Raw genomic sequence first — 72,089 nt, forward strand, 5'->3', positions numbered from 1 at the left:
GATAGTAACCGGTGACTCGAGAAGGAGTTGCAGAAGGACTACCGAACTGAACACTGGGCCCTCAAAAACTGTAAGCAAAAAGAAGAGGGCTAGAGGGGGCCTCCCTGGTCCATGGTATATCTGTTAATGTTCGGAGCTTGGAGTGCTTTTCTGTGAGTGTTTGATTTAATATATTGGGGTAGTCACACTTAACCTAGTGACCAAACACAGCATGGCTAACAAAGCAAACACCCGTGCAGCCAAAGCAAAATCAAATATCCCTTTTACACCAAGGGTAAATGTTCAGGATCTTAACTCATTGCCCCCTCCCAATATACAACCCACCGCGATTGATCGCATGTTGCAGAAAGCCCTAGGGGTTGTTTCCCCAGGCACTAGCCTTGAGTCAATCACCCAGGACATTTCTTGCGCACAGTTGGCTATTGGTGAAGTCCAGGTGACATCCTTGTCAGACAAGAAAGCCCCCACCAGTAAGAAAAGAAGAGTATGCCAGAAGAACCCAGGCACTAAGAAAATTAAATCAAGGTTAACTATCCCCCAAACTAGACACACAGAGGAAGAGGTTTATGAAGTCCAAGTGGCCCAACAGTTAGCCACCCCAAGCTGGATGGCTCAGGTGGTTACAGATCTACAAAAATCTTTAGAAATATGTATAGTTAGTCAGATCAAACCACTAGCCAGCAGACTGGATAAAATTATAAATGATTTACACAAGAGGGAAAGGATACTGGGCAGCCCGGGGAACTCCAGTGCGAGTGGGAGTATTTCCATATCAGAATCTAGCAAAGTCCTTCAGTCTGCCACACTATCCGACTGTACTGTCAGTAACCCACAGGGTGCAACACAGGACCCAACATCCCTAGGTTTGCCGATACAAATGAACGCTGTACCCCGCCAGGACGGAGGTACTAGTGTTCTAGATGGAGGGTCTAGCATGTTACCAGCCCAATTGCAAAATAAAAAGCCGTTGAATAACAAATCACCAGAGACACAATATCCAAGTCGAGAAACCAACCCAAGATCAATCAAGCCCCTACCTAGTATAAATCTTCAGCCCGAGGCATGCCCCTATGTAGTGGTACTTGGGGGAGTCCCAGAATAGAAGTCAGATCAGAAAGAGTCCTACCTGGAACTTAAAAACAAGACAATAGCTTGGCTGAATGAGAACAGACCACTGGTAGGGAATAAAAGTGGAGAAATCTTGCATGTCAGAAGGGTGAATTGGATTGGACTGAAAAGCAAAGACCTGGTGGGCAACTGCATAATTGTGAACTTCAGGGACATCAGATTGTTGGAGCACATATTAACTAGTGGCTCTTTTCAATCAGCAAGTAACATAAGAACGTTGCCGCTGGGATATTTTTATCCCATGCAATGTGCCCCCCACGACCCAAGGCATTACCTGGGGAGACCGGGGATGGGCCAAAATGTCAATGGGGTTCGAAGCTATCCCACGAACAATGCTGTGGTACAAGAACAAGATGTTCCCAACTGGGCAAACAGATTTGGTCCCCTTATGTCCCTAGAAGACAATGATTGACCACGAATATCATCGGATTAAGTAGTGGAGTCAATCAGGAGTGAGGGTGTCAAAATTAGCTTACTGGACTGGGCAGGAAGAGGGTTGAGTGGGATTAAAAATGATGTCTGGCCACAACTCCCTGTAAGGAAAGAACCTTATTTATTAATAAGCCACAATAGGGAGATCCCCAAGGAGACTGAAAATCAACCTAGCTTCCAAACACGTAGTACACTGGAAGAGAAGTTGAGGGTGGTACCAGCCCTGTCACCAACACAGAGACCTGGGATACAAATTACACCTTCAAGTACCGAGGAAGGGATGAGGGTCCAAAGTCAGAGAGATAAAAACCTAGACAGGGAACCTCAAGTGGTGGGGGAACTAAAAATATTATCCTTGAATATTACGGGCCTGGCAGGAAAATTTAACAACAACGAATGGAGACAGTACATCAGTGGATTTCAGATAATTAGCCTACAAGAGACCTGGGCGGTTGACAGTAACCCCCTCCATATGGCAGGGTACAAATGTGTCTTTGTACCAGCTCAAAAAGCAAGGTCAGGAAGAGCGATTAGAGGCTTATCATTATATGTAGATCTAAACCTGGAAGGAGTTTGGACCAGTCCTTCTTGGACCTCACACACCATCCAGGCGTTAGGTTTCACCAGTTTCAGGCTAAGGTTGACTTTGTTCAACTTATATAATGTAGTGTCTACAAAAGGAAATAATCCTACATTAAAGGAATTAGACTATAGACTTCATCAGGAAGTAGCCCATAGAAAAGGGGCTTTAGAAACCACTATATTAATAATGGGTGATTTTAATTGTCACATGTGTCCAACCCTGTTCCCCTTGAATGCAGACTGGTCCCGATGTCCCATCGAGAAGGGCCCACACTTTGAACATTCCCCAGAGGGAACAGACCTTAGTAATCTCCTAAAGACCCACGATCTGGAACACACAATTGATTTGGTCTGCCTGGAGGAAGATGGGTCCCTCATTCCAACTTTTAAAGGGAGAGGATGTTCTTCTTATATTGATTATATATTAGTGTCCAGGCAAGCAAAAAATTGGATTAGCACGGTGGGGATTGACTTGAGTGCATTTAGCGACCATAACCCCCTAACCGTAAAACTAATACAGGGGGGTCGACCAAAGACATGCCCCCAGGTGGACAGTGCGTTGAAGGTAACCGACCAGGGAAGGCGACTTAGATGGTCAAAAATTGACGGTGAAGCCTTCTATGAAGATTGAATGGTAAAAGGAAAAGTACAGATTGATAAATGCCTAGATCCCATGATAGAGGGGAGCAATTTGGTCAGGGCATTTAGGTCAGTGACCAAACTGGTAGATGGTCTACTAAAAACAAAAGCCCCCATGAAAAAAAAACATGCAGCCGAGATGGTTCGACAGCAAGTGCTCGCGAGCCCAGAGAGACCTAAAATCCAGTTTAAAATCTAACCCCAGGGACAATTTAAGAATAGTCCAGTGCAGACGAACATACAAATACGCGCTGAAACAAAGAAAGATTACTCTTCAAAATGAAGCATGGGCAGACCTAAGAGAGGCTGGAGAAAGAAGGGACATGACTCAATTCTGGAGGATTGTAAATAACCCATGCTTTCAGGACAGTAATACCCCTGGGATTGGGACGAATATCCTACCGGAACAGTGGGTATCACATTTTGAGGGATTGTATAATCATAACCAGGATATAGATCTGGAGAGAGGGTGGGCTGAACAACAGGGCCCAGTCATCGAGTTCTCTCTAGCTGAAATAATACAGGGGATCCAGGGCCTCACACATAACAAAGCCCCAGGCCCCGATGGCTCACCACCTGACTTGTACTTGAGCAATGTAGATTTTTGGGCTCGCATTCTCACAAGAGTGTTAAATGCGGCAGTTCAGTATGGTTTACCTCGCTCCTGGTCTACTGCAGTCATTGTTCCCATCTTCAAGAAGGGCAACAGGGATAATCCGCAATGCTATAGACCAATCTCCCTGATTGATGTCTCAGCCAAAATCTTGGGTCGGGAAATCTTGCAGCGGCTCATGGAATGGACAGAAGATCACCACATAATAACGGATATCCAGTATGGCTTTAGAACAGGGAGGTCCACAAGTGACCAATGCCTTAATCTTTATTTGCTGGTTGCAAACTATACCAAAGCCAGCAATGAAACTATGTATCTGGGGTTTATGGACCTAGCGGCTGCTTTTGACCATGTTAACAGGAAAAAGCTATGGTGCCTGATGAGGGATATGGGAATTGACCCAGGTTTGATCAACATCCTTAGAGAGTTGCATTGGGACACGACAGCCAAAGTTCGTTAGAGGGGGGAAAACAGAACTATTCCCTTGTACGAGTGGGGTGAGACAGGGCTGCATTCTCCCCCCCTTCCTGTTTTCGCTTTATATTAACAACCTAGAGCAGGCTTTGATTGATCTAAACACAGATTGCCCGAGAGTAGGACCGCACCACATACCAGTGCTTTTATGCGCGGACGACGCGGCCCTGCTTGCCCGCCCCCTGAGGGGCCTGCAATGTTTAATTGATGGATTTGTTAAATTTATGGGCACTTTGGATCTATCGGTGAACCTGAGCAAGTCCTTTGTGATGTTGGCTGGAACCAAGCCTTGTAAGAGGTTCTCATATAAAATAGGGAACAACACACTAGAAAAGGTGCAGTCTTTCTCTTACCTGGGGTTGCTATTGGACGGAGCACTAAAATTTAGATCCCTAGTGGAGGATCGCTGCCCTAAACTAAAATCCGCAAATGGGGCAATAGGAAATTTTGGCCGAAGGCTAGGTCGCTGGTCCCCGGAACAGGTTATGAACCTTTATAGTTCGATAGGCTATTCGAAAGTCATGTATGGATCAGAAGTGTGGTGTTATGTTAATGTGGACCAACTGCAACTGGAGGAAAACAAATATTTGCAAAGGATTTTAAAAGTCCCCCAGAGTAACCTATCTGCAACTGTACATAGTGAATTGGGGATTCCTTTCATAGAGGACCAGGTCAAGTTAAGACCCATCATGGCATGGTTAAAAATCTGGGTAAACCCTGAGGCAGAACTAAGCAGACAAATATTGAGAGATTGTCTGCACAGGGACAAAGGGTTACAAATACCATGGTTAAAGTATGTTAAGGTCACTTTGGAGGGTATTGACCGGAAGGACCTTTTTATTAACCCCAGCACTATCTCACACCCTAATAAACTGAAAATCAAAAGAATGTTGTCTGATCAGTTTTCCACACGTAGAGCAGAAGAGGAGATGACCAAACACTCTGTAGGTGCCCACAGTTTTATAAAGAACAATGAGGGCATGGAGCCATATCTGTATTTGATGCACAACGCACAGGACAGGTTTTTAATGACTCGTTTTAGGCTCAATTTATTACCACATATACTGGCCGATCCGCCAGGTTTTACATTGACAATAGAGCAGAAGGGTGCCTGTGGCTTCGACAATCGGTCTCCGCAGGACACCCTTTATTTTGTACTTCGGTGCCCCTTTTTTAAGTATCCTAGGCATACATTTTTGGTGGAGATTTTAAAAAAAAGAGAAGTTCTGTCATGCTAAAACTGCCTTACTTTTTTTGCAAAGAGGTAACGACCCATGGACACTTTGTTGTATTATGAATTTTATTAAGATTGCTGTGAGGTTAAGAAATACAAGAGGAGAGGGCTAATCATTGGACCACTTAAGAATACATTTTTTACCTGATTTTAAACGCAAATCAAGATGTTGTTCAGATGTAATTTAATCCTATTTTTAATTTAGTATATACGTGTACTTTTATGATGTTTTTTAATCACCGAATAAATAATTACTTAACTGAACTGCATATAACTCCGTGCTGCAAGTATCTAAGCCACTTCCAGGGACCCAGGCACACGAGCAAGGGTACAGACTTTGATATCCCTGAGTCTCAAGCAACAGGAGGAAAGCCAACGAGCCCTTGGAGATCACTTGGAGGGAAGGCAGAGTCCCGCTCTCCTTTAGCAGAGTCAGGGCAACACAAGAGAAAAGCAGGCCTTTCAAGTATGCAGTCCGAAGATGAGTTCATTAAGCAGCACAGCAGTCCTTTTGATGGAGGTTCAGTTCAAGATCCAGAAGTGTCTGAATTTAGGAGTCAGAGACCCAGTACTTATACCCAAAAGTGCCTTTGATGTTGTAGTGTACTTTCTACTAACCAGTAGTAACTGCACATTTGCAGACAACATAAGCTTAGGATGGTGCCAGACTGATTCCATGTACCCATGCAGGATATGTTGTGTCTTGGGCCAGATAGCTCACAGTGCCACCATTAGTCCCCTAAACTGAGACAAGAATCGAACAGTTCTGGCAAGTATGGAGCAGGACAACCCTGTTCCCTCAGGAACCGTGGTGATAGACCTAAAACTTTTTGCTCTCTTACTCAATCTCTTTCCCTCAGAGAAATATACAAAGAATGCACAAAGGGACGTTTATCCATATTTATTGAACAGTAGTGATTCTTGTATAGAAAATATGTGCTGCAATGATTAATATTCAATTCAATTCAATTCAAATAAGCTTTATTTGATAGCAAGTATCAAAAAAGCGTTACAGAATCATAAAAGGAGTATAAAATTTGACAATACATAGAAAATATTAAAAGATTAAAAACAGAAATTTAAAACATGATTTTCCAAAATAGTATATTGCCATTACAAGGTAGAGTACACATTTTCAATTCAAAATATCTCTGGCATATCGCTAAGCAACAATGATTAACAAGATAAAAAGTCATGGGAGTGGGTCCGCTCAGACAATCGTTGTTTGGCTACATCTTTGGACCTACTGCCTTGTTAGTTAATTTTGAACGGATAATCCATGCGCAGCCCAAATACTTGGCAACTCCGCAAACAAACAGAGACCTTGAGGCATCAGTTCGCAGAATGCGAAGCGCCACTAAATGATTTTTTTGTTCCCAGTTGGGCACAAAATCACTTAAGCCATTTTGTCCTAGCCTGTTTGTAGGCAGGGCATGCGAAAAATAGATGGACTACCGATTCTTGCTGGGCTTCACAGCACGGACAGTGGGTTGAGGTAAATTTTGTTGGCTCCCGTTGAGCAAGCGTGGAGTTTAGATTTAAGGACCCAAATCGGAACTGCAGATAGAGTGTCCTATCTCTAGGGAATCTAATAAAATCTAGGTATGGTTCCTGGTAACTAACTTGTTTGTGATGGAGAAATTTGTCAGTTAATCTCCCGAGCCTAGAGTGGTGTACAAACTGGTGGTTAACCCAGTTCCAGTAGATCTTTTTTAACTCCACCTTAGTCAAGGGGGCCTGATGCTCCCAGGATTCGGCTAGACCTAGTTTAAACATAAGATCCTTCAGATCCCTTAGCCATTTGACCCTTTTGTTAGAGTCCAGGGTGATCAGCTCAGAAAGGCCAGCCGCATAATGCGTCAATTCAGGGGTGCGTCTTAATCATGCCCAATACAATAGGGGACAGAGTCTAGCCATCTCACTAATCGAGCGTCTGCCCATGTCAAGAAATAATGGTTTTAGTGGTGTATATATAGGGGCGGAGACCAAGTCTCTGATGAATTTGTTCTCAGATCTTTGGATCTCTACTATTATTTAAAGCCCCAGAGTTCGGCACCATAGATTGCCGAACTCACCGCTTTGCCTTCATATACGACTAAAACCGGGGCAACCAATCTAGACAGGGAAGAACGTTGCTCTCTTGAGATTGCACTCGCAACCTACTTGTGATTTAATAGCATCTTACTCAGATGCGACCCCCATACTATTTTGTCTGAAAGCCTAATCCCCAGGTAGTCAAAGGAGTGAACTTGCTCTAAAAGAGAGCCATTAAGAGAGAGTTTAGGTCTAAAGTGGTTCCCAGGATTAAAAGCCATGAACTTAGTCTTTGAAATGTTTATGGAAAGAACCCTAGATGTGCAAAATAGTTGGAAACGAGTAAGGAGTTTTTGGAGACCCATCGGAGTTTTTGAAATAAGAAGGGTATCGTCCGCAAAAAGGAGGGTAGCAATTTTTTCCCCACCAGGGTTGGTGCGTCGACTGGAACCTGGCTCAGAAAATCAACCACACCATTCACATAAAGTGAAAAAAGTGTGGGAGCCAACACGCAACCCTGGCGGACACCCCTATTTACTGGTATCCTCTCTGTGGTTTGCCCTTTATCCCCCCATCTAACTCGAGCATAAGTGTCCTCATGGAGGCGTATTAGAAGAGATAGAATGTAGGGGTAATACCCATATCCTGTAGCACTGTCCATAACTTTGCGCGTGGGACCAAGTCGAAAGCCGTCTTGAGGTCAATGAACGCGAGATATAGGCTTCCCTTACCAATGACTACCACTTTCCAATAAAGGAGAATTAGTGTAAAGACTTAATCAACTGTGCTGGTGGCTTTCCTAAAGCCTGCTTGGCAATTGGAAAGTATTCCCTCCTCCTCCATCCAAAGCTGAATCATGTTAAGGAGGGTTCTGCCTACCACTTTCTGCATGCAATCTAATAAGCTAATAGGCCTATAATTGGCGGGGTCCTGTCGATCGCCTTTTTTATGGATGGTTATTACCTCTGCTTCTTTCCACGAGTTCGGGACTTCCGCTCCTTCCATTATACTATTAATCATGAGTAGAATATATCGGGCCCACTTATGTGGTTCCAATAAAAACAGGTCACCCCGGGATACCATCTGGTCCTGCCGCTTTCGCAGGAATATTGCTATTGATGGCAGTCACGACCTCATTCAGTCTCAATGGATTTGTGGCATCGGAGAGAGTTGGGGTCTGGTTACCGTACGAATTATCTGACTCCCCCTCAACTTTTTCTGCATATAGATGAGCAAAGGGATCCCACCAAACCTGGCTCCTAATATGATTAGGAATGGGAGAGTTAACACTCCTTTCTCTCTTCTTAATAAAAGCCCAGAAAGAAGCAGAATTTCTCTTACTCAACGCCTCTTTTAAGTCCTCCCAATGAGCCTCCTCCCAGTCACGCTTAGTTAATTTCAGGGATAGTTTATAATCCTTTCTCGCATTTTTGACCATGGGAGAGATTTTCTCTTTTACAGCTGCTATTAAAACTTGCCTTTTCTCCTTACAGGTCTCCGTGAACCATAAATTAGAGTATCTTTGTTGGCTCTTTCCATGACCTGTACGGGAACTTCTTACGAACTGTGCACCAATCAGACGAATAGTTTCTTGGTGAATTAGGGGAATCTTTTCCCGCCCCTGCACTGCTGCCAAAGCTTCCTCCAAATCGCCTGTCTTTGCAGCTAAAATTGAGGCGATATGCGCAATCTTTAGATCCTCCCCCACTATCTTAGGCCACCTTAGACACCTACTGCAATTTGACAATATTAACTCCTTAGTGGGGAGTTGGGCCTTCAGGCCTGAGTTTGGTTTAGTAGACTTGGGAACCCATCGATTCTTCATTTTTAATGTTAGAGGGTTATGGTCACTGTCAACGGTATGGCCCACCTCCATATCGATGACATTTACCCAGAGACGCAAGTCCACCAGAATATAATCAATTCGGGATGGGCATGTTAATTTATTAAAATAATTTTACCCTCGTAAATCCGAAAGGGGTCTGCTATTGGCGGCTCTAAGCCCAAATTCCAGGGTTATGGCGTTTACTTGGGTTATGATCTCGGACCATCTTTTAATAGCAAGCGAAGCTAAGGGGGGCACACCCCATTTGCTGTCCTCATCCATTGTATCAAAAAGATCTTCGTGGATCAATGGCTCGAATGTACAATTGAAATGCCAGCTACAACGATTTTAGCAGTGCGGGGGCATTTGGATAAGAGATCTTCCAGCTTGTTCAAAATTGTCGAGGACTTGCCACTCACGGTCCCCCTTATATAGACATTAAGAAGTTCCAGAGACTCGTCACCCTTAGGGCCCTTTAAAGTTAACCACATAATATCATGGCTATCCCTATCATGTATAGAGGCAGACCATCCCAAATCTATTCTAATCCATGCTATTAAGCCTCCAGAGGGCCTGCCTTTTCCGCTAGTGATAGCAGGAGTATTGAATGTGGTATAGCCGGAGTTATACAGCGCCCCCATGCTCCAAGTCTCCTGGAATAGACATACATCATGGGTTCCCACAAACCCGTTCCACAATGGTGTAGACATATTTTTCTTTAGTTCGGCTATATTCCATGAAAGAATTTTCAGATGTTTCTGCGCATGTGTGTTTGGGGAAGGAATGTCATTATTATTAACAATGTTATGAGGTATGGGCAAAGGGGAAGCCACGGGGTGCTCATGGTAGTGCGAAGCTGAGGAAGCATGACATAGGGGGCGGCACCTGCTTTCAATTGCCTCTGAAGAGTTATAATAGAGTCAATTGTTTGCGTCTAACTCAGACAAAATCCCTCTACTACCTGGAGCGTACTCCTTCGCCTCACTACATACAGATACAATGGGGTAGCGCCTGAGCTGAATACGCGAGGAGTCCAGGGATGATGTTCTAAACTCAAGTGCAATCAAATTATCGACCAGTGTAGCATCCACTAAGGTTAACTCAATATTATCCAATGGAGAGTTGGGAGAGCTTCATCTCCTAGTTTTAGTAATATCTTCCCTGATGATAGAGCGGCACCCTCGCACATGACGAATCCAATGGATCGATTTGTTGATTAGTGAATCGCTGGTTTCGTATCTGCTAGGGTCGGTGATTTTAGGAACATTAGCCATAAAGACTATGTTTGAAGATGTACTCTCGACCATGGTATGCTTTGGGCCTAGGGAAGATGTTAAGGCCCGGAGGGCACCAGTGCTCTGTGATTAATGCAGTACGCTTTGAGAGGTGACAAGGGGGCATGATCTATCTCCCCTCTCGGTGCCATAATGAGGGCCATTAAGTGTGTGATTTTGTGCGCCTCCTAACCCCCTAGATGGTTCTAACGTGACCCCCACTGTGCCCGAAGAATTCGTTTTTTGAACCTTCTGTAAATATGAAGAAGCTCGGACAGAATGTAAAATTTGTCCTCCTTGGCTGGAATTGGGTTTCTGAGTACATGGAGAGAGAGCGGGTGCAAGGAGTTCCGTCAGCATAGTTCTCATCCTCACAATCTCCCCTCTGAGTTCCCCAATGACCACTACTAGATCCTCGGAAGTGTGACTACAAGAGCAACAGTGTGTCATCCTCGAACTAACCGAAGGCGGGGGTGATAGTGTGGGGACAAGATGATCACTAGGTGAGGCTAGGGGAGCATATCTATTAGAACATAGAACATTTGGGCCCACCCCCTTCTCTGTCTGTGCATCCCCGAGATTATGGACATGAAGTTCTGGGTCTTGCTGCAGCTGGTTTACTGCCCCCTTTTTGCCGCCCTGTTTGGTTCTGTGGAACAATTGCGGTATTACTCATTTTTTGGGTTTAACTACAGGGGTGTTAGTTATGGCTTCTACCACTTTAGTACTAGAGTCTTCTAATAGAATATCTTCACATTCCTGGATAACACTATCTATCCTATCCATTACACAATTGGCTGCAGCACTTTCGGCTGTTTTTCTTTACCTCTTTTTCTTACTTTGGACTGCTAGTGGACCATTAGCTCCCCCAACTCCCTCCATTTCTTTCCTCTTCCTCATTGTTGTTGCTCTGCACCCCTTATGGGCACCAAACTAAGAGCTATTACGTTGTAAATAATACAATGGGAACTTCCCAGCGAAACTCATTAGCATTAATCCCACTCAAGGTACGAAGGCAAGCTTAACAAATATAACAGTCACAATGAAGAACCAAGGAAACAAAAGGGAAACCAATATCGGAACAGATGTAAAGGACCTGGCCCAGCCCTGCCTCTGACTGTCTCGGACGGGCTCAGACGGGCCCGCCCTTGGCCCGGGCTTTGCCCGGCGCGAGCCGGGCTCTCAGCAGTTGCCCCCTGATCAGCGATGCGTCTCCCGCGAAGCGGGATGCGCGAGCAGCTTTAAAGGCAGGTGGCAAGATGAAGGAGGGGCTTGGTACACCCACAGAGTCCCGATGGCTCCTGGGACAGGTAGGCTCTCAGCAGTGGCCCCCTGATCAGCGATGCGTCTCCCGCGAAGTGGGAGGCGCGAGCAGCTTTAAAGTCTGGCGGCAAGATGAAGTAGGGGCTTGGCACACCCACAGAGTCCCGATGGCTCCTGGGACAGGTAGGCTCTCAGCAGTGGCCCCCTGATCAGTGATATGTCTCCCGCGAAGCGGGATGCGCGAGCAGCTTTAAAGTCCGGCGGCAAGATAAAGGAGGGGCTTGGCACACCCACAGAGTCCCGATGGCTCCTGGGACAGGTAGGCTCTCAGCAGTGGCCCTCTGATCAGCGATGCGTCTCCCGCGAAGCGGGTGGCGCGAGCAGCTTTAAAGTCCGGCGGCAAGATGAAGGAGGGGCTTGGCACACCCACAGAGTCCCAATGGCTCCTGGGACAGGTAGGCTCTCAGCAGTGGCCCTCTGATCAGCGATGCGTCTCCCGCGAAGCGGGTGGCGCGAGCAGCTTTAAAGTCCGGCGGCAAGATGAAGGAGGGGCTTGGCACAACCACAGAGTCTCGGTGGCTCCTGGGACAGGTAGGCTCTTAGCAGTGGCCCTCTGATCAGCGATGCGTCACCCGCAAAGCGGGAGGCGCGAGCAGCTTTAAAGTCCGGCGGCAAGATGAAGGAGGGGCTTGGCACACCGACAGAGTCCTGATGGCTCCTGGGACAGGTAGGCTCTCAGCAGCGACCCCCTGATCAGCGATGATTAATATAAAAAGCAGACAAAGGTTATAATGAGTGTCAAAAAATGGATAAAATTAAAAGCTCCACCATTTTGTTGAAACTTATAAATGCATACAGATACAGTATTATAAAAGTCTTGCATACTCCAACAATGCAAACCCTAACCTCCGTGTCTATGGTGTGACTGTATGGTCTGCCAAGAAACCCCCTTCTGGATGATCAAACCCCTTTACCTGGTGGGTAAGATTGTACAACCCCGTCTTGGTCACAAACTGGACACCCCTCACGGAACTGTCAGTCAGCTGCTAGGTAAAATCTTCAGCATTTAGGGACCCCTCGAAGTGAGCAGGAGTGTCTCCTCTAATTGTAATTGGAAACAAAAGGATATGTACAGAAAAGGACATCCTTGCCTTGGCCCGAGATTGTCATCAGGCTGCCACTGTTTGTATTCCACAGATAGCTGTGCAACCAAATGTATGTAATAACAAACACATTTGTATCACGCACCTGAGGGCCTTGCAGATAATGCCAAGGCAGTGCGACAGTGTTCTCATGATGTTCTTTATGTCAGCGAGTCTGTGTTTTTTAGAAAGTAGCCCCAGTGTTGCAAATTCAAATGCGTGTCAAAAGGCGATGTGACAAAGGTAAGGCAACTTTAGGAAGGAACCCTGTAAAAGGTAATTTCTCAAGCCTTTCAATGTCTAACATTGTGTATTTCACATCTCTCCATCGCATAGCTATCTACTTTTCCTAAAGGTAGTATGGCGCAAACAGATTAGTGATGTTAATAATAGGTCGCCACAACACATGGACAGAAAATAATGTCTGTACTATCCAACTTATCAATAGAATTGACCCAAGTTGGGACTGCCGATGTTGTGTTTTTTTTTTTTTTTTTTTAATTGTTTTTATTGTTGCAGAAAACGACAAAGACAAAAGTAATACATAGATACAATTTTCAACAAGCTTAATAGACATAAAAATCCAACCGATGTAATTTTACAAATGAGAGAGTAGTAGTCAAAAGAGAGGAGAAAAAAGACTAAACAAATAAGAGAATATGGAGAATGACTGGAAAAAATGAGTTATTTAAATTGATCAGTTAATTGGGGGAGCATAAAAATATTGTTTGGCACAAAACCTTTAACAGTTCCCGTTTCTTATACTACAAAAAATTGTTTCCAAATCTTTTCTTTTCTAGCAAGGGCTTTAGGTCCTCTGTATTTAGCCAGTGTAAATTCCATAGTTCTAATTTCTATAACCAATGCTAGCCACTCAGCTACAGTTGGAGGATCCTTGGAGATCCATGCCCTTGCTGTGGTTAGTCTTGCACAAGCAAGCAAGATTGTTATAAGGTCCTGGTTTGGACAATTGGTCTCAAAAATGTCTAATAAGACCAGCTGTGGAGAAAGTTCGGGAGTCTTTATCGGATTAGACTGCCGATGTTGTAATGCAGACAAGTCTTGTTGAAGCACATCTATTATAGACAAGACAACGTTACTCAAGGAATAAATTCTAGATGATAAGGTAGTCATACCATTGTCCACTACTGCAAGAGCCAGTTCTAAGTTGGCCCTGTCAATCTCACAAAGCCTTTCAGCTACTTCTTGTTGAGATATTTGCCATATCTCATTATAGACAGAGTAAAGGAAGCGCTTTTGACTTGGTTTCCGAGAGCCTATTAAAAAGTCTTGTATGTACAGGTCATCAGATAGAAGGGACAAGTGCTGTTGTACCTTTGACAGTGTTGATGTTTTTTTCCAATCAATGCACAACTTTCCAACACTGTAAGTTGTTACCACCTCCAAATTTTACTTTTCACATATTGCATGTCAGGCCTATCAACTGTAAATCCCTTTATGTTACTTTGAAATCTATTCTGACATTTGTTAGTGTTTAGTGGCCACACTAACAATCCCTTCCAATTGGGATCCGATGAATTATGTCTACTCTTTTGTAGCATAGTATCAATAGTGTTGTTATTATATGGTGCCAATTGTCAAACCGTGTAAGAGAGGGAACCATTGGTGTGTTCAAATGTTTTAGCTTAGCTAGGCCAAGACACCTTGTCTGTTGCCAAGTTTTGTTCAGGAGAATCATCTGATGAGGTATTAAACAATCTATCTTTGAATAAACTATCAGTTCCCTGAAGCGGACAATCTTTTGTTCCCCAGATAGATTTTACATCTACTGTATCCCTCCAAAAGTTGAAACCTTGTACAGAGAGTTGGGAAAGGTTAGAAACAGAATATATCAGATTAGTGTAAATTAACATATTTTCCCTTGCAGGTGACAGTGCAAACCTGTGCAATTCCGTAATCTAAACAGGAGATAACTAGGGATTGTAGTTATCTCCCGTTTAGATTACAGAATTGTAACTCTGGCGGAGCTACCCAGAGCTAAACAGGCCACTTTAAGGGCCACTCTGAACTCTGCTGCCAGACTCATCATGGGCTACAGAAAGCGTGACCACATCACACCAGACCTACTCCAACTCAATTGGCTCTCCAGCGATACAAGGATCAGGTATAAGATAGCCTGCTTAACGTACAAAGCGCTCCATCAGAACACGCCCACTTACCTGGCAAATAAACTTGAGTTATCAGGTGGGAAACACGCACTAAGAAGTTCACACACTCTACTGCTGAAACCACCAAAGTTCAAAAAGAAGAGAACTTACAGCCGTGCCTTCTTCAGAAACAAATTTAAGGTGTGTGCTGCTGAGCATTCTGAAAGAAAGTGTCCATTCAGGAAAAGGAAGAACACAGTCACAAAACCAATCCAAAGACAAAAAAATGTAATGTAGATATCAATGTGGACTAGCTTAGTTTAAGGGGAGGGGGGGAATTTAAGTGACTCTGGTACGTCAGACAATAGAAAGGAAAAAAGCAATGTTTTCCTTATAAAGCCCTCACCCACCGACCTAGTCGGTGGCATGCTTCATCATCGGGCCCACCACAGTGGCACCGAATGTGCCCCGGGTGTGCTGCAACGCCAGGTGACTGCGGAGCTGGTATATTGCTGCGTGTGCAGTGAAGGAGTGAGAAGTGAGAGTTTAAAAAGCTATACAGGAGGTCCCAGCACCCGAGGGTTAACAAGTATTTAATAAACTGGGCCTCTGTCAGCTGTTTAAAAAGGCAAAAGGACAAAATGGAGTATATGATGACCTCCTGTGTCCAATGTGGTCTACATGTTTCTGCCAGTGCCTTTTATATTATAAGCTGGCTTTCCTCAGGACCAAAGTGTTACGTGATAAGTGCAGGTTAAATAATAATAATAAACTAAATTAAGTGTTGTGTCAATTCTTGACTATGTGTCGCGCTCGCTAAGGCGCTGTAGCTGTTAGAGGGGGATTCCTTCTGCGGCGCCCGGTGTGAGGGCGCCGCAGAAGGACGAATAGGTCCAAGGAGGAACCAGACCGAACTAATCGGTCTCTTTCTCTGCCAGGCGACCCATGAGGCTTTTTACCAAGAAATAACAGAAAAAGCTTGAGGGAATCCCCCTCTAACAGCTACAGCGCCTTAGCGAGCGCGACACATAGTCAAGAATTGACACAACACTTAATTTAGTTTATTATTATTATTTAACCTGCACTTATCACGTAACACTTTGGTCCTGAGGAAAGCCAGCTTATAATATAAAAGGCACTGGCAGAAACATGTAGACCACATTGGACACAGGAGGTCATCATATACTCCATTTTGTCCTTTTGCCTTTTTAAACAGCTGACAGAGGCCCAGTTTATTAAATACTTGTTAACCCTCGGGTGCTGGGACCTCCTGTATAGCTTTTTAAACTCTCACTTCTCACTCCTTCACTGCACACGCAGCAATATACCAGCTCCGCAGTCACCTGGCGTTGCAGCACACCCGGGGCACATTCGGTGCCACTGTGGTGGGCCCGATGATGAAGCATGCCACCGACTAGGTCGGTGGGTGAGGGCTTTATAAGGAAAACATTGCTTTTTTCCTTTCTATTGTCTGACGTACCAGAGTCACTTAAATTCCCCCCCTCCCCTTAAACTAAGCTAGTCCACATTGATATCTACATATAACCCAGGGGATACGGGCTAGCGTACCTAGTCCTCTCTCTCTCTTTGATCTGTATAACAAAAAAATGTAATGCCATTGTAATCCAAAGGTGTAGCCATGAAGGAACATAGGGCCATATTTATGAAGCTGATTTGCGATCGCAAACACTGCAAATCGCAAACAAAAGTGTATGCGATCGCAAAACAGATTATTCCTATGTATTAAAGTGTTCCGGTGCACAAAAACGGTAATCACAAATTTAGCAATTAGCAATTTTGCGAGGCATTGAATCTGCGAATAATTTTGTGAACTCGCAATCAGCGACACGTCATTTGCAAAATTCACTGATAACGTGCTCGTGAATTCGCAAAATGAGATGCATGAGCAAATTGCAATTTGCGATTTTGCGAAATTCGCAATTTTTCACATCGCAATTACCACCAACTCTGAGCAGGTGGTAACCATGTGTAACCTATTTAAAGAGGCCCACAATGCCACAGGGGTTTTCCACAATGGCTGGGCTGTATGTGATAGCCAGGAGGCTGCGAATCAAAGCTGCTGCACAGAGAAGGAGACGCCAGGAAAGGATCTTTAGAGCACGCATCACCCTGTTCCAGCGGACTGTGGAGGAGATCCATGTGAACTACAGGCTGGACGAAGACAGCATATTGGACTTAATATAGGAGCTGAAACCCATACTTGAACACCCCACACGCAGGACACACACCATTCCCACCCATGTACAAGTCCTGTGCTCACTGCACATACTGGCATTAGGTAGGGTGATAGCCACAGCAGGAGAGGTCTCTCAGAGTGCACTGTAGGTCTTCTTCCACGCTTATCTTGATGCAATGGTACAGAGGCTGCATCACCACATCCAATTCCCCAGCACACAACAGGCACTTGATCAGACCAAGCAGGAGTTCTACCAGATATCCCAATTCCTCCACATAATTGGCTGCTTAGATGGGACCCATGTCGCTATCTCCCCCCTCACAGAATGAGTGGGTGTTCCGGAACCTCAAGTCCTATCATTCCCTGAGCATACAGGTAGTGTGCAATGCCAAACATGTCATCACTGATATTGTTGCTAAATACCCGGGCAGCACACAAGACTCATTAATTCTTGGAATTCACTGACGACTCACAGATGGGGAGTTTGGTGAGGGCTTCCTGCTAAGTAAATTAATGGCTTTCAAAGACACAATCAGTAAAGCTCAGAAGTGGCAGTACAGTGTTTAACCTGATTCTTGTCACCCTGCAGGTGACAGTGCGTATGCTGTATGTGACTACATCCTGGAACGATGCTGCTCCTGCTGGATTGGTCCTCACTCTCCAGTGAGCTGAGGGGTCCTGTGTCACCTGTGGCTCCTGCCCGCCGCTGGTCCACGGCATGTATGACCTGCACCAGGCCCTTGGCTACATCCTGGCAGCAGTGTGCCATCTCATGCTGCATGATGACCCAGTGCTGTGCCAGCAGTGATTTGGCAGTGGTCAGGTGGTTCACAGCCTTTGTGTATATGTCCAGGCGGGTGTGGAGACGTTGTCTCTCCCTGTGCCTGGCTGCCTGGCCTCTCAGCATCTCTGAACACAGAACTTCCAGTGCACCAGTCATGCCCATGAAACTCTCCCTCATCAGGCTCATGTTGTTAATATGTGCGGCAAACTGGCGCTGTATTGATTCTAATGCCTTTGCCTGCAGGCGCTGGACTTTTAGCATGTTGCCTTCAAGCCCTGCAACCATGTGTCTTCGGCTACGGCAGCTGTGCTGGTGGACGGTCGTGCCCTGTGCCTGGAAGGAATTCCTGAACTAGGCCAGACAGGGGACTGTGCTGTGCTGCACGCTGGCCCTGGACTGGCTGATCTTCTCCACTTGTGTCCAGTGGACCTGCCTCCAGCGGTCGGAGTGCTAGTACTATGAGGGGCCGTCTGCGTGTCACAGTGATTGCTGGGCTGCCTTCCTCCTGCTCTTCGTGCACCTGACTGGTCTTCAGTGTGGGATGCTTCCTCTTCTTCTGCCATTGATTCCTGTGTTTCAGGTGGTGCTGTGAATGTAAATGCACACATTAATTTGGTGTGCTGCATCGCATTGGTTATGCAATAAATTTGTCACATTTCGAATTACATGGGTACTATCTGTTTGTTTTTTGCCTTTCCTGAATTACTCTTTCTGATTCTACCTTGCTGGGAGTCACTGTTCCACTGTTTGGTGCATGTGACTACATCTCCCATAATGCATTGCTGGGTGTGCTTGTTAACATGCACTTGAGTTGCATTCATGTTTAGGGCCTGGGTCTTTCCTGAGTGTGTCAGTGATGTGGTGATGTATCAGGGGAGTAATAGCATGCTTCTTACCTTGTCTGGTGTTTGGGGGTTCGGGGCTGTCCAGGTCAGCCACGTCACTAACACTCTCCGGCTGCAGGGTTTCCTCCACCAACTCCTCGAGAGGTGTAGAGTTAGTTGAAGTAGATGTCCCACCACCGGTCTTCTTTGCCTCTGCCAGCCTTGTTGCCACCTTTTCTTGTGATCTTTGGCTCATATCGCACCACCTTTTGCGGAGGTCCTCTATGGTGCTTTGCGTTGGGTCACACCGATGGCATTCACCTTCTCTTGTATATCAGCCCAGATTTTCTTTTTGTGTGCCTCTGGCACACGTAGGGATTGCTTCCCAAACAGGAGCTCATGGCTGACTACCATTTCCTGTATGAGCACCTCCAGCTCCCTTTCACTGAACTTTTGATTTATTTTTCTAACACTCTCCTCCTGCTGCTTCTCCTTCTCCTGTATATCCATTTCTCCTTCTCTCAGTTGCAGTGCAAAAGTGTCTCAGCTCTCCTCCCAACCTCTTACTCAGCTTCTGGCAATCAGGTGCAGCATGGGCAGTCACACTTCCTGGTTGTGATGTCATCATGCTGCACCTGAATTGCTGATTCTCAGATTTGCGATTCCTTATTTGCGAATTCGCAAATAAGGAAACGAAAAACAAGCAATATTCTGCTAATTTTTGGGAATAGCTAAAATGTTGCGATCTTTTATTTACATCCGGTTTTGCGATTCTCAAAATGCGATTCGCAAAAAATCGCATTTTGAGAATCGCAAATTTCGATTTTGATACATATGGCCCAAAGTATGTTCTTTTCAGTCAAATATAGAAGACATGCACCTTTAGTTCGAAAGGCAGGAATGGTGGGGCAGTGGAACCTCCAATGCGTCAGAAGAGAAGTCATCAAAGTCGATGAAGTATCTAGCTGCAATTCGGACTATCTTTAGCAGCTCAACAGGCTGGTTCAAAGTAGATGAAGACTTGATCTGTGGTGCATTGACGTAGACCTTGTTCTTCTCAGGATTCTGAATGGAAATCTTTGTTTCTGTACTTGTAAACTGCACAGATGTTGTTTTTGAAAAAGGTAGAAAGCATACTTCATTTTTGTTCATCGTTGCCTCTTGTTGCAGAGAGCAGGCTTTGTTTGTAACCTCCTATATGATAGAGAGAGGAGATTGGTAGCTACCCAGGGGTCCACGAGGCATATTGTTAAGAATCTCCCCCATAATGTGGCTTAATCATATCAAAAGAGGCGGGAAAAGTACAGTTTGTGTACCTTCAACAGCCAGGACAGGCATAAGTGCTTTGTAAGATGGTTCAAACTCTTTCTTGTCCAGAATCTTTTCTTGGACCAGATCCCTGATCTTTGGGATCAGGCCGGTTCTTGCTGGAACAATCTTCTCTTCTCCAGTGGCAGCGCGTTTTACTTGGACATTGCTTTGTTCATCCCGTAAATCATTTAATTCCTGTAAAACAGCCAAATGTTCATTGATGTCAAATGGTGTTTCTGCCACCACTGTGCTGGCATTATCGAGGTCTGGGACCCACATCTTAACCCCTAACAGGATCTCATAAGGAAACCGACCACGCAGGGATTTTCTTAGCATGTTGTTCAAAGCCCTCTGGACACAATATTGGTGATGGACCCAACTGCAACCGGAGCCTAATAACCTTGCTGTTAAAAGACTACTTTAAGTCCCAGTTTTTTCCTCTCTACAGCCACGTTTTCATCAGGATGGTATGGAGATGAGCAATGCACCTAAACTTCCCATGGCCTCTTTGTAAGCGAGGGAGCTAAGCACAGGCCCTGATCAGAATGTAGTGTTCCAACTGCTTATGTCCTGGTAAAGACTCGCAGATCCTTTATACCAGTTTAGGTGTCAGCTGATCGCTGTGGCCATACCCACAGGAATCAAGAGCTGGAATCCACTGCCACCAAGTTCTACTTGTAAGCCCTGTCTGATGATAGAGGGCTGAAATGACCCAAATAAACACAAGCCAGAGGCTTGTTTGAATTCAAAAGAGATGTCTGGGGTGGACGTTCCATGGTGGAACCCTTCATCTGCTGACAGATGTCACATCTCAAGACAAAGTCCTTGGTCTGTTTTTAAAGTCCCAGCCACCAATAGCGTTGCTGCAAAAGAGAAATCGTAGTAGCCACCCCTGCATGTGCAGAAGCCAAACCCTCATGTGCAGCTAGAATTAATCCCAATCTGCGATCACTGTTGATATTACTCTTGGCCCCACTCCTGGAATCTGAGCATATGTTATTTTTGTGCATCTAGCTTGTAGGAGTCCTTGAGTGAAAAGCCTTTTGGCAGGTGTGTGTCTTTGTGCACAGCATTGACGGCCACCATGATGTCTATTGTTAGACTTGAACAAGTCATTGCAGCAACCGCAGTAGTGCGAACCATCGCCTTTGCAGCTTCATCAGCCAGTGAATTTCCTGCAACTTGAACGGCAACATGTTGATGACTCAATGTATGAATGGCATGAACTCATATCAAGCATTCTTTCAGCTTCATCACCTGTTCCAAATCACCCTGTGCTTCACTGTGCAACCTTTTGAGTCCCTGTATCCTTTCTGGCACCAATAATGAAGATACTCATTATATGACTGCACACAATAAACTAATCAGACACTATAAGTGTGAGGAATCCAACATCCTTATTCTATAGTGCCAGTATTAGAGCCTTGCCAGCTGTGTCGTGCAATCACCTAGTGACTGTGTGTAGATTTTTTAGGGATGGAAGGTTCCATCATGCATGCACCTTTTCATGACTGCACATGTGGCTGAATATTGGTGTTTGGTCCCTACAGCAGGCTGAGCAGAACCATCAGTGTAAATGAAATAGCCATAGCAATCTAGAGGCATAAGTTAATTAGGCAGAAAATATTCTTGATCGTACTGGAGAAATGCTTGTGCTTGTAATGTAGCATCAAATCTGTAGTCTACATCTGTTGTAGTGATGGAGTTTGCCCATTGTATCAAACTTGGATGTAGGGCTTTAGCATTTGAAACACATGCTATGGTAACTGCCACTACGGTCAGTACTGGGGTCACACCAATAATGTGTTTACCTTGAGCCAGGGCACGCTGATGTCACTACGGCAGTCTGCACTGCTGTCAGTATTTTTTTTTAGTACTTGCAAAACGCATTTCCGCATTGGCATAAAGATGCAATTTATATGCAATCTGTACCGTTTCACCCTCTTTGAATGTGACATATGTGTATCCTGATGTACCCATGAATACACAGATCATTAGGTTTGTATTGTTTACACGTGTGTGTAAGTGTTTGCAAGTGATCATGTCAGCTTGAACAGAACGTAAATTTCCATGTGACCCTGTGTCCAATGTGTGCTTGGAAAATCTAGACGAATAAGGTTGCAGAATGGTTTTACCCATTCTGCGTAATCAGGAATGTATGTTCTGCCAAAATTTTTAAATCCTAATACGGAATGTAATCTTTTCAGAGTCGTCGGCGGTTGGAGAAATGCAACTTTTTCTAAAAAAAGCATTGCCAGGCTCTTGCCCTCATTAGACAGCTTGTATCATAGAAAAATGACACTGAGGTCAGCTACTTTTGATTGTTTACATTAAATCTATAGCCCATATGAGCAAGACTATGTGGTCCACTCTGGTCAAGAGTTCCATCAGATCATTGTCCGTTAAGTATATGTCATAGATATATGACAATGCTTAGTCATCAAAGATTTCCGGTAGTTCTGTGACTCTGGCTGAAAACATCCCGGGACTATTCTTAAAACCCTGTGGTAAATGGCAAAATTGTTTTTGAGAACCTAGCACTATGAAGGTTGTAAAATTTCTGCTTCCAGGCGCTATTGTTTGGCAGAAAAATCCAGTTGAGGTGTCTAGGGTTGTTTGTATATTTTCCGTACAATGTTATTCATTAGTGCAGCACTGTGCGCTTTTATACTGCAAATGTGCGAGAAGCTGTGTCTGTAATCTATTACTAGATGATATGATTCATCGGGTTTCATTACTGGAAACAGAAAACTATTAAATGAAGAGGTGCAACTTTCAATCACACCTTGATATTTAAGTTGTTTTAGGATTTCCCTAACTTGTTGTTTTGCTTCAGTTATTGTCTTTGAGGTTTTGGGGTTGTCCACAATGGTATATCATGATAGGGTGAACCATTATCCCACCCTACAGGGTTGCAGTACAACGCAGGAGCCAGCACTAAAGCCCACTCCCGGGTGTATGAGTGTTACATTGATTCTGGAACAAGGTCAGAGAAGGCTGGTAAAATCACTGTTTCCCCATTTGGGCAATCCATTATGAAGTCAGGAGGCCAATCTTTATCAGCCAGTGAAATGTCATAACCTTAACCTTGAGTGAGTTCCTCCTAGAAGAGGGCATTTATAAATTCTCGCCATGTCCCCGTCCAACTGTAGTTGGACTTCATATAGACAATGTGGAACGTTTACCCTGGTATACGGTTTTTCCACTGTGATATACACATTCTGCGCTACTCCCACAAGATAATCCATCAGGTTCTGGTGAACCATTTTGCCTTCTGCCACGCTGTCCAGCATCGTCAATGCCCATTCCCCGCTCAGAAGCAGAGTCCTCCAAAATCTGTGCAATGCCTGACCTTCAGTCCAGCTACCTTCTTTTTAAATTGAGGTTTTGATATTTTAGACTTGTCTTCTTGTTTAATTATGTATTCAGATGAGCGTTCTAAGTCCTGATTTCACGTGCTCTTCTGATGTGATTGTCCTCCTCGCTCCCATTGTTTATTGGATGAATCCTGAAAGGAACAAGAGGAACATGTATCAGTATCCTGATACCTATCTGGTGGTTACGTAAATTGTAAAGTTTTTCTGTAGATTCCTGTGTAGGAGATACACCCCATGATATGTGTTTTTCCTTGTTTATCTTATTGTCCCGCTTATTCTTAGTCGAAGAGGATGGAGCTTGCTTAGAGTTATCCTTTTCAGAACAACTGTTCAATTCCGTTTTTCTGGTTTCCAAATTATCTCTACCCAGCGTAACATAGGTTTCTTCAATAATTTTAGGTAAGTCATGCAGGAGCCGAATTCCTTAGGCGTTGGCGTATAGCTAACACTGCTGCTTTCCCTTTAATGTTACTCAACATCATGGCAAATACTGCTGAAAAGATGCCCATCAGTTTCATCCCTAAGTCTGGGGTAGGTGCTGCCCATGCTCATTTTGTACCTTTTTTAATGCCTTGGGTACAACCACCAATGACGGGGGGTACCATGTGTTCTGGTATATACTGCAGCAAAGACTGTACCCCAATCCTCCACCAGGGTAGCCATCCCCATTGGTCAGCAAATTGTTAGTATTCTGTATTTTTCCTGCTGGACCGTATGGGGAAACACTGCCTCAGGCTGATTTGCTTTTTGTGCAATCCAAAACTGAATTTCGTACCTTTTATTTGGAATTTTTTCAATTACTGCATTCAATGTTTCAGGGCTAATGCCTGGTGTAGCTAATTGTGGTACTACTGATTGAACAGTCCATGCAGGAGCATGGGTTAATGTTCACAGCACGAATTGTGTAAGACTTCTGTATATTGTTACTAGATTAATATATAACCCCTCAGCTGACCTGCGGTCAAACGATAAAAACCAGGATGCTGCATGTAACCAGCTAGGACTGGCCATGTTGCCCCCTCATTTGTGAGTGGACCCAGCCTCACGTCTTGTATACTATGGGGGAGGGTCCCTCTAAACCAATTAGCATGTTTTTGGTAGGTTAGAGGGATTTCTAGCTCCTCATAAGGAGTGTATTCCTCTGGTATTTTGCCTACTTCAAATTCATGGAATACCTGTGTAGCATCATCTGAAGCAGGGAATTTAACCCAGGAGTAAAACACCTCTGTTCTAAATGCCTAGTGTGCTTGTACCACAAAGGTAACATCCCCACCTTCTAGAGTGAGGCCATGTTGTAGTAGTTTCTGAGTGACTGCATCTCTGCAGTTGTCGGAGAAATTTTGTTTCATGTTATGTAAAAAATGAAGTACAGAGTTTGGCTAACACAGTGGGAACAATATCCTTTCAAGCTTTAATTTAACCACAGACAATACATAGAGTATACCTACTCAGCTGAGGAGGTTATTTCCTACCACCACATACGTCGAAGGTTTAAAAGGGGTGTAGGGATCTCTGAGGAAGCACGCTTGAACTACTCAGTCAATCCATACAAAATAAGAAACCAACCATTGTTGGCGGTGACATGTCATCTAGTTTCCACTAATCAGCAGGAACTGCGCGTTTGCGCACAACATAAACTTAGGCTGGTGCCAGACTGATTCCATGTACCCCCGCAGGATAGGCTGTTCCTTGGACCAGCTAGCTTACAGTGCCACCATTAGCCCCCTAAACTGATACAGGGAGAGAACAGTTCTGGCAACTCTGGAATATGACAACTCTGTTCCCTGAGGAACCGTGGTGACAGACTTAGAACTTTTCGCTCTGTCACTCGTGCTCTCTTTCGCTCCGAGAAATATGCATAGAATACACATAGGGACTTTTTCAATATTTATTGAACCATAGTGATTCTTGTATTGAAAATATGTACTGCAATGATTAATAGAGAGAATCAGACAAATGTTGCAATGAGTATCGGAACAGTGAATAAAACGAAGCGTTCCACCTTCTTTTTCAGACAACTTATATATCCATATATATGCACTATTATAAAAATCTACTGTACTCCTACAATGCAAACCCTAACCTATGTGTCTAGGGTGTGAATGTATGGTCTGCCAAGAAACCCCCTTCTATATGATCTAACCCCTTTACTTGGTGGGTAAGAATGTAGGACACCTTCTTGGTCACAAACTGGACAAACATCATGGAGATGTCAGCCAGCTGCTAGGTGAAAGCTTCAATTGTAGGGACCCCTTGAATTCAACAGAAGCGTATCGTCTAATTGTATTTGGAAACAAAGGGATATTTATAGAAAACGGCATCCTTGCCTTGGGCTGACATTTTGATCAGGCTGCCATTGTTTGTATCTCACCGATAGCTATCCCGCCATAAGGACGTAATAGCAAACACATTTGTATCACGCACGTGAGGGCATTGCACATAATGTCAAGGCAGTGTGATAGCGTTCTCACGAAGTTCTTTGTGTCAGCAAGGTTGGTGTTTCTTAGCAACTAACCCAAGTGTTGCAAATGCAAATGTGTCTCAAAAGCTGATGTGACAAAGGGAAGGCAACTTCAGGAAGAAACCAGGTACATGTAAAGTGGCACTATTTCCAACCAGGCCTAACTCAGGCACATGACAATGTTATGTTAATGGGTTTTTGATATAGTGTACGACTCGTCCCCGAAGGGGCATCTCAGCGCTGAGGTAACAGAAAAGTTAGGAGCAGCCATTTAGAAACGCCAGGTTTTAACTGTGCTTTTGAAGCCTGCGAAGTCAGTACAAGCCCTAATGACCATGGGGAGTTTATTGCAGTGGTGCGGGCCGGAAAATGTAGGGGGTGACTTTAAAGCAGTTCTCTGAAGAGCAAATGTATCCTTTTCAACCCAGTCATATCTGTCAAGCTATCTTTGGGGGGGTAATCCGTCCTTTGTGTGGGGACTTGACACAGCCTAGTCAAGTGAAGAGTTACCCTCACCCTTCCATCCAGCCCAGGCAAAGTCATGAGAATGCAGATGTATGTCAATGGTTAATCAGACAAACCTATCCTTCCTGTGTTGTGGCTGTCTAAAGGGAATGCACAAAATGTAGGTGTCTCCCAACCCAGATGTGTATTGGAGACAGGCTGTCAGGCACACAGAGCAGTATGTACAGAGAAATGTCCACTTTCTTAAAGTGGCATTCCTAAAATATTAATGTTAAATCCAACTTCTCCAATACAGAAGATTTATCATTACCATTCCAAACATATGAAACATGAAAAAAGCTACTCCTCTCCGAACAGGGATTGCAGCTTAAAAGTGTATTAAGGAATTCCCAATGCTAGCCTACAAGTGGAGTAAGCCTTGCAGTAGTGATAAACGAAATAGGTTGTTTGACACTACCAAGACATGCATAACATAAAGGAACATGTCCTACCTTTTACTTACATAGCACTCTGCCCTTAGGGTTACTGAGGGCCTACCTTAGGGCAGCCGTGGCCTGTGTAGGTAAGAGCGGTAGGGCTGAGGAGATGGGTTGGTGGGGGGATTCGATAGACAACCACAAGGGAAAATTAAATAAATAATACATTTTCCCTCATCGTCGTCTGTTGAAATAACCCCCCACCTGGACCCACCACCCCACCGCTTTTATCTTCATGGGCCACGGCTGCTTTAGGGGTGACATATGTAATAAAAGGGGAGTTTAAGGCTTTGAAAGTAATTTTAAATAGCAAGTTGAAAAGGCAGTAAACTGCACACACAGGCAATGTAGCGGGCAGGTCTGAGACAGGTTTGAAAGGCTACTTCTGTGGGTGACACAATTGATGCTGCCATTAGTAGCATTTGAAGTACATGCCCTGGATATATGGTATACCACTTCACAAGGAACTTACCAGTCCAAAAATTATGCCAATCAGGTATACACCAATGTCATCATGTTTAGAGGAGAAGCACATGCACCACAGCAAGATGATTGGCTAAGTTACAAAGGGATCATCAGTGCATCACAGGCAGGCTTCTAGAAGGGACAAGGAACAATTGATCAGGCAATGCAGCTGTTTAACATCGGCTTAAAGTATACCACAATTAAAAAGTCAAAATTATACCTGACTTTTATAGATTTCAAATTGGCTTTGGATACTGTTAGCCATGAGCTTCTCTGGCAAACATTATTAGATCTGGGATGGCCAGCAAAACTACTTCAGTCAGGTATGGTCCAAGAGGCGAAATTATTGAAAGCTTCAGCATACACATTGGGGTCTGACAAGGTTACGTCTTGGTGCCAGCCTTGTTTAATATCTTTATTAATGATGTTGTCAACTATCTGAGGACCCTACATTTTGATGTACCAGTTTGGGGGGGCCAAAAAACGGCAATCTTGCTCATTGCTGATAACGCAGTACTTTTGTTTAGCTATACATAAGCTTCAGAATGCATTTGAAAATTATTGCAACAAAAATAAACTGCGGATTATTACAGTGAGAAGTTGGCCTGGTATATGCTGTCCACTATTCTAGAGAATCAACAAACAATATCTCAACTGGTATTATTCGGAAAGGCAATTAAACATGTATGCATCAAGCATTACTTGAACCGAGACAAGGAGACTCAATAAGTAGTTTTAGAAATGTGCTCAAGGCATCATATAATTAAAGGAAACAATATATACAGTTGTAGCAGCACTGTATGTAAACAATTATAAAACAACCCGTATTGAACTTGGTGCTCTAAATATGTAAGTGACACAATAAGTGGCGACGCAAGTGACAATTGTGATCAGCATGAGCGGCGCATGGTGACAAGGTGCTTGTATATTTACAGTGTATTAAAGAAACAAACAATGTGGCTCAGAACAATGGTTTGTAATGTGGTTTTCAAGGATTTGCCAGATGGATTAGCAGAGCCACATTATGGAATGGGCCTTCAATTACGCTGAACAGTTGTCGACATTTCGATCCTCTTTAGTCAGGATCATCTTCAGGACCGGGTTGATATTAAAAAACGGTGCTGTACAGGGAGGGAAGGGAGAGGGTAAGGATGGGAAGGGGAAAGGGCGACGTGATGAGTCGGGCAGCGCGAGAGGGGAAGGCAGGCCGAGCATGGGAGCCGCAGTCAGGGGTCCCTAAGGTTGGGTGGGCTGCGTGCGGGCAGTGGTGGTGGCTAGTGGAGGTCGTGACAGTGGGGTAGTAGCGGTGGTCAGACAAGGTCCTGGGTGTGAGGAAAATTATGAAATCAAGGTGCAACATCATGAAGGGATGGCAGATAATGCACAGAGTATCAGTGGTGTAAGGAAACAAATGAAAAGGGTACAGTCTCAAGAAGGGCAGAGGTAGGTGGGTTAAATAAGCCGGGAACCAACGAAGGGCCAGGCTGTAGAGATACTCGTGAAACCAGGCTGTGAGTCGAGCTTAACTCGTGAATGTGGGGGGCAAGATGCAGTATGTTGAGCGGAGGCCGAAGAGATCGGCAGAGAGAGCCGTGATGGGTCCATGTGGAACAGACAAGGGCACCAAGTGCATGCGTGTGTCAAAAATTAAGAACTTCCAATTTGGGCAGTGAAAGGGTAGCTCCAGGGAGTGTCAAGTGGTGCAGGGGTGGGTGGGGACGCTGGCTAAAAGAGAAGGAAAGGCGCGGGGTACCTGGTGTGTCCCAGGATGGTCGGAACAGTTGCGATAGTTCTGCGTTAGTCGGCGTCTGTGGAAACGGTACCTATGGGGATGGGGGAAGACGTGATGAGTCAAAGAACGGAAGCATTGTGAGGCGCCAGAAAAAGTGAAGAATTCGTGTTATCTGGCTGAAGGAAAAAATTCGAAAAGCGGAGGTCAATCGTACCGGTATGAATGTAGAACAAATCAAAGGGTCGGCAACAAGGGTTTTTTATGGGCAGTAAAGGAAGCCTAAAAAGGAACTGAAGTGCTAGTTTAGTGAAACCGCCACTCAAGGCGGAACAGGAAAGCATGGCGTGTGGGGCATCAGCGTGGCTTACCTCTGGCTGCATGAATCAGCGTCAATAGCAGCAGACTCGCAACGATCGTGTGCAGAGTCAAAAGTGAAGGGAAGCCGGTAGTTTAGAAGATGCGGCCATTGCCGGAATTGTGGGCATCACCGAGATCATGTCGGTGTGTCGGGGGTGGGGGAAGGCAAGGGTGAAGTGAGTGGGCAGTGAGGGGGCGGGGATAGCGGAGGGGGAACGTGTGTCGAAAGAAAAGGAAAACAGACGTATGAAAGAAGCAATACAGGTGTTGTATGTAAAGTGATTTAAATACACACTGGTACAAAACGTACGACTTTGGAAATATATGATCCGTATGTAAAGCAATTTGAATACATCATGGTACACAACATATGATTTGGAAAAGAAGTGGTCTGTCACTGTGGAAAAACGGGGAAACAAATTGCAACAAAGGACAATTTATGAAAGAATGAATCAATCATGAATAACGGGCAACGTATGAGACAATAGAATCACAACGAAGAGAAGAAAGGAGGGATACATGAGGACTCTAATGGATAATACAGTGAAGGGCTCAGTATAATGTAAGCGAGGAGCAGAAGGGGTGTCTAATGGATTTAGGTTAGGCAGTCAAAGTATATAGTCAGGGGAGTGACATGATGTTCAGATAGGAATGGTACTGTTCCATTTAGCCTGCCAGATGATGTCCGTATCTCGGTGGTTTTTCTCTAGGTAGTGTGTGACCAAAGGTGCTGTGAGGACTTTGCAATGGATTCAGCTTTTATGCTGAATAATCCTTTGTTTGACGATCTGGGTGGTCTGGCCCACATAGGTCAGGTTACACCGGCAACGGATGGCGTAGATCACATTCTGCGACCTGCAATTGGTATGGTTCTTGAGTTTGTATGCTTTATCATTGAATTGAAAATCCTTGTGTAAGGTCACATACAATGCAGTTCCGGCATTTATAGTGTCCAATGATTGGGGCGAGCCCCCTGGAGGCAGTGATGGTATGTTTATCCGCCGCTTTTTCTGACCATGTAATGGCATGCACGAGGTGTGAGGCCGGGTTGTCTCCACGTTGGTAGGAGAACAGGGGTGGTTCCTTGAAGGGTTTGTAGGGACGTAACAGTGTCCAATTATGTTTGAAGATCTTGGAGATTTGGTTGCTGCAAGGGCTGAATTTGGAGATAAAAAGTATTCTAGTCATCATTTTTTTGGATTGGGAGATAAGGAGATGTTCTCGGTGGTAATACCAGGCCCTTTTGCATGCTCTGGTGATCAGGCGTTTGGGGTATCCTCTATTGCTGAGTTTGTTGATGAGGATGTCCGACTCAAGAAAGTAGTCTTTGCGCCATTTGCAGTTCCCACAGATACGTAGGAACTGGCCGAAGGGGAGGCCATCCCGGAGACTGTGTGGATGATAGCTGTTGTATTGTAGCAGGGTGTTCCTCTCTGTAGGCTTGCGATAGAGGCATGTGCTGAGTTTGTCATCCTCGGCATGTATGAGAACATCCAAAAAAGGCAAATCATTATTTTTAGAGTCACTGGTGAATTTGAGGTGGTTCGGTGATTGATTTAACCAGTTGATGAATGGGTTCAGGGTTTCTGTGGTGCCGTTCCAAAGGAGGAGGATGTCATCGATATAGCAACGCCAGAGGTTGATGTTGTTCAGGAAAGGGTTGTGGTCCGTGAGGATATGTGTCTTCTCCATGTTGTGGACGAACAGAATGGCAAAGGTAGGGGCTAAGCATGCACCCATAGAAACTCCCTTGACTTGGAGGTAAAAAGTGTCACAGTAAAGGAAGTAATTGTTCTTGAGGGCGATGCGTAAGAGGTCCATGATGAAATCCGTGGGAACACGGGTGGGTTGGGGTCTTGCTTCAAGGAGTGACTTGATCACTTCAAGGCCTTCTCTGTGTGGGATGTTCATGTGCAATGATTCTATGTCCAGTCCCACCATCAGATCCGTGTTGGTGTTGAAGGGTCTGTCTTCAATGGTAATGATGAGATCCATGGTATCCCGGATGAATGTGTCGGTTGTGGGGACGAACTCTTTAATGATGGCATCAATGTATTCGCCCAGTGGTACAAGGATAGACCCGCATCTTGAGACGATGGTGCGACCAGGGGGGTCGGTGCTATCTTTATGGATCTTGGGGAGTATGTATAGTACAGGGGTTCATGGGTGTTGGTTGTTGAGGAAATTATGCTCCTTTTGGGCTATGATGTTTAGGGATCTGGCTTGTCTCGTGCTTTGTTGTATTTTTGTCCTGATATCCGGCAAGGGATCCTTGGTAAGAGGGCGGTAGTGGTTAAGATTAGCCAATTTTTGTTTGATTTCCTGGTTGTATTTGTCAATTCCCATGACCACTAAGCCGCCACCCTTATCCGCAGGTTTGATTATTAGTTCAGGGTTGTTCTTCAATGTCAGTAAGGCTTGTTTTTCGGCAAGTGGTAGGTTATATGGTACGTATTCAAACTGTGATTTGAGGTCAGCGACATCCTGCATGACCAGGCGTTCGAAGGCTAATATTTGCGTGGGCATGGTTGATGAGGGGTGATTGCAGGTAGAGGCCAGATGGAACCGTGGTCCAGAGGGTTGGATGGATTCTGGTTTGTCAGCGAAGAAATTGTTTGAGTCGAATTCGGCGGAAGAACATCAGTAAACTTGATTGGAGTTCAAGAAAATTGTTTTTTTCTGTGGGCACAAAGCTTAAGCCTCTAGAAAGAAGCTGGGTCTCATCATGGGTGAGGATGTGATTTGATAGGTTGAATATGGGTATGGACAGAGGATCCAGAATGGGTGTGATAGGGGTATCAGAGTTGGAATTAGGGTCATTTTGGGTGGTTATTGCTGTGGACCCCATTGGTAGAACCTGTTGTGGGTTTGCCTCTCTCCTGCGAATTGAGGTTGATATTATCGATTTCTGGGTAGTCGGGTCTGTGGTTGGCCGCGTCCGTGGCCTCGTCCTAAAAAACCTGGTGGTAGTAATGGCTGTGGTCTGTTTGTGGCTCGAGATGTGCTCGGTCCTTCGCCTACGTCAGTGTCCTCAATGAAGGTGTTAGAGGAATCCGAGAATGTAATACGTTGGTTGTTACGATATCTACCCCAGTGGCGAGCTCTTGGTGGGATGTAGGGGGTGTTGTAAAATTCCTCAAGGAGATATGGGTAAGTTTGTTCTACTTTGTAGAATTTGATGTCTTTCTGGATTTTGGTGATCTTCTTTTTTAATTTGAAGGTGTTGAAGGTGGAGATAGTTGTGTGGATCTTTTCAAGGAGATTTTTAGCATCCTTGATGGAAGAATCCGCCAAGATCAATTTTTCTAGCTCAGCTATTTCCTCTAGTTCTTTACGGCTGTGTTCAATGGCTGGGTCAATACCAAGCACCATCCAATGGCGTGAGCAGGTTGTGGCCAAATGACTGAAGGCAGTGCGGAATTTGGGGTCTTGTGTGAAGATGGCCAGTCTGTTTCTGATTTGAAGGCCCAAGGCAATGACGCCAGATTTCACATAGTCTGTGAGCATGTGGGCATGGAGTTCTGTTCTTATCTGCTTCTTCTTTACTTTTTCGAGTTTTTCTAACAACACACGGGAGGTATTAGGGTTGGAGGTGCTAGTGGTGATGATGGATGGCCCCGAAAGGAGAGAGGGGCCGCCCATTAAGTTTTGGATATATTCTTCCGAATAGGAGAGAGCCTCCTTAGACATCCTTGATGTCAATAATATGACATAAAGAGTGTGGACCACAGAATAGGTCCGAAAGTAAGGGCCACGGGGGCACCAACTCTCGCAGCTCAGCAGCTGCTCAAAATCTTGTAAAAAACTACAGGAGTATAACCCTTAAACCATGTTGAGAATAGGGTAGGTACATGAGTATCAACAAACAATATCTCAACTGGTATTATTCGGAAAGGCAATGAAACATGTATGCATCAAGCATTACGTGAACAGAGACAAGGAGACTCAAGAAGTAGTTTTAGAAATGTGCTCAAGGCATCATATAGTTAAAGGAAACATTATATACAGTTGCAGCAGCACTGTATGTAAACAATTATAAAACAACCTGAATTGGACTTGGTGCTCTAAATGTGTAAGTGACACAAGAAGTGGCGACGCAAGTGACAATTGTGATCAGCAAGAACGGCGCATGGTGACAAGGTGCTTGTATATTTACAGTGCATTAAATAAACAAACAATGTGGCTTAGAACAATGGTTTGTAATGTGGTTTTCAAGGATTTGCCAGATGGATTAGCAGAGCCAAATTATGGAATACGCCTTCAATTGCGCTGAACGGTCGACAACGTTTCGTTCCTCTTTAGTCAGGATCATCTTCAGGACCGGGTTGATATTAGAAAACGGTGCTGTACAGGGAGGAAAGGGAGAGGGTAAAGATGGGAAGGGGAAAGGGTGAGGTGATGAGTCGGGCAGCGCGTGAGGGGAAGGCAAGCCGAGCATGGGAGCCGCGGTCAGGGGTCCCTAAGGGTTGGGTGGGCTGTGTGCGGGGAGTGGTGGTGGCGAGGGGAGGTGGTGACAGTGGGGGAGTAGCGGTGGACAGACAAGGTCCTTGGTGTGAGGAAAAGGATGGAATCAAGGTGCAACATCATGAAGGGAGGGCAGATAATGCACAGACTGTCCGTGGTGTAAGGAAACGAATGAAGAGGGTACAGTCTCAAGAAGGGCCGAAGTAGGTGGGTTAAGTGAGCCAGGAACCAACGAAGGGCCAGGCTGTAGAGAGACTCGTGAAACCGAATATATGATTATTCAACGATTTCAAGTTCCACGCATGCCTTTACCACGCGAATTTTACTTCGCATGTGTCTTTTGCACGCAGCATTTGACAACGCATGTTTTTACTCCGCAATCATAACGTTACGAAACATCTGACGTCCCATTTACATTTACATAATGATACTGATAGGCTACATGCAGTACGAAGGAAAAGATCGATGTTTTAAACAATAATAAACAGATTCCCTTACATTATATTTTTATTTTTTTCATAATGCGCTTAATTAATACCCTAATTTACAAAGTTTTGATTTATATCTTACCCCTGTACGTCTTTCACCATCAGCCCTTTCTTCCACCGACCACGGAAACAAGCGTCAAAACACGTCTATCAAAACTGATAACGGACTTCTATTATGACGTGCTCTTTTCCTTCAGCGTTTTGAGGCATTGTAGAGCGTTTTTTTTTACGTTTTTGAAATGTTCTTCTTATTTATTTATTCATATCCGCTTGGTTTTTTTTTTATGGGGGGGAGCCCCCCCCAACCCCCCCTAGCCTCCCCCCAGTCACCCCCCAGCCCCTTAATCCCCCCCTCCCCCCAGCCCCCCAAAGCCAACGCAGGTCGTACTTGCAGAACGACGACAGGAAGGAATACCACTCGCGTGGTAAAGACGGTCGTTGAAGGCTTACGCGTGGGAAAGACCTTTGCGTGGTGAGTGACGCGTGGTAAACGTTATGCGTGTTATTTGCTTCGTAGTAAATGATGTTTCCCCAGTGCGGGCGTGCGGTGGTGGGGGGGGCACTGGCTAAAAAAGCAGAAAAGGCGCGGGGTACCTGGTGTGTCCCAGGACGGCCGGAACAGTTGCAATAGTTTTGCGTTAGTCAGCGTCTGTGGAAACGGTACCCATGGGGACGGGGGAAGATGCGATGAGTCAAAGAACGTAAGCGTTATGATGCACCAGAAAAAGTGAAGAATTCGTGTTACCTGGCTCAAGGAAAAAATTCGAACAGCGGAGGTCAATCATGTCCGTATGAATGTAGAGCAAATCAAAGGGTCGGCAACGAGGGTTTTTTAGGGGCGGAGGCCCAGGTAAAGGAAGCCTAAAAAGGAACAGAAGTGCTAGCTTAATGAAACAGCCACTCAAGGTGGAACAAGAAAGCATGGGTGTGCGGGGCGTCGGGGTGGCTTACCTCTGGCTGAATGAATCAGCGTCAATAGCAGCAGACCCGTCACGATCGTGTGCAGAGTCAAAAGTGAAGGGAAGCCGGTAGTTTAGAAGACGCGGCAATTGCCGGAATTGTGGGCGTCACCGAGATCACATGGGCGTGTCGGTGGTGGGGAAAGGGAAGGGTGAAGTGAGTGGGCGGTGAGGGGGCGGGGATAGGGGAGGGGGAACGTTTGTCGAAAGAAAAGGAAAACAGACGTGAGAAAGAAGCAATACAGGTTTTGTATGTAAAGCGATTTAAATACACACCGGTACAAAACGTACGACTTTGGAAATACATGATCCATATGTAAAGCAATTTGAATACATCATGGTACACAACATATGATTTGGAAAAGAAGTGGTCTGTCACTGTGGAAAAACGGGGAAACAAATTGCAACAAAGGACAATTTATGAAAGAATGAATCAATCATGAATAACGGGCAATGTATGAGACAATAGAATGACAACCAATGTATGTACGCTTGGAGTAGTGTACCAACAGAGTCGAAGAGAAGAAAGGAGGGATACATGAGGACTCTAATGGATAATACAATGAAGGGCTCAGTATAATGTAAGCGAGGAACAGAAGGGGTGTCTAACGGATTTAGGTTAGGCAGTCAAAGTATAGAGTCAGGGGAGTGACATGATGTTCAGATAGCAATGGTACTGTTCCATTCATCGATGGTGTTGAGGCCATTGTTCACAGAGTTGCATAAACTGATCCATTTGCACTCGCACCTGTTCAGGAGGGTTTTGATGTCACCTCCACTGGTAGGCAAGGTAGACTTGTCTATAGCCTGCCAGATGATGTCCGTATCTCAGTGGTTTTCCTCCAGGTAGTGTGTGACCAAAGCTGCAGTGAGGACTTTGCAATGGATTCGGCTTTTATGCTGAATAATCCTTTGTTTGACGATCTGGGTGGTCTGGCCCACATAGGTCAGGTTACACGGGCAACGGATGGCGTAGATCACATTCTGCGACCTGCAATTGGTATGGTTCTTGAGTTTGTATGTTTTATCATTGAATTGAAAATCCTTGGTATTCAGTGTAAGGTCACATACAATGTAGTTCTGGCATTCATAGTGTCCAATGATTGGGGCGAGCCCCCTGGAGGCAGTTGTGGTATGTTTATCCGCCGCATTTTCTGGCCATGTAATGGTATGCACGAGGTGTGAGGCCGGGTTGTCTCCACGTTGGTAGGAGAACAGGGGTGGTTCCTTGAAGGGTTTGTAGGGACGTAACAGTGTCCAATTATGTTTGATGATCTTGGAGATTTGGTTGCTGCAAGGGCTGAATTTGGAGACAAAAGGTATTCTGGTCATCATTTTTTTGGGTTGGGGTTAAGGAGATGTTCCCGGTGGCAATACCAGGCCTTTTTGCGTGCTCTGGTGAACAGGCGTATGGGGTATCCTCTATTGCTGAGTTTGTCGATGAGGATGTCCGGCTCACGAAAGTAGTCTTTGCACCATTTGCAGTTCCTACGGATACGTAGGAACTGGCCGAAGGGAAGGCCATCCCGGGGACCGCATGGATGATAGCTGTATTATTGTAGGAGGGTGTTAGTCTCTGTAGGCTTGCGATAGAGGCATGTGCTGAGTTTGACATGTTCAGCATGTATGAGAACATCTAAAAAAGTAAATGGTGCAACTCTGTTATAGGGGTGTCCCCCAGTGCACAGAGTGGTATTACAAACAATTTGTTTTAAATACAATGTTCAGGTAAATCAAAAGGTTGACGAATAAGCCATCATCATCAAAAGTTGTTTAATGACCACTTCAAGTCAATGATCATTGTAACTCAAATTTTGTATTGTTCATGAAAATATACACAATAGAAAAAGCCATTAACATTCACAGAGTGCAAGTGACGCCATGTAAAACAGAGGGCGAACCTTCCACTTGTAGTTCACTCTCCAAGCGGTAGCTCACTTGGGTTCGCCCTCTGTTTTACATCGAGTCACTTGCAGTCTGTGAATGTTGATGGCTTTTTCTATAGTCTTACATGCTCCATCATTTATTTTCTTTAGATATTGTTTGAGACATCGCGAGGTGCTCCTCATTAAGACCTGCTTTTTATTTTTTTGTTTATAGAATTATCCCCTGATGAAGGGCAGTCTGGATGCCCGAAATGCATTGGGATCATTGATCAACTGTGGGGAATACACCAGAGAGATACTTTGTATATTTTCATGAACAATACAAGATTTGAGTTACAATGATCATTGACTTGAAGTGGTCATTAAAAAACTTTTGATGATGATGGCTTATTCGTCAACCTTTTGATTTACCTGAACATTGGATTTAAAAACATTTGTTTGTTATACCAATCTGTGCACTGGGGGACACCCCTACAACAGGGCTGCACCATTTACATTGTTCATAACGCTGTTGGGCTCGGACAGCAAAACCTCAGTTGCACTCGACACCAGGTGAACTTCACACCCATTGAATAAACCGGTTGTGTGTGTCCTACCCCTTTGTTAACATCCAAAAAAAGCAAATCATTGTTTTTAGAGTCACTGGTGAATTTGAGGTGGTTCTGTGATTGATTTAACCAGTCGATGGATGGGTTCAGGGTTTCTGTGGTGCCGTTCCAGAGGAGGAGGATGTCATCGATATAGCGACGCCAGAGGTTGATGTTGTTCAGGAAGGGGTTGGTCCGTGAGGATATGTGCCTTCTCCATGTTGTGGAAGAACAGAATAGCCCAGCTAGATTAGATCAGATTACATTAATTATTTGTACAGCGCTTGAATCACCCCCGAAGGGGTATCTCAGCGCTGGGCAGCGCATCATCAGCAGAGAGGGGGAGGCTTAGAACAGGGTAGTCTTCAGGACTCTTCTAAATTTTAGGTGGTCCTGACACTGTCTCAGAGCGAGGGGGAGTTGATTCCAAATGTAGGGGTCCTGATACGAGAAGGACCTGCCCCCGGCTCTGGCCTTTTTTATTTTAGGGATTGTGAGGAGGGATTGGGAGCAAGAGCACAGCGTCCGGGGCAGGCGGTGGCGGTGGAGTCTCTCCCCTAGATACGGTGGGCCATTGCCCCAAATAGCTTTGTGTGTGAGACAGCAGATCTTGAATTTCACACGTTTACGTATGGGCAGCCAGTGTAATTGGTGGAGGAGGGGGGCGGAGGCGGACCTCGGGGGGCCGTTCAGTACCGTGCAAGCGGCTGTGTTCTGGATTATATGCAGACGGTTTAAGGAGGACTCATTGGCTGCAATCAGGAGGGTGTTGCAATAGTCCAACTTGCTTAATACCAGGGCTTGAGTAAGGGTCTTTCTAATGGTTTCGGGGAGGTAGGGAAAAGCTTTCCTTAGAAGGCCAAGTGTGTGGAAGCAGGATCCTATTGTGTGCATGACGTGTTTCTTCATGTTAAGGGACCGTTCCAAGTAGACACCAAGGTAAAGGTGAGTTGGGTATCATCTGCATAAGATAACGGTACAAACCTGTGTCGCCTCAAGAGGGTAGCCAGGGGGGCTATATAAATGTTGAACATGGAGGGATTAAGGCAGGAGCCTTGTGGGACCCCCTTGGTGAGAGTTTGGGGGGTGGAGCGGAAGGGGCCAAGGTTGATAGTTTGTGAGCGGTTGGAGAGAAAACTGATTATCCATTCCAGGGCTGTCCCGCCAATTCCAGCTTCCTGATTCTAGAGAGAAGAGTCTGGTGGTCCACCGTATCGAGAGCGGCGGACATATCTAACAATACTAGAAGGGTGGGCTGGCTGTGGTCTAAGGAAAGTCTGATGGTGTTGGTGACGGCCACTAGGGCGGAAGACTGATTGAGAGGGGTCCAGGTAACCAGTCGTTTCAATGTGGTTAGAGAGGTGGTGATTGACATGTTTTTCTAGGACTTTGCTCAGATAAAGGCGGAGGATGATGGGGCGGAGGTTCGGGAGATTGTCAGTGGGAAGTTTGGGGTTTTTCCGGATGGGGATGACTTGGGTAGCCTTCCAGGAGGGGGGTAGCTGGCCTTCTTCTAAGGACTGGTTTAGAAGAGAACAGATCGGTTCAGCTAGATATTCGGCCAGGGAGGCCATGATTTTTGCAGGTATCACGTCTAGTGGAGAACCTGACTTAGTGGCCTTCATGGCTATTTTGGTTTCTTCGAGAGTGAGGGGGGGATCTTAGGAGAGTATCGGATTTGGACCTGGGTCTGGCTGGGGTATCCGAAGTGGGGCCTTGGGAATAGGGAAGATTGATTCCTAGCACTTCTGTTCCTTTTTAGGCTTCCTTTACCTGGGCCTCCGCCCGTAATACACCCTCGCTGCTGACCCTTTGATTTGTTCTACATTCATACCGGCACGAGTGACCTCCGCTGTTCGAATTTTTTCTTTCAGCCAGGTAACACGAATTCTTCACTTTTCTGGTTACTCACAACGCTTCCGTTCTATGACTCATCGCGTCTTCCCCCGTCCCCCCCCGTCCCCATAGGTATCGTTTCCACAGATGCCGTCTAGCGCAGAACTATCGCAACTGTTCCGGCCGTCCTGGGACACACCAGGTACCCAACGCCTTTTCTGCTCTTTTAGCCATCCGCCAGCGGCCCCTCCCACCCCCGGCACCGCTTGAAACTCCCTGGAGCTACCCTTTCACTGCCCAAATTGGAAGTTCTTATTTTTTGACACACGCATGCACTCGGTGCCCTTGTCCGTTCCGCATGGGCCCATCACGGCTCTCTCCGCCGACCTCTTTGGCCTCCGCCCAACACACCGCATCTGGCCCCCCACATTCACGAGTCATGCTCGACTCACAGCCTGGTTTCACAAGTCTCTCTACAGCCTGTCCCGCAGCTCCCATGCTTGCCCCATCTTCCCCTCACGCGCTGCCCGACTCATCATGTCACCCTTTCCCCTTCCCATCCTTACCGTCTCCCTTTCCTCCCTGTACAGCAGCGTTTTCTAATATCAACCCGGTCCTGAAGTTGATCCTGACTAAAGAGGATCGAAATGTCATCGACCGTTCAGAGCAATTGAAGGAGCATTCCATAATGTGGCTCTGCTAATCCATCTGGCAAATCCTTGAAAACCACATTACAAACCATTGTTCTGAGCCACATTGTTTGTTTATTTAATACTCTGTAAATATACAAGCACCTTGTCACCATGCGCCGTTCTTGCTGATCACAATTGTCACTTGCGTCGCCACTTCTTGTGTTACTTACACATTTAGAGCTCCAAGTCCATTTCGGGTTGTTTTATAATTGTTTACATACAGTGCTGCTACAACTGTATATAATGTTTCCTTTAATTATATGATGTCTTGAGCACATTTCTAAAACTACTTATTGAGTCTCCTTGTCTCTGTTCACGTAATGCTTGATGCATACATGTTCAATTGACTTTCCGAATAATACCAGTTGAGATATTGTTTGTTGATTCTCACGTAGCCTACCCTAATCTCAACCTGGTTTAAGGGTTATACTCCTGTAGTTTTTTACAAGTCCACTATTCTAGTGCGCACCTTGCACAAGTCCAAACGACCCTTATTGATGGTAGGTTTAAAGACAACCTATATAGAAAGCTATCCTAGTGGTAGCTGTGGAGAGCAGCCTTCAGGCTAAGTCTTGAAGGAATGTGAAGCAGCTTGTTTTACCAGGCTATAATCTCATGAATGACCAAATGAAAGGAGAACCACACCAGGTATATATATAAAATATATGTATTTATTCTAAACACATCCCTCTAGTCTCTTTATGAGGCGAGCGGCAAAAGTACATTCTGTAAACGTATTTAGCACACAGTAAATTAGCTTCAGCCCCCGGTAGGCCTCTGGGGTACCTATGCCCTTGGTACCTAAGGTACCATATACTAGAGTAACCCAATAACCAATCTGGGGTGTACCTAATGTACATGCAATCAATTTAGAGAGGAATCAGCTAGGCTGGGGTCCTGGTTAGCAGGGCCCAAGGCAGACTAAAGTCGAGAAACAGTGAAACACCAGCAAAATGTGGGGTAGCCCTAGTAAGCAGATCCTACTCTCCTACAATTAGAACAAAAACAAAATACATGATTGTAAAGGGCAGCCCTAAATTGAGAACCCAGTTGGAACCCAGTTGGATTGCATCGACCTATATGATTACCTAGGAGTCAGGTTTGATTCCAAGTTAGCTTGGTTAGTTCAACTACTTAAATGTGAGGATACATTAAGTCAATAAGCAGATGCTGTGCTCAGCTTTGCCAAAAGCCAGGGTAATCGATTGATAGGCCCCGCCATTGAAGCCTATAGAGCACAAGCACTTGCAGCAGGCCTTTATGATAAACATGTGACCCCTATGGATACATCAAGGCATGAGCTGGGTGAACTGGTTATGCAGCATTACATCCCATTCAAATTTAGGTAAGAATATGGACAAAACGAGAGCTGAACCCTTATCTGGATATCATGCACGAGGTATTGGTGCAAGCTAAACAAGTTAAATTACCCTTGCTTGGTCATGTGGCTAATGCTTTGAAAACTATAGGATGTGCTTATTGCTGGTTTGAACCTGAAAAAATTATGAAGGATACCGGAAAGATTGGAAAGGAAAGGTTTTGGCAATATATATTCGCTAATCTGTAGGGGCAGAAGATAGACCAACTGCGGACACCAAAGCCTTCACCTATCGTTGAACCTACTTGGACAAACTGAATCTCCCTTTCAAAAGATCACTGTATATCAATTTTAAGCTTGGCACTCTGCCTGTCAAGCAATACACCAGCTCATAAAAAATGAGTGGATGCAAGCAATTTACTTGTGGATGTGATTTGGGGGGGGGGGGGGGCAGAGTCTATAACATACTTTATGTTGCTTTGTACATTAATGTTAAAAGCCTGAAGAAAATATCTTAACCCACTCTTTATTGCTTACGCGACGAAAAACTTATAAGGATGCCTTGCCATTGTGTATGCACACTGACTGTGATTAGACTATTAATCAAGTCTCTCATACATATATATTGCTTGGAGAGTAACTAGATAACTGAACTAATGCTGTTATTCAAGGAATCTCTTCTGACTTATTAATTTACCTGCACATATAGTTGATTGTCCTACAGTTGCCTATAGTTGTTGTGGAATGCTGAGGGGTCATTTGATTGATGCGACCTAGTTTGGATGATTTTAAAACATTTCTGTGATTTTCCAACTAGATATCCCTTTGACAAGGTGTAATTAACAGAGCAGGTTGATGGCAATGCACAAGCACTTTTTTTACATTGTCAGGGTCACTCTGGATGCACTTCCATAGTGACAAATGCAAAAAGAACAATTGATGGACAGAATGCAAAACAATGTCATACATTCACCCCAGTACAGAGAACTGGGTCTAAATCCATCGTTTTTTTGCTCACCATGCCATTCCAGTTTGGACCCAGCCATATGCAAATCAGTCTTGACCCTGTGCCCAATGGGAACAGTCCAGCCCAAACTGCCAGGCCAGGTCTTCCCTGGACTGGAAACAAGCATCCTAGGACCGGTTTCGGGATTTCAACCTTCATCAGCCAGTACACCTTGATTTTAGTGACATGGAGACCACAGGACTCACGTCTGAGCATACCCGTCCCACTCAGGGTGACAAATGCAAAAAGAACAATTGATGGACAGAATGCAGAACAATGTCATACATTCACCCCAGTACAGAGATCTTGACCTAAATCCATCGTTTTTTTGCTCACCATGCCGTTCTAGTTTGGACCCAGCCATATGCAAATCAGTCTTGACCCTGTGCCCAACGGGAACAGTCCACCCCGAACTGCCAGGCCAGGTCCTCCCTGGACTGGAAACAAGCATCCTAGGACCGGTTTCGGGCTTTCAACCCTCATCAGCCAGGATAGCTTGATTCCAGTGGCATGGAGAGCACGGGACTCACGTCCCACTCGGGGTGACAAATGGACTTCAATAGTGAGCCAGCTTGTTTTGGTTGATCCTAAAATCATATATGAGGCCCAGCAATTGAATTCTTTCTGGCTAGCTGTAATAATGTCTTTACAAAGACTAACGTGCCAGAGATGGTCATTGGCCAGGCACTAGCACTTTTATTGGAATAGAGCTGTCCTGAAAATCACTTTATTAGCGATTTAATCTAATTTGGTGATCTGTAATTACCTATGCAGCTCTTGAATTTCTGTCACTTTGATTATCCCTAATGAAAGAATTTGTTTATTTAAAGTATTCTTATTTTCAGAGTTAGCTGTCTGCTATTAATCAGTATATTTTATTGGACTTAGTATGTTTTAATAATTGAAGTATGTTTTTACATTTTAGAAGTGTGTATATTTTAGATGTAAATTGTATCGCCTGTCTATGGCAGGCTGACGCCATAAATAAATACATACATACTATCACCCCTGGAGCTATATCTGTACTTTATTTGTACATGTCTGAAGCCTCAGTTTGTGTTCTTATTCCTAAACGGGGAAAGGAGCAGGGCAATGAGTGGAAGTACTTCCAGCATTTTGTTCTAATTTGCACCATTAGAAAGGCAGACAACATTTAGATAACACATTTTCAGATAACTAACCACTCTTAGACAGTCTCTTGAATCCAATGTGTGGGCTGTGGTGACCTTTGCCTGAACAGTAAATAACAGGATTACATGTGCATACGGTGACACTATGGCCCTCATTACAAGTTTAGGGATAAATTCCGACCCCTCTGCAAACATGTTTACATAAGGATCAGAGTTCAGGGGTGAATTCCGACCCTTGTGCAAAAAACTTTTGCATAAGGACCAGAGTTACGAGCTGTGCGATAATTACCACACCCTCACAGTTTTCCCCTGCTAAATTCTGGATTGTCAAACCTACTGAAAATTATCTGGGGAAAATGCCTTGAAGAAAAGGCGAAACATGTAGTATTTGGTGTGTTAAATAAGGATTCCGCATGTTACGCCTAGTTTTCCAGAAAACCCAGAAAAGGAGCAATTTACCAAGTGTGGTCAATACCTCAATACCTCACCCTGTGATAATGCTATTTACCATAAATACTAGTAAATTCTCCACCCTATCCCAATAAACTTGTATTGCGGGCCAAAGTATGAATCAGTGGAAAAGACTTGACAAAAAGCACAACAGACAGTTAGGAGTTAGCACATTGGTTAGTATGGTCCAATCACTTGCACCAACGTGCAATTCTTTAATACCTCAGAGTTGGCGTTCAACCTTGCACACTCCAGAAAGCAGGAGGAGCAGCACTCTCCTCTACAGCGGTACAAGGACATCCACACAGTTGAGTCATCCTGTGCATTACACTGGATTACATCTTCCATCTTCCCTTAAAAAGGCAGCTCTCACTTGAGCAACATTGTATTCAACACCACCCAGACTTCTAAATCCCAGATTCATTAATTGTGCTGGTCCATCTTCCAAACTTCGGCCTGCGGGTAATGGGCCTCCATTTGTGGCCCACTACCCAACTTTGAATGTTCCCCTTAAATGCTTTTGTATGCTCACAGGAAGCTGTGTAAGACAACTTAGGCACCCAGAACCTGATGGAACACACAAAGATTTAACCCAAATCTCTTGACTGGGAGAGAATGTTTGAATCATTCAGCTTTCCGTCCATCATTTGTTGCAGTTACACTTTTCACCCTAAGTGGGATGGGTATGCCCATACATGGTTACTTGCTCACTGTGCCACTGGATTCAAGCTAGCCTGGCTGAAGAAGGGTGACATACCCCGAAACCAGTCCCAGGATGCTGGTTTACAGTCGAGGGAGGACCTGGCTTGGCAGTTCGGTCTGGGCTGTTCCCATGAGGCACTGGGTGAAGACTGATTTGCATATGGCTGGGTCCAAACTAGAGTGGGTAGTGGGAAAAAGAATGATGGATTTAACCCAGATCTCTTGACTGGGAGACAATGTTTGAATCATTCAGCATTCCGTCCATCATTTGTTGTAGTTACACACAAAGATGCCAGGCTGGTCCTGTCTCATGGCATTTTCAAGAAATCACTTGAAGTTGACATGAAACATATCATGGCTTTTGTATAACATTAATAGATTATTTCACCTGTTCAAAGTGAACTTTTTTGTTGTAATTTTTTTAATAGCCTGAACTTGGCTAAACAGTATTAGCCCACTACGGAATAGAACCAATCTTTATAAAAAAAACAAATTCTTCTTTGACACAGGGAGTTTAAGTGATTTCCTCAGGATTACAGGACGTTGAGTCGAGCTCAGGATTCCAAATTGATTCACCATGATCCACACTACCAGCTCTAACCACAAGGCTACATATCTTGCCCAAGTGTTGGATTTTCAGGAGCATACATGCCAATAGACCCGATTCAGACATGCCACTCTTGTCTCTTTACGCAAACGCCTTATTTGAGCTGTTTCCCACCTGAAAAGGCCTCTGTTTACATGCAAGTCAATGGGGAAATTAAATACTCCGATTTGTTTTCAAAATCTCCCTATTTGCAGCTTGAAAGTGTTGACATGTATGCAGGAGTCACATTCCCTGAGCTGCTAGTAATAGTTTGGGTGGTCATAGATAGACTAGAGCCAGCCCAGGAGGTGGGGACTGTACTGCCAATGCTAGTGGAACCTGTTGTGACTCGGTTCGGTGTGGTGTCTGGGGAATCGTGCAAAAGACAGAGGCACGCAGCAGTACTTTGTAAATCATCACATTCCAAAATGGTTCCTACATAACATTGCAAGGTTTGTGTCTAAGGTTCGCGTGCATGACTGCTATGCTTGTGATATCCTGTCTTTTAAAATCATTGGAACTTTTTTAAACACTTGTTAGTACCGTTTTGTGGCGCATGATTGATATGTTGCTTAGCCTTGCTGTCTTGCTGCAATACTGCTTGTTCTAATGTTAAACTGACCGTCAGTGTGTTTTGTGCACATCTCCTTGCAGCCCTTACCGCAATCACAGCTCTCCTGCCAGCGCCCCGGTCCACCACGGGATTTCCCGGTTGTTGTGGAGGGCGCAGGCAATATATTTGGGGCTCCCGCATTGATTGGCTCTAGTGGGTCACGCGGGACTCGACACGCAGGCTCCACCCTATTTAGTTCGGGTGGCTGGAATTTCACCTGTTTGTGTCTCAGGTTCGCGTGCATGACTGCTATGCTTGTGATATCCTGTCTTTTAAAATCATTGGAACTTTTTTAAACACTTGTTAGTACCGTTTTGTGGCGCATGATTGATATGTTGCTTAGCCTTGCTGCCTTGCTGCAATACTGTTTGTTCTAATTTTAAACTGACCGTCAGTGTGTTTTGTGCACATCTCCCCGCAGCCCTTACCGCAATCATAGCTCTCCTGCCAGCTCCCCGGTCCACCACAGGATTTCCCGGTTGTTGTGGAGGGCGCAGGCAATACATTTGGGGCTCCCGCATTGATTGGCTCTAGTGGGTCACGCGGGGCTTGACACGCAGGCTCCACCCTATTTAGTACGGATGGCTTTCTTCACGCACAGCGGACGCGCACAGCGGACGTGCGCCGAAGTTGTGCCAAAGTTAAGCCTGTCTGCGCCAGTCCGCGCTGAGACCGTGCCACGGGCCAGACCGGCTGGACCTCGCTACTCTCTCCAGGCAGAGTGTGAGTTGTACACTCTCTCTACCTTGCTTTCCATTAGGCCTTCTCCTAAATCATGCCACCATACTTCATCTCCTGATGATCTTTCAAACTTGCACTGCTGTAGTAGCGCTTTTAGACCTGTTCGGATCCGGCACCTCAGGAAAAACCGGATTCGTCCCAAGGTACCTAAGTCCACAGAAAATCCTATAAATGAGGCAGGTTTCCTTATCAATGCCAGATCATTGGTCAGAAATAATGTGGCTTTTAGTGACTTTGTTTCGCAGTGGAAACCCCCTTGGGTCTTTATTACGGAAACCTGGGGATCGGATTCTTCAGGCCCCGACCTGGTGGATGCCATCCTGGGATGGACCGGTTCTGTCCATCCCAGGATGGACAGAACCGGTCGCAGGGGTGGTGGGCTGGGAATCTTATTCAGGGATTGCTTCATGTGCCGCACTGACCCCCTTTCTGCCCCCTCTGATAATTTTGAGGCAATGTACTTTTCGATAAATTTCGCCCCTTCAGCCTCCTTCTCTGGTATACTTTGCTACAGACCCCCTGGTCCTAGAGCTACATTTTCCCAAGACATTCTGAGACTTTTAGAGCCCTTTATTAGCAGGCCCAATTTTACCCTTCTTGGTGACTTCAATTTTCATCTAGAGGTTGCAGATGCTAGAGACACGTTGTCTTTAGTAGAAGGCTTGACCGCATGTGGCTTGATCCAATTGGTTGATGGCCCCACGCACTTAGCTGGTCACACACTTGATGGCATCTTTTCAAACGATTCCAGATTAATGACTGGTACGCCTATTCCTCTGGCCTGGTCAGACAATCAGGCAGTGCCTTTTGACCTTAACGCTACTCTTACTGCTCCAGATCAATCTAAGAGCAATAAATGGGAAGTCAGAAGGAATTACAGAGAGATTAATAATCAGACCCTGGTGCCATTTATGAATATTTTCAGCTCCCTCTCTCGGTCGGACCCTAATGCGGCAGTAATAGGACTGTCTAACGCCTTATTGAACGCGATAGACACCTTGGCCCCTGCCAAGCAGCACTATTCTGACAGAAAGAGTCCCTCTCTGCCCTGGTACTCCGATCGTCTCAGGCTTTTACGGCAGAAATGTAGACAAAAGGAGAGGTCTTGGCATGCCCATCCCGACTCTCCTGGAAAAATCCAGCACAAACTACTGTTAAGGGAATACAAGAGGGCCATAGTTGAGGAAAAAAAGATCTATTATACAAACCTTACTGCCTCTTTAAAATCATCTAGAGACCTTTTTAAAATCATTGACTCACTATCAGTGCCTAAAGTGGCTGACTCCATAGTCGACACACAGGAGCTTTGCGATAATATCGCGAGCTTTTTTCATGCAAAAATTGCCGATATTCATATATCACTTGAAATTCTCAACTTGGAGCTGGATACGAACCCCGCACTTTCTTCTCCCTCTCCCTCTCCTGTCCATGATGAGGCTTCCGAACCTTGCTCTAAACCAGGCTTTGCTGACTTCCCTCATCTAACTTTGGAGGAATTAAATTGCCTCCTTGATGATACCAAAGTCATGCTCTCCCTTGGACCCCTGTCCTTTAAAAACCTTGAAGGCCTGCAGAGAGGTGGTTCTCCCTCCTCTTCTAGAGGTCATGAACTTGGCCATCACAAAGGGGATTTTTCCTCTATCTTGGAAATCAGCAGTTGTTAAACCTCTGCTCAAGAAGGCTTCTTTAGATCCGGGAGTTTTGAAGAACTTTCGTCCCATCTCACTTCTCCCAGCCCCGGCCAAAATATTTGAGGCCCACCTTAATCGCCATCTCTCCACTTTTTTGGAGAGCTCTAATCTGCTGGACATCTCCCAACACGGGTTCCGTGCTGCTCACAGTAGAGAGTCTGCCCTCACGGTTGTGATTAACAACATCCGTTCTAAGGTCGACAGGGGCCACACTACTCTTTTGGTGCTGCTCGATCTTACGGCAGCCTTTGACACCCTGTCTCCTTCGATCCTGGTTTCCAGGCTTGAGGGGATTGGGGTGGGTGGCACCGCCCTCAGCCTACTGGCCTCTTTCCTCCACCAAAGAGAACAGAGAGTCAAGATGGGCAACTTTATCTCTTCCTCCTAGTCAGTGCAATGTGGGGTCCCGCAGGGTTCTTCGTTAAGTCCCCTGCTGTTTAACATCTATGTGACCCCACTTGCCAAAGTGGTGAGATCTTTTGGATTTGAGGTGCTGTCGTACGCCGACGATACCCAGATCATGGTTTCCATCACACAGTCGGTTAACGACTCAGCCCTCAAATTTAGATCGTGCATGGAGGCAGTGTCGCAATGGATGGTGCGGAACTTTTTAAAACTGAACGAGGAAGAGACAGAAGTCCTGATATTCAGAGTAAATCAGGAGATATGGTCCGAGGATTGGTGGCCGGCCTCCCTGGGGTACTGTCCTCATCCTACTGACGCCGCCAGGAATCTTGGAGTATTGATAGATTCGGCCCTTTCTTTCGACCCTCAGGTCAACAGAACGGTGTCTACTTGTTGTGGCATCCTTAGAACGCTGAGAAAGATTGCCTCGTATCTTTCCCCTGCTGCTCGGAAACAGGCTACAGTTGCCTAGGTTTCTTCTAGGCTTGATTACTGTAATGCCCTTTACAGTGGCATAAACAAGAACTCGATCCACCGCCTCCAGATGGTACAAAACGCTGCAGCCAGGATGGTCTTGAAACTCCCAAGGCTTGCTTCAGCAACTCAGGCTAGGAAGGATCTCCACTGGCTTCCAATTCATTCTAGGATTTCCTTCAAACTTCTCTGCCTCGCCCATAGGGCTGTCTTTGGATCAGGCTCCGAAGGCGTTAGGTCTCTTGTCTGTGCCTATACGCCCAGGAGAACTCTTCGCTCTGCCTCTAAAAATCTGCCTTCGGTTCCTAGATTTGCTAAGGCGAGGTGGGGAGGAAGAGCCTTTTCCACTCTGGCTCCCAAGTTATGGAACTCCCTCCCGCCGGAACTCTCTAGTCAACCCTCACTGGTAATCTTTCGTAAACTTCTTAAAACCTGGCTTTTTTCTCAGGCTTACTAGGGTTTTTGCATTCGATCCTCTGAGACTGCATGTTTTGTTTGTTCTCTGCGCCTTGATGCCCTTGGGCTAAGTCTTCGCAATACAAATTCCCTATTCATTCATTCATTCATTCAAGATGGCACCCACGCTTTCAAACTTCTAGTTCCCACTAGATAAACCCCACCACATGGTGGTGCCCACATGTCTTTTGCTCCGTAGTTACTGCTTGTAGAATGTTTATTACGCTGGCACACGGTTGCTTCAACATTGTCTGCCAGCTTCATTGCTGCATGGCTTACCGATGGCACTGAAGTTCACACCAGGCAGCCTATTGTGGTCACCTTTATCGTTTTTTGCGTCTCCCTTCTTTCTAGTCCAATATTCTGCGCCCGCTCTGTCCTCCACAGATGATTTGTCTGTGAGCACAGATCTGAATCAGAATAAATAAATATTAACAGCATGGACAATAAACATGTACAACATGGCACGTTCAGCAGGCTCTCCTCACATCAAACTGTCTCTTCAATATTAAAGGGTGACTGCCAAAAAACAGTGGCTCACAACAGTGCACATTCGGAGACTACAATAAAATGTTTTTGTTTTTTAAAAAGTTCATTATAAAAGTAACTTCTGAAGAGTTAATGTTTATAACTTGTTTTGTAACAGCCTACCTTGGGTTTTCCTCCTGGGAAGAAAGTTGCAAATCAGCAGGCTCACTGAAGGTTGGAGCCAGCTTCAATGGAGAGTGGCAGAGGGCAGTCCTCTGTGTCGCGGGTAGCACAGGTGCCAAAGGCCTTTTTCAAAGTTGCCCCAGCATGCTCTGGAGTTTGACATGTATAGTGGATAACAAATGGCACCCGAGGTTTCACCGATAAGGAAGGCAGCGCTCGTGAATGTCCCTTATCCACCTCTATCATAAAAGTGGGTGGATGCTTCATTTCAGGGTGGGTCTCATTGATTACTTCAAGGCTAAACATTGCACTAATTAGGGGCAGTAATTTCCATTTACATTTCCGGGCTGTTTACCCCTTCACTGAAGACTACTTGGGGATAGTGGCCAATTTGTCAGCTTAAGTAGTTCTCCAGGTAAACTTTGAAAATGAATGCAACACAATGTTGCTTTTCACTGAACAATATATTTATTTATTTATTTATTTTTTGCACTTGTAATGCGCACAGATACCCACAAAGGGTTTCCCGGCGCCAGGGCTAAGAGATCAGAACACAGAGAGCAACAGCTGTCAATGACCACAATTACTTATTAAACAGCCATGTTTTAACGTTTTTCTTAAAACTGGCGAAGTTATCATCTTTACGTAGGGCTAAGGGGAGGGAGTTCCAAAGAACTGGTCCCATATGGGAGAAAGATTTCCCCCCCATTCGGGCCAGTTTAAATCTAGGGACCACGAAAGTTGCTCCATTGAGAGAACGGAGATTTCGTACAGGAACGTGGGGCCTGACCAATTTTTGCAGATATTTAGGGGCAGTTCCTGCCCTGATCTTGAACATGTAAGTCAAGGCCTTAAACCGGACCCGATTCTCAACCTTCAGCCAATGAAGATCTCTGAGGTGCTTCGAGATCCTCGCTGTCCTAGGGATCTTACATAACAACCTGGCTGCGGAGTTCTGGACAAGCTGTAGCCGCCTGGTTACGGCTAGATTGGAACCCAGGTATAAGATGTTACCGTAGTCAAGCCTAGATGTAATTAGTGCATTGACTACGGTCTTCTGGGTATCCACAGGCAGCATCCAGATAATCTTCCGCAGCCATTTGAGGATCGTGAAGCAAGTACCAGCCACTTTGTTAGCCTGCTGTTTCATCGATAAAGAGTCATCGATGCACACCCCTAGGTTTCTAACCTGGGTAGCTGGTGTGGGGAACGTGCCCAAAGAGGGCGGCCAATGAAAGTCCTGCCACAGATCACGATTTTTCCCCAGGAGAAGAATCTCCGTCTTCTCCCCGTTGAGCTTCAGCTGGTTGATTGACATCCAGCTGAAGACTTCCTGAAGACCTAATTTCAGTACAGAAGGGGATGAAGACTCTGAGTTGGTGAGGGAAAAAATAATCTGCGAATCGTCCGCATAGGTCATGAGTTCAAGACCTACCCGCTCTGCTAAGTCAGCGAGGGGGCGGAGATAAAGGTTGAAAAACAGCGGACTTAAAATTGAGCCCTGGGGCACGCCATGGGGTGACAAAAAAATATCAGACTGGGCATGTGAGGACGAGATCTGAAACGTCCGGCTGCTCAAATATGATCTAATCCAGTCCAGCGCAGTTCCTCCGACACCATCCTCACTCAACCTGGCAAGCAGTCTGTTGTGAGAGATGGTGTCGAAGGCTGCGCTCAGATCGAGCAGGACGAGAGCAACCGTTTGCCCGTCGTCCAAGAGTCCCCTGATCTTTTCCGTAACTCCCAGGAGGGCAGATTCGGTGGAATGGCCTGCCCTGAAACCCGACTGGGAAAAATGGAGTAAGTTGTTATTCTCCGTGTACGATGACAGTACACTATGGATGTGCTTCTCCAGAATTTTAGAGAAGGCAGGCAGCAGGGATATCGGGCGGTAGTTTGCCAGTACCTCTGGATCAGCAGATGGTTTCTTCAGCAGAGGGCTGACCATTGCGTGCTTCCAGGGCGCCGGGACAGATGCCAGACGAATGGAGGAATTAAGTGTCTCGGCAATAATCCCCAAAGAAGCATCGTCCAGTTGGCTCAGAATACTAATTGGAAGGGGGTCACACGGAGAGCCCGATTTAATGGAAGTAGCCAAGGATTTTAGTGTGTCCAAGGTAATATATGGCCAGCAGTCAAGCCGATTTCCTAAAGAGCTTTGTAGGGGAAGAACTTCCTTGTCCTCCCTCACCAAAGGATTAATATTAGCAAGAATAGTCTCGATCTTTTCCACAAAATACGTGGCAAGATCTTGACATTTTTGAGGAGTAAGTGGGGGTGCAGCCGCCATAGAGTTTGCTCCGGCTAAGTCTTTAACGGTGTTAAAGAGGGTCCGTGCTTTATTGGCCGCAGTGTTGATAGTCTCTGTTACATAGACTGCCTTAGCTCTGGAGCAAGCCGTATGGTAAAGGTTTCTAGCCTTACGGTACAATTCCTTGATTTGAGGATCATAATGCCTACGCCACTTCCTCTCAAGACCCTTACACTTAGTTTTTTCCAGTTTCAATTTTTCTGTATACCAGGGAGCCGGGGGCCGATGGACATTCCCTCTACACCTGGTTGCGGGCAGACAACTATCAACTGCTCTCTCCAACCAGATGTGGGCTTCCAGCGCATTTATTTCCATGTCCCCACCCAGGACAGGAGGGGATGTCTGTAATGCATTCTGCAACTCGGTCAGATCTATTTTTTTCCAATTTCTCATAAAAATTGGGGGCCGAGCAGAGCCTGGCATCTTGGATTGAGGGAGAGTAATACTGAAGAGCGTTAAAAAGTGGTCCGACCAACAAACAGGGTCAGTTTTTAGCCATTTCAAATCCTGTATGTTAGAAATAATGGGGTCCAACAAATGCCCAGCTTTATGCGTGGGACCTTCATTCCTCAGAAACATATTCAAGGAAATGGTATACTAAAAGGAAATATACTAAAGGAAATGGTAATATGGCTACAAAGTGGTACGTGTTCCAAAATAAAATAATCTAGGTATGCAGTGTGCTTATCGTTTTGCTTTTCAAAAAGTGTGAGACCTCTCCTCTCATTTCTGTCCTCCACTTTTTTTCAATTTCGGATCCAGGCCATTGCAAGTAGATCATTCATCATTTAATCTACATGACCAAGAATCTACTTGATGGAGGAGAGATTGGAAATATGAAAGATTACATGGATCATTTTAGAAGTCGGCATTACACAGCAGTAGTATGCTTCATTTTATACATATGTAACATCCTCAGGGCCTTACTTAAGAGTTTGGTGAACAGACAACTCTGTGGCAAACTCTCAGTCCATCTGACCTATAGTAAGTCAGAAGGACTGTCAGCTTTTCGGCAATGTGCCCACACTGGCTTTGTCAACAGAAAGCTTACTCTAATAGCCTGGTGAAGTGCTGACTGTCAATCAATCAATCAATCAATCAATCAATCAATCAGGGTTTTTTTAAGCGCACTACTTTCCCATGAGGGTCTCAAGGTGCTGGGGGGGGGGGGGGAGTGGCGCAGTTCCGTCAGTTGAAGAGCCAGGTCTTGAGGGTCTTCCGGAAGATGTGTAGGGTGGGGGCGCTTCTGATGTTGATTGGGAACTCGTTCCAGGTCTTGGCTGCGATGTAGGAGAAGGTTCTTCCTCCTTTTGGTGCTCTGCAGATGTGCAGGGTTTGGCAACGGCAAGGTCGGCGGATCTGAGGTTTCTCTTGGTAATGTGTAAGGCGATCTTATTGTTGAGCTATTGGGGTCCGGTGTTGTGGAGCGGTTTGTAGACATGGGTGAGTATCTAGAACGTTACTCTCTACTCAACGGGGAGCCAGTGGAGGTTCGGCAGTTGTTGGGTGATGTGTCTGTGTCGAGAGATACCGAGGACGAGTCTGGCTGCAGTGTACTGTATGGTCTTGAGTTTGTGGAGTAGAGATTTGTTGATCCCGGAATAAAGTCCGTTTCCGTATTCCAGTCTGCTGGTTATGAGTGCGTGGGTGACGGGTTTCCTTGATTCGGGGGGATTCCTTTGAAGGTCTTTTGAAAGATGCAGAGGGTGTTGCAGCAGGTGGATGTGATGGCTTTGACCTGTCGGGTCATGGAGAGGGAGGAGTCGAGTACGATGCCAAGGTTTCAGTCGTGGTTCATGTGGGTGGGAGGGCTGCAGAGGGGGCGGTGGGCCACCAGGTGATGTCCCACGCAGAGGGGGAAGGTCCCAGGACGTGGACCTCTGTCTTTTCTGAGTTGAGTTTCAGGCAGCTGCTGTTCATCAGGATGCGACGTCCTTCATTCCTTCCCGGAAGTTGAGTTTGGTGGTGAGGGAGAGGATGAGCTGGGTTTCGTCGGCGTAGGATAATATGCTGAGTCCACGCTGTCTGACGATAGTGGTGAGGGGGGCTATGTAGATATTGAAGAGCGTGGGGCTGAATGATGATCCTTGCAGTACTCCGTAGTTGATTCCCGTTGGTTCGGAGAGGAAGGGTGGCAGTCTGATTCTTTGGGTTCTGCCAGTAAGGAAGGAGCAGAGCCAGTCAAGGGTGGTTCCCTGTATACCAGCATCGTGGAGTCTGGCCGTGAGTGTGCGGTGGGAGGCTGTGTCGAAGGCTGCAGAGAGATCAATTAGGATCAGGGCTGCGTTGTGTCCTTGGTTGAGGAGGATGCGGATGTCGTATGTGGCAGCGAGACGCGCTGTCTCGTGCTGTGGTTCCTTCGGAATCCTGAATGGGAGGGGTCGAGGATGAAGTTTCCTTCAATGATTTTTGTTAGTTGGGTGTTGACGATCTTCTCTGTGACTTTAGCTAATAAGGGAAGGAGGGAGATTGGTTGGTAGTGCTTGAGGTCCGTGGGATCTGCTGAGGGCTTCTTGAGCAGGAGTCTGACTTCTGCGTGTTTCCAGCCAGCGGGAAAGATGCCGGTTTCCAAGGTGGTGTTGATGGTGCGTCGTAGTCTTGGAGCGATGGCGGTGGCGGTTCTGTGGAAGATGTGTGGGGGCAAGGATCCATGGGGGATCCTGAGTAAGCATGGGCGGATTTTGTGAATTGGCAATCCGTGAAATTGCGTATTTACGGATTTGCGAATTTTGCGGATTCCTTTTTTTTTGTGTTCGCAAGTGTTTCTGCCATTTCGCAAGGGTTTTTTACCAGTTCGCAAACGCAAACTTACTTGTCGGGTAGCAACGGTCGCGACCATGTTGTTTCTACATCTGGTTCATCACAGCACCCTATGTTTCACCACTGCCACCCTCTGTTTCATCACTGCCACCCTCTGGCTCACCCATGCCACCCTCTGGCTCACCCATGCCACCCTCTAGTTCATCACTGTAGATTATGGGGGGAAAGGCACACCTGCCCTGCCTCAACTGACATGAATGAATTAGGGGCTGATTAATGTGTCACTGAATTTGAACTTCCAGGCTGGCACCTGCTTCCTTATCTGTAATTGCTTTCTGTTGCAGTGTAATTTTTTTTAACAGGACCTTTGTTGTATACTTGTAGCTATTCTCTGAGCCTGCTGTGAGGGTCAGAGCAGGGTCATAGAATAGTTGCAAGTAGGCAACTGAACTCTAAAGGGGCCCCTCAGGAAGCACTACAGGGAATGGTTACTAATGATAAGATTGAACTTTTGCACCTGCTGAGTGCTTTCAGTTTTGCAAAAATCCAAATATCCAGCAGCATCCACAAAAAGTAATCCTTCCAGGTCAAGATCCAAATCAAAGTGACCAGCACATGAAGAAAGCACTGGGAGGAGCCTGCTGGACAGGAACAGGAAGTTGGAGACTGTGGGGCACTTCCTTCCTCCCACCCACCCCCCAAAATGGACTCCTTGCAAAAGAAAGTGCAGGCAAATGTCAACCTGAGGAGTTATTCTGATAAAAATCATAATTTTCAAGGTTTATGCTGCCTGCTGGTGGATTTCTTGTGCGAAATTGCAAATTTTGCAATCTCGCAATTGCGAGATTGTCGTTGCCCGCCGCATCTACATGTTCGCAAGTGTTTACTCCCGCGATGCGTGATCACGGGCCTTTATGACGTACTCGCGTTGCCAAACTCTCGCTGTGCAAGGTGGCAAGCCGCGATGACGTCGACAAACTCCCGCGGGATCCCGCAGCAAGATCTAAAATGGCGCAGCACACGCAAATATGGAGAAAAACAGCTCTTCAAACGCTGAATGACGGTAAGTGAACGCTGCGCGCCGCAAAATTGTATAGTATTCTATTTGGCAAGTGCGGCCAAGCAAAAAATCCACTTTGCGCGGATTTACGAATTTTTGGCAAATTCGCGAGAGTTCGCGGATTGCGAATTTGCCGAAAATCCGCAAAATCCGCGAGCAGAACGGATTTTACGCCCATGCTTAATCCTGAGTGGATGCCTTTCATGGTCAATGTGGTGTCTTCGGTGGTGACTGGGGTCCAGGAGGAGATGGTGGGCTAGCTGTCATTGCTGGGGTAAAAAGTGGTTTTGGAGTCATGTGTCTGGTCGTTAGAGCTGTCGTAGAGGTCCTTGATTTTCATGTGGAAGTAGGAGCCGTGTTTGTTGCAGAGGTCCTGGGAAGGGGTGATGTCCGTGGTTTTGCTGGGGGGCTTGGTGAACTCCTGGATGATGCTAAAGAGTTCCTTGGAGTTGCTGGAGGTGGTGAAGATCTTGTTCTGGATGAAGGTCCTTTTGGTGGATGTGGTGCATTGGTGGTAATCTGTGGCATTTTTGCGGGTGGAGCGATTTTCTACCGTTTTACTGTTTCTCCAGTTTTTCTTGAGACGTCTGCAGGTGCGTCTGGATTCTTGAAGGTCGGCGGTAAAACAGGTGGCCTTCCTGGGGCGCTGTCTGTCGGGGTTACGTAGGGGTGCGAGATCGTTTTTGCAGTTGGAAATCCATCAGTGGAGTTCTTTGGCTGCGAGGTTGGCATCGGTTGAGGTGGTGGGGGCATCGTGGTTGAGGATGGAGTTTAGCTGCTCCTCTCTGATTTTGCTCCAGTTTCTTTGAGGAGGGCGGGGTGCAGGTTTGGGTGGTGTGGGTTTGTTGACAAGGAAGTGTAAGCAGTGGTGGTCTGTCCATGGGAGTTGCGTGGTGTGGCTGAAGCAGATGTTTTTCCCACCTGCGAAGATGAAGATATGTCCTTCCTTGTGGGTAGGCTTGGTGACGAGCTGTTTCAGTCCGATGTTGGCGAGGTTGTCCAGGAGGGTGTTGGAGTTGGGGTCACTGTAGTTGTTGAGGTGGAAGTTCAGGTCTCCGATGAGTAGGTAGTCCATGGAGGCGATGGCGTGGGGTGCGATGAAGTCAGCGATGGTGGTGGCGAATGAAGTGCGTTGTTTAGGGGTCTGTAGGTGAGGGTGCCACAAAGTGTGGTTCTAGGGCTGGTCTGGATCTGGAAGAGGAGGTGTTCAGTGATGGAGAACAAGTCATTCGTGGTGCAGGTGGAGTGTCGGAGGGAGCTCTTATGTGCAATGGCAAGTCCTTCTCCTGGGCGGTTGGGGCAGGACCTCCTTTGGATATTGTATTCGTCAGGGATGGCAGTGGTGATGTTGAGAGCAGAGGAGGCGTTGGTCCAGGTTTTTGTGAAGAAGGCGACGTCTGGCGAGAGGGTTTCGAGGAAGTCCCAGATCTCTACGATGTGTCTGAGCAAGGAGCGTATGTTGAGAAGGATGCATTTCAGGACTCCTGTGGTGTTGGTGTCTGACATGGGGGCGGTGCTCGTGATGGTGCGAAGGGTGGTGAAGGTCTGGCGGCAGTGGCGGCAGGAGAACTGGCCGTGGGTGGTGTTTGGCATGGATAGCTGGCAGTTGTTGCTTCTTCCGGGGTTGAGTGCGAGGAGGGCCGCTGAGTCGTAGCGGTGGATGGCCGGAGAACCAGTGTCACTGGCTCTGGTTGCGGTCGGGTTGCGGATGGGCTTGCCTTTGCCACGCCTGCAGCACGGCCGCACAGCGGCCGGCATTATATAGGGGATAAGGGAGGGAGATGTAGCTGGGAGACAGGATCGGGAACCGTGGGGGGGGTGGGGCTTCAGGGGCACCAGCGGTGGGAAAAAAAGGCAGGAGGAAATGACGGGTGGCAAAAACGGGCAGCGCGCACAAGGGTAATGGCACAAAAAAGAAGCAGGGAACAGTGAACAACAAGAAAAAAGAAGGCATGGAACAGTGAACAATGAAGTAAAAATAAGGCACGATTACAGAGGTCGAGAGAAGCAGGCTGGGATGCGAGGTAGAGTGGGCGCCGACCACGATCCGGGGTCAGCGGGGTGCAGGAGGCAGAGGCACTTCAGGTGGAGGTGCGCGCCTTGCAGAGCAGCATCCTGGCCAAGGTCTGTCAGAGAAAGGTAGCGCTGGGATGCTTACGGGTTACTACGCGCTTTACAAAACCCTAAATAAATAAATAAATAAATAAGGTCATCACCTTGCCTGCCCTATTTAAGGTGGATGTTCTGGTGTTTCTATTATTCTGTCCTTCACTGCCAGGGAAAACCTGGTGGTGATGAACAGGAAAATTAAAATAATGACCCCTCATACCAATTGTCCACAGCGAAAAACACCAAGATGACTGCACAAGCGGATTTTATACTGTAACACAGGAAAAGAAAATACTTGAAAAGCTGCCATGCTATCCAAGATCTAGTTGCTCATTAGTTGTGAAAATTAAACATGCATGAACAACTTATATATGAATAGAGTAAACTGCTAAACAGGTCACAACAACATGGGCACTCTGCAATAACTGTGGGGGAAAGTGATATGACCCAAGTATCTGAGATGGTGCTCCCAGGAAAAAAGGGTTGGTTACCAAACAACCTTAATATGCTCATCAACAGAGGAGCAAACAAGATCAATAGAATAATCAGAGCACTCAAAAGGTAAGAAAGATTGAAATGTCCATCCAAAATTATGGAATACATGTCCACTTTAATCCATGTTCCGGCCAACAGGAAGTGTAATTCAAAAGTTTCTCAGACAAAGACTGTTGATTTACATATAACCAATAAAAATTCCTAATACAGATGGTATAAATGAAAATTCAGCAGTATAGGAGAACATATGGGTTCTGGAATACTCTCTGTTTCTATTTGCTGCATATTGCAATACACCTATCTTGTGGTGTACAATTATGGCGTTACTGAAGTGGGTATCTTGATACTTAGTCTTGTTTTTGAATGGATATTCCTTACTTATCAGCCCTGAAGAAGTCAAGGTATTACTCACCTGTCGACAAACATGTGTTGGCTGAGTTGTTCTGTTATACTGCTGCTTTTTCATTTATACCATCTGTATTTGGAATCTTCATTGGTTATATGAAAATCTGTGTTCATTATCTGATAATCATTTAGATTACACCTCCTGTTAGCCGGAACATAGATTAAAGTGGACTTGTATTCCATAATTTTGAATGGACATTTCAATCTTTCTTACCTTTTGAGTGCTCGCATTATTCTGTTGAACATATATGAAAACAAAATTGCAATGATCAGAAGTCCATTTTTTCAGTTTATGAGCACTCTGCTATTGGCAATTGTTTCTAAAATTCTGTGTTGGATATGAAGTACTGGAAAATAAATGGCCAATATATTTTCTGAGCCAATAGCATAGTGATGGAAGTGTTTTGTAAGAGATGTTTTTTACATTTTTTAACTGACTCCATAATATGGTGTAGGAGAATTTCAGCTAAAAAGGCTTTCCATACCACCTTCTTACTGTTCATGTTTTGACACAGCAAATTCATTGGTCTACCTTTTGCCTGTGCAGCAAATATTTAAGTGACTTCCCAGTTGTTTCATCTGGAATCTTCTGTTGGAAAATATTGCTACAAAACTGGATTGTGCTCATCTCCTGAAGTAGCCCCAAGCACCATGAGCCAATGTGCCACTGAAGCCAAGCTAAACCCAGCTGAAGAGTCCATAACAAGGCAAAACTGGTCCTGAGGGGCTTGTGTTCCGGTTCAGGGAGGACCTGACCAAGCAGTTTGGGCTGGCCTGTTCCCATGAGGAGCAGGGTCATGACTGACTGACTGACTGATTTACATATGGTTGGGTCCAAACTGAGGTGGCATGGTGGGTGAAAAACAATGGATTGGGATGCAGCTAGAGTGAGTGCCAGTGCCTGAGATTCAGTCAAGCATTCAATCCATCACCTTGTTGTTTTTGCTTTTTTCGCCATTTGTGTGGTGACAGGACACTGCCTATTCAATAAGTAGGGCTGTGTCTAGCTCCTCTCTCCCATCCTGCCAGTGATGGCCCATCTAGGCACACCTAAGCTCTCTATTGTGTGTGGCTGCTTAAGTGGAATGTGCAAGGCCAAACTGCCAACTACACTCAGACATGTAACCCAGAGGCAGAGTGGCATTTTCAATTTTTTTATTTAAAACGTCACCATATGTTTTTCAGTACAATTCCAAAGACACCAAACATGAACTAGTTACCTGTTCCCATTTGGAAATTGCAGCTCATTAAAGGGAATACGGCAGATCTAATGATATCCTATGGAAGAGGTAGCCCTGGCAGTAGTGAAAAACTAATTTAAGAGTTTTTCACTAGCAGGACATGTAAATCTTAAAAGTACATGTCCTACTTTTGAAATACAGTGCACTCTACCCGCTGGGCTATACAAGGCATACCATGGGGGTGACTTACATGTAATAAAAAGGTATGTTCATGCCTGGCAAAAGAGTTATTTTGCAAGGTTGAAATGGCAGTTTAAACTGAATGCTCAGGCTGCAATGGCAGGCCTCAGACATGTTTAAAGTAGGAGTGGGTGGAATTTTTTACTCCAATGGCGGAATCAGAGGAATTTTGTAATTACGTGTTACTCATGTAACATGGAATTGCTAACAAATTCAGCCACCCTGCTACACCGGTGGAATTAATCACTCAGCACTAGTTTGGAAGTTGCAGTCCTTGCTAAAGAAATAGCACTGCAGCTGAGGGATAGAACACTGATCTTATCCGAAGTGGGCTAGTAGATGAACACAGAAACACTGAGGCAGTGCATTCCTCCACCCCTGTCAGCATTTACCTTCAATTCACGGAGGGGCGCTATGAACTAAATGTAGAAGTGGAAACACAAAAAGTGGTCATTATCTGCAAGGTGAGGTTGGAAATTATCTGTGCCATTGTCTTTTAGTCAATAATTATTCATTAGAATCAGCCTAGCCATAGGTGGATTGTAATAAAAGAGAACGCGATATGGCAGGAACACCTGACCTACTTGCACAGAACAAGTCTGAGTGTCACACTTGTACATGCAGCAGGGAACCGCATGTGGCACTGAAGAGGCGCCAGTATAGTGTAGCATGCCCAAACACCGAGGTGAGCCTTTCAATTGTGCAGAATCATTTTGTTTCAATAGTGCAGAATCATTTTGTTGTACGTTAAAGAGGAGAGCAAAATAGTAATGGAAGAGGGAGCTGGTGTACCTCGTTAGTAAACAAGTGTGTATATAAGCCCATGGAAAACAACAATTTAAAATCTTACACCATCTTAATTTTACCAATGAGTATTAAGTATGCTGCATATGTACACAGACATACTTGTATAGAGGGTACACAGACTGAAAGTGCTAGGGCTGTTTAAGAAGCTTTGTCTTGCGACTAGGGGTCAATTTTGTGTGCTTTTAATATGTTACGTTATTTTGGTGAAGACTGTCGCATGGATTGGTACTAAAACAAGAAGCAGTGGTATGTTACTCTCACTCTAGCCGTGAGTTTTTCACCCGGTCTTTTAGCGTATTCTGGTGCCAGTAGTTTTCATTTTCCATTTACAATTTACAAAATGACAGCACTATAAGTCCCAGAATACAAAGGAGAGAAACAAAACTAGCTGAGCTTGCCTGTGCCCACCTACTGATTCGAAACTATCTTCAGCAGAGGAGGATTGTGAGATCTTCTCCCACAATTACTTTAGCTGTATATTACCGATTCTGCCGTGGTAATAATCAAAAGCAAAAACAACAGGTGATGGACAGAATGCAGAACAATGTCATACATTCACCCCAGTACAGAGATCTGGGCCTAAATCCATCGTTTTTTTGCTCACCATGCCTTTCCAGTTTGAACCCAGCTATATGCAAATCAGCCTTGACCCTGTGCCCCATGGGAACAGTCCAGCCCGAACTGTCAAGCCAGGTCCTCCCTGGACTGGAAACAAGCATCCAAGGACCGGTTTCGGGCTTTCAGCCCTCATCAGCATGGATAGCTTGATTCCAGTGGCATGGAGAGCACGGGACTCACGTCTGAGCATACCCATCCCACTCGGGGTGACAAAAGCAAAAACAACAGGTGATGGACAGAATGCAGAACAATGTCATACATTCACCCCAGTACAGAGATCTGGGCCTAAATCCATTGTTTTTTTGCTCACCATGCCTTTCCAGTTTGAACCCAGCTATATGCAAATCAGCCTTGACCCTGTGCCCATGGGAACAGTCCAGCCCGAACTGCCAAGCCAGGTCCTCCCTGGACTGGAAACAAGCATCCAAGGACCGGTTTCGGGCTTTCAGCCCTGATCAGCCTGGATAGCTTGATTCCAGTGGCATGGAGAGCAAGGGACTCACGTCTGAGCATACCCATCCCACTCGGGGTGACAAAAGCAAAAACAACAGGTGATGGACAGAATGCAGAACAATGTCATACATTCACCCCAGTACAGAGATCTGGGCCTAAATCTATCGTTTTTTTGCTCACCATGCCTTTCCAGTTTGAACCCAGCTATATGCAAATCAGCCTTGACCCTGTGCCCATGGGAACAGTCCAGCCGGAACTGCCAAGCCAGGTCCTCCCTGGACTGAAAACAAGCATCCAAGGACCGGTTTCGGGCTTTCAGCCCTCATCAGCCTGGATAGCTTGATTCCAGTGGCACGGAGAGCACGGGACTCACGTCTGAGCATACCCGTCCCACTTGGGGTGACAAAAGCAAAAACAACAGGTGATGGACAGAATACAGAACAATGTCATACATTCACCCCAGTACAGAGATCTGGGCCTAAATCCATCGTTTTTTTGCTCACCATGCCTTTCCAGTTTGAACCCAGCTATATGCAAATCAGCCTTGACCCTGTGCCCCATGGGTACAGTCCAGCCCGAACTGCCAAGCCAGGTCCTCCATGGACTGGAAACAAGCATCCAAGGACCGGTTTCGGGCTTTCAGCCCTCATCAGCCTGGATAGCTTGATTCTAGTGGCATGGAGAGCACGGGACTCACGTCTGAGCATACCCGTCCCACTCGGGGTGACAAAACCAAAAACAACAGGTGATGGACAGAATGCAGAACAATGTCATACATTCACCCCAGTACAGAGATCTGGGCCTAAATCCATCGTTTTTTTGCTCACCATGCCTTTCCAGTTTGAACCCAGCTATATGCAAATCTTGACCCTGTGCCCTGGTAATAATTAAGGCCCGTGCCTGAAGAACCGGGTTTTCTTAGAACCCAGCGGCGTCAGGGACACGCCCGAAGTCTTCGAGTTCTCCTGTCTTGGAATACAGAGACACGGAATACTTCTAGGTGGCGTCAGAGATCACATTTATTAGCTGCAGCTAGTAACAGTAAACCAAGCAATACAACACGGTGTACAACTCAGGAAACTGCTCAATTTTTGTAGAGCAAGACATCTTCTTTTATCTTGTATTTCAGCCCATTACAAATGCACACCCACTGCGGCAAATTCTGACAAATCAAGTACATTTTACACACATTATTTCATTCCAAGAAGCTCACTTTACATCGTACCAATCCCACAAGTTAATTATTAGGACTGTCCCAAATTCGATTACCAAAAGCCGGACAAACCCATAATTGAAAGCACTACCCATGTAATGAAAAGACATAAGAAAAGGAGCAATTCAGAGGTTGAGTAGGATAAGATATGTGCAAGAAACTAAAAGTTAATGATATCCTGAACATTGATTGGAAAACCTAGACAACGATCAGCTAGAGAAATTGGCTTCGTGAAAGGGTCAGTTTCAGTTGACGGGGTGAGCATCTTGCAGTTCACTCGCAAGTCGAAAAGGCCAAGTTAATACGTACATGAACAACGAAGCCCGTGCAACTTTGTTAGTTCGTTTACTTCCACGGCCTACGTGAGGACAACACAAAATGGCGTCTCAAACAACGCAAACAAAATGGAGTCCGGTCCCGAAAACCACGGAACCTCAGACCCTCCTTTTGCCATTACGTAGGCAATGACCTAAACTCACGTCAATCTGAATCCAGGTCTATATCTATTCTCATCAGATCATCAAGGTGTTGCTGTAACATCATCTTATTATCCTTCACTTCTCTCAGAACGGGTCTCTTCACACAGATCGTAGCACAAAGGCCACAAATGGCGGGACCACACTGGATGCATAAGCAACACGAGAAAAGGATCGCTAAAGCCATACCAAGAAACATCAGAATCTTCCGTCCCCATTTGGACAGCAGTTCCCAAAACCATCCTATCAACGACCAGTTCCCTTCGTCTACATGTATAGACTCAGCGGACTTATGCAACTTCAAGATGGCTTGGAACACTGTTGGGGCGTTATCTGGTATGAAAACGCAGCAACTAGATCCGATCAATTTACATACTCCACTCCACCTCTATCTGCAAGTATAATATCTAAAACAAAACGGTTCTGTAATGTCATAAGGCGATCCGCTTGAAGCTCAGCTGTAATATTGCTAAGGGCACCTACAGTCTCATTTATAGTGGCCTCAACCACTCTCCTAAGCTGACGAATATTCCTACTATTAGCCATAGGACCCAGAAGGGTAGGAAACCCTTAAAGAAGTCTCCAACTTCTTGTGCGACAGTATCTTTCGCATCGATAACACCTCTACCAAATCTTGCCTTATGGTAATCGAAAGCAGCTGTGTATGTAGGGGGAAGCAAAAATGCCACATAACATGTGCCTGAAAAATCAGATGGCAACCATGTATATGCTCTGTCGTAACAAACAAAATACGTGCCTTTGGCTGGCACGAACTGTGGAGATTTCTGGGACAATGGTGTGAACACACACACTCTTACCAAGCTCAGCTCTCGGATTCTGACCATTACCTTGCAAACAAAAATGACCTCGATGGGGTACAATCCAAATAGGAAGAGACCGATCAATTTACATACTCCACTCCACCTCTATCTGCAAGTATAATATCTAAAACAAAACGGTTCTGTAATGTCATAAGGCGATCCGCTTGAAGCTCAGCTGTAATATTGCTAAGGGCACCTACAGTCTCATTTATAGTGGCCTCAACCACTCTCCTAAGCTGACGAATATTCCTACTATTAGCCATAGGACCCAGAAGGGTAGGAAACCCTTAAAGAAGTCTCCAACTTCTTGTGCGACAGTATCTTTCGCATCGATAACACCTCTACCAAATCTTGCCTTATGGTAATCGAAAGCAGCTGTGTATGTAGGGGGAAGCAAAAATGCCACATAACATGTGCCTGAAAAATCAGATGGCAACCATGTATATGCTCTGTCGTAACAAACAAAATACGTGCCTTTGGCTGGTACGAACTGTGGAGATTTCTGGGACAATGGTGTGAACACACACACTCTTACCAAGCTCAGCTCTCGGATTCTGACCATTACCTTGCAAACAAAAATGACCTCGATGGGGTACAATCCAAATAGGAAGAGACCTTTTCTGTCTCTCCTTTTCAGTCAGACTAATGCTATATCTCGTCTTGTTCCAACCAACATATGCTCGTACCTCATCTTTAGGGATAGCATTATACGCATCGATATCTCTAATCATATCGACTATTCCCCGTATCAAGACATTATTACTCACATTATCTTTGACGGAACGTACAGGAGATGCTTCGTTCGCATAGATAAACATTGCTTGAAGTGCCCTTACTGACCCATTAGGCGTAAAAGGCAAAACCAAATATGGCATTCCCTTATCTGTCGTATGTGGCATAAGACCACAAACCCAACAATTCGTGGAATTTATGACTAGCTGATGCTGATGCAACATCTGCATAAACGAATTGTTCACAAATTCTGATCTTCGTGTCTGTTCATGTTCAGGCAACGTATGACACTCATGTGAAGAAACAGTAGGAAAAGAAAGAGTAGGTTGGGACGTAGATGCAAGCGTCTGTTGTGTGACATAGAAAATCCAACCCACACAAGCTAACGTAATATTCAAAAGCATTAGAAAACACAGTATTAAAAAACATTTGCTACGAATCAATATACATATTTGCACTTTAAAACCAACTTTCTTAACACCCTTATCAGACTCAAAAAACTCCATCCTCTAACGTGCTGCTCACGGCTATTACCTTCTTCACTTAAGTGTGCGTCAAGATCGTACTAACGACCCTGAACCACAGACCTTATGTCAATACGCGGCTCACCCCATTAAGGCTGTACCGCGACCCTGTAGCGGAGTCCGGATGGTGACTCGAAAAAGAGAAAAGTCAAAAAAGTTTCTTGATCTGACAAGGTGTAATTCACTATATTAAAAAATTCAAACTTTATTTGTCCATTCTTATTCAGTCTTTCGTGGTCTTAGATCGTAGCGTTCTTTACCAGGCACAGTCTGGTCTCGAAAAAGGAGTTCTGGATTCGTCGTGTCGATTATCATGCGTGACCGCACAGAAGCTTGAAGAATGTCGTCATCTGCACATTCTGACAGAGTCCATATCAAATGAGCATCACTAAATGGTACGAATCTAGGAACTCTTTCACAATCAGAATCAGCTATTCACTCCCTCACCCACTGATCATACGGTAAGGGCAAAGGAACTTTTTTACAATGGGTGGCATGCACCCAATTCTTTTTGCCAGCTACTCTAACAGCAGTCCGAGTTACTAATAAAACTAAATGTGGGCCGGTCCACCTTGGCTCCAAGTTCTTAGTTTGTTGAAAATTCTTCGTTAAGATGTAATTTCCATGTTGAATCGTATGGCCTGGATCTGCAGTAGCTGTCGGCAAACTGGCATAGACCTGTTGGTGGAGAACACGCAATTTAGCAGTCAAGTCATGTAAATAATCCACCAACATAGGGTACTCAATGTCACTATATTTCTTGGGACGAGGCACACTCCAAACATTCGCCGGACGACCAAAAACTATTTCGTATGGGCTAAGTCCCACACAAGAAAGCACAGTCGTCCTTGTTGACAAAAGAGCCAACGGCAAGGCATCCGGCCACGTAAGACCAGTGCTCGCTTAAATCTTAGCTAACTTCAGCTTCAACGTAACATTATAGCACTCAACAAGTCCAGCTGACAGGGGGTGATTCGCAGCATGAAATTTCTGATTAATTCCCAAACCAGCACATACTTTCTTCATAATTTTACCCACAAATTCACTACCATTGTCCAACCATACAATTCTCGGCAAACCAAATCTAGGGAAATACTCTTTGAGCAAAACCTTGGCTGTAGACAAGGCAGTATTAAGCCTCTATCCATGGGGAAAAGGCGCAAACAACGACAAGGACATTCTTCAAGTTATTGCATCTCTCCATGTGGATGTAATCTAACTGTATCACCTCAAACGGATATGTCGGAGGAGCAAAATGACCAGCTGGAGTTGGAGTTCCCTTTCCAGGATTGTATTTCAGACAAATCATACAATGCTTCACCACATTCTCGGTACAAAAGGGGGTGGTGATGGACGGAGCATCTGAACCAATCAAACACTCACACCCAGTCAAAATATCTGGGTTTGATCCATCACCGTTCTTTAGCCCACTCTGCCACCCCAGTTCAGACATGGCTATATGCAAATCAGTCTGACCCTGTGCCTCATGGGAACAGTCCAGCCCAAACTGCCAAGCCATGCCTTCCCTGTACCGGAAACAAGCTTCCGAGGACCGGTTTCTGGCATTCCAGCCGTCTTCAGACCGGCTTGCTTGAATCCAGTGGCAAAGTGAGCAAGGGACTCACGTCTGAGCATACCCTGCCACACTTATGGCGGCCAACGCGGTACAAAAGGGGGTGGTGATGCACGGAGCATCTGAACCAATCAAAGACGCACACCCAGTCAAAAGATCTGGGTTTGATCCATCACCGTTCTTTGGCCCACTCTGCCACCCCAGTTCAGACATGGCTATATGCAAATCAGTCTGACTCTGTGCCTCATGGGAACAGTCCATCCCGAACTGCCAAGCCATGCCTTCCCTGGACCGGAAACAAGCTTCCGAGGACCGGTTTCTGGCATTCCAGCCGTCTTCAGCCCGGCTTGCTTGAATCCAGTGGCAAAGTGAGCAAGGGACTCACGTCTGAGCATACCCTGCCACACTTATGGTGGTCAAAGCGGTACAAAAGGGGGTGGTGATGGACGGAGCATCTGAACCAATCAAACACTCACACCCAGTCAAAAGATCTGGGTTTGATCCATCAACGTTCTTTAGCCCACTCTGCAATCCCCAGTTCAGACATGGCTATAAGCAAATCAGTCTGACCCTGTGCCTCATGGGAACAGTCCAGCCGGAACTGCCAAGCTATGCCTTCCATCGACAGGACACAAGCTTCCGAGGGCCGGTTTCTGGCATTCCAGCCGTCTTCAGCCCGGCTTGCTTGAATCCAGTGGCAAAGTGAGCAAGGGACTCACGTCTGAGCATACCCTGCCACACTTATGGCGACCAAAGCGGTACAAAAGGGGGGGGTGATGGACGGAGCATCTGAACCAATCAAAACAATCACACCCAGTCAAAAGATCTGGGTTTGATCCATCACCGTTCTTTATCCCACTCTGCAACCCCAGTTCAGACATGGCTATATGCAAATCAGTCTGACCCTGTGCCTCATGGGAACAGTCCAGCCCGAACTGCCAAGCCATGCCTTCCCTGGACCAGAAACAAGCTTCCGAGGACCGGTTTCTGGCATTCCAGCCGTCTTCAGCCCGGCTTGCTTGAATCCAGTGGCAAAGTGAGCAAGGGCCTCACGTCTGAGCATATCCTGCCACACATATGGCGGCCAAAGCGGTACAAAAGGGGGTGGTGATGGACGGAGCATCTGAACCAATCAAACACTCACACCCAGTCAAAAGATCTGGGTTTGATCCATCACCGTTCAATATCCCACTCTGCAACCCCAGTTCAGACATGGCTATATGCAAATCAGTCTGACCCTGTGCCTCATGGGAACAGTCCAGCCCGAACTGCCAAGCCATGCCTTCCCTGGACCAGAAACAAGCTTCCGAGGACCGGTTTCTGGCATTCCAGCCGTCTTCAGCCCGGCTTGCTTGAATCCAGTGGCAAAGTGAGCAAGGGCCTCACGTCTGAGCATATCCTGCCACACATATGGCGGCCAAAGCGGTACAAAAGGGGGTGGTGATGGACGGAGCATCTGAACCAATCAAACACTCACACCCAGTCAAAAGATCTGGGTTTGATCCATCACCGTTCTTTAGCCCACTCTGCCACCCCAGTTCAGACATGGCTATATGCAAATCAGTCTGACCCTGTGCCTCATGGGAACAGTCCAGCCCGAACTGCCAAGCCATGCCTTCCCTGGACCGGAAACAAGCTTCCGAGGACCGGTTTCTGGCATTCCAGCCGTCTTCAGCCCGGCTTGCTTGAATCCAGTGGCAAAGTGAGCAAGGGACTCACGTCTGAGCATACCCTGCCACACTTATGGCTGCCAAAGCGGTACAAAAGGGAGTGGTGATGGACGGAGCATCTGTAATTCACTATATAAAAAAATTCAAACTTTATTTGTCCATTCTTATTCAGTCTTTCGTGGTCTTAGATCGTAGCGTTCTTTACCAGGCACAGTCTGGTCTCGAAAAAGGAGTTCTGGATTTGTCGTGTCGATTATCATGCGTGACGGCACAGAAGCTTGAAGAATGTCGTCATCTGCACATTCTGACAGAGTCCATATCAAATGAGCATCACTAAATGGTACGAATCTAGGAACTCTTTCACAATCAGAATCAGCTATTCACTCCCTCACCCACTGATCATACGGTAAGGGCAAAGGAACTTTTTTACAATGGGTGGCATGCACCCAATTCTTTTTGCCAGCTACTCTAACAGCAGTCCGAGTTACTAATAAAACTAAATGTGGGCCGGTCCACCTTGGCTCCAAGTTCTTAGTTTGTTGAAAATTCTTCGTTAAGATGTAATTTCCATGTTGAATCGTATGGCCTGGATCTGCAGTAGCTGTCGGCAAACTGGCATAGACCTGTTGGTGGAGAACACGCAATTTAGCAGTCAAGTCATGTAAATAATCCACCAACATAGGGTACTCAATGTCACTATATTTCTTGGGACGAGGCACACTCCAAACATTCGCCGGACGACCAAAAACTATTTCGTATGGGCTAAGTCCCACACAAGAAAGCACAGTCGTCCTTGTTGACAAAAGAGCCAACGGCAAGGCATCCGGCCACGTAAGACCAGTGCTCGCTTAAATCTTAGCTAACTTCAGCTTCAACGTAACATTATAGCACTCAACAAGTCCAGCTGACAGGGGGTGATTCGCAGCATGAAATTTCTGATTAATTCCCAAACCAGCACATACTTTCTTCATAATTTTACCCACAAATTCACTACCATTGTCCAACCATACAATTCTCGGCAAACCAAATCTAGGGAAATACTCTTTGAGCAAAACCTTGGCTGTAGACAAGGCAGTATTAAGCCTCTATCCATGGGGAAAAGGCGCAAACAACGACAAGGACATTCTTCAAGTTATTGCATCTCTCCATGTGGATGTAATCTAACTGTATCACCTCAAACGGATATGTCGGAGGAGCAAAATGACCAGCTGGAGTTGGAGTTCCCTTTCCAGGATTGTATTTCAGACAAATCATACAATGCTTCACCACATTCTCGGTACAAAAGGGGGTGGTGATGGACGGAGCATCTGAACCAATCAAACACTCACACCCAGTCAAAATATCTGGGTTTGATCCATCACCGTTCTTTAGCCCACTCTGCCACCCCAGTTCAGACATGGCTATATGCAAATCAGTCTGACCCTGTGCCTCATGGGAACAGTCCAGCCCAAACTGCCAAGCCATGCCTTCCCTGTACCGGAAACAAGCTTCCGAGGACCGGTTTCTGGCATTCCAGCCGTCTTCAGCCCGGCTTGCTTGAATCCAGTGGCAAAGTGAGCAAGGGACTCACGTCTGAGCATACCCTGCCACACTTATGGCGGCCAACGCGGTACAAAAGGGGGTGGTGATGCACGGAGCATCTGAACCAATCAAAGACGCACACCCAGTCAAAAGATCTGGGTTTGATCCATCACCGTTCTTTGGCCCACTCTGCCACCCCAGTTCAGACATGGCTATATGCAAATCAGTCTGACTCTGTGCCTCATGGGAACAGTCCATCCCGAACTGCCAAGCCATGCCTTCCCTGGACCGGAAACAAGCTTCCGAGGACCGGTTTCTGGCATTCCAGCCGTCTTCAGCCCGGCTTGCTTGAATCCAGTGGCAAAGTGAGCAAGGGACTCACGTCTGAGCATACCCTGCCACACTTATGGTGGTCAAAGCGGTACAAAAGGGGGTGGTGATGGATGGAGCATCTGAACCAATCAAACACTCACACCCAGTCAAAAGATCTGGGTTTGATCCATCAACGTTCTTTAGCCCACTCTGCAATCCCCAGTTCAGACATGGCTATAAGCAAATCAGTCTGACCCTGTGCCTCATGGGAACAGTCCAGCCGGAACTGCCAAGCTATGCCTTCCATCGACCGGACACAAGCTTCCGAGGGCCGGTTTCTGGCATTCCAGCCGTCTTCAGCCCGGCTTGCTTGAATCCAGTGGCAAAGTGAGCAAGGGACTCACGTCTGAGCATACCCTGCCACACTTATGGCGGCCAAAGCGGTACAAAAGGGGGGGGTGATGGACGGAGCATCT

Source organism: Lissotriton helveticus, chromosome 7, assembly GCF_964261635.1.
Source record: "Lissotriton helveticus chromosome 7, aLisHel1.1, whole genome shotgun sequence".
In the NCBI taxonomy this organism is placed as follows: Eukaryota; Metazoa; Chordata; class Amphibia; order Caudata; family Salamandridae; genus Lissotriton; species Lissotriton helveticus.